The sequence below is a fragment of the Indicator indicator genome, chromosome 21 (assembly GCF_027791375.1).
Source record: "Indicator indicator isolate 239-I01 chromosome 21, UM_Iind_1.1, whole genome shotgun sequence".
NCBI lineage: Eukaryota > Metazoa > Chordata > Aves > Piciformes > Indicatoridae > Indicator > Indicator indicator.
In genome coordinates, this window is record NC_072030.1 from 738,183 (window position 1) to 806,998 (window position 68,816).

General features: G+C 54.5%; 1 protein-coding gene across 4 annotated transcripts; it reads left to right on the forward strand.

Moving 5' to 3' along the window:
• The first annotated feature begins 13,174 nt into the window (after window positions 1–13,174).
• On the forward strand, window positions 13,175–46,152 carry CHKA (choline kinase alpha). 4 transcript variants are annotated; one of them, XM_054390293.1, is made up of 13 exons: window positions 13,175–13,482; window positions 19,850–19,965; window positions 26,534–26,550; window positions 27,757–27,810; window positions 38,258–38,371; window positions 39,009–39,142; window positions 40,133–40,237; window positions 40,593–40,651; window positions 41,178–41,265; window positions 42,110–42,218; window positions 42,669–42,775; window positions 43,865–43,946; window positions 44,870–46,152. In XM_054390293.1, the coding sequence occupies exons 1-13, from the start codon at window positions 13,175–13,177 to the stop codon at window positions 44,927–44,929; spliced, it is 1,353 nt and encodes a 450-aa protein (XP_054246268.1). In that variant the 3' UTR covers window positions 44,930–46,152. The 4 variants fall into 4 exon arrangements, with proteins under 4 accessions (XP_054246268.1, XP_054246269.1, XP_054246271.1 ...); XM_054390294.1 differs by lacking the exon at window positions 26,534–26,550 and having other exon boundaries at window positions 19,850–19,961; XM_054390296.1 differs by lacking the exons at window positions 26,534–26,550; window positions 38,258–38,371 and having other exon boundaries at window positions 19,850–19,961.
• The last annotated feature ends 22,664 nt before the right edge of the window (window positions 46,153–68,816 follow it).

Here is a 68,816-nt window from a genome sequence, read left to right on the forward strand (position 1 = left end):
GATGGACTGAGCAGGAGGGACTGAGCAGGATGGGCTGAGCAGGATGGACTTAGCAGGAGGGACTGAGTAGAATGGACTGAGCAGGATGGACTGAGTAGAATGGACGTAGTAGGATGGACTGAGCAGGAGGGACTGAGCATGATGGGCTGAGTAAGAGGGACTGAGGATGGGCTGAGCAGGATGGACTGAGCAAAATGGACTGAGTAGGATGGACAGAGCAGGAGGGACTGAGCAGGATGGACTGAGTAGAATGGACTGAGCAGGATAGACTGAGTAGAATGGACGTAGTAGGATGGACTGAGCAGGAGGGACTGAGCAGGATGGGCTGAGTAAGAGGGACTGAGTAGGATGGGCTGAGCAGGAGGGACTGAGCAGGATGGGCTGAGTAGGATGGACTGAGTAGAATGGACTGAGTAGGATGCACTGAGTAGGATGGACTGATCAGGATGGACTGAGCAGAATGAACTGAGTAGGAGGGACTGAGTAGAATGGACTGAGCAGGATGGACTGAGTAGAATGGACTGAGTAGGATGGACTGAGCAGGATGGACTGAGTAGGATGGGCTGAGCAGGATGGACTGAGTAGAATGGACTGAGTAGGAGGGACTGAGTAGGATGGACTGAGCAGGATGGACTGAGTAGGATTGACTGAGCAGGATGGACTGAGCAGGAGGGACTGAGTAGAATGGACTGAGTAGGAGGGACTGAGCAGGAGGGACTGAGCAGGAGAGACTGAGTAGAATGGACTGAGTAGAAGGGACTGAGCAGGAGGGACTGAGCAGGAGGGACTGAGTAGAATGGACTGAGCAGGAGGGACTGAGCAGGATGGACTGAGTAGGATGGACTGAGCAGGATGGACTGAGCAGGATGGGCTGAGTAGGATGGGCTGAGTAGGATGGGCTGAGTAAGAGGGACTGAGCAGGATGGACTGAGCAGGATGGGCTGAGTAAGAAGGACTGAGTAGTATGGACTGAGCAGGATGGACTGAGCAGGATGGACTGAGTAGTAGGGACTGAGTAGTAGGGACTGAGTAGGATGGACTGAGTAGGATGGACTGAGCAGGAGGGACTGAGTAGGAGGGACTGAGTAGGATGGGCTGAGTAGGATGGGCTGAGCAGGATGGGCTGAGCAGGAGGGACTGAGCAGGAGGGACTGAGTAGGATGGGCTGAGTAGGAGGGACTGAGCAGGAGGGACTGAGTAGGATGGACTGAGTAGGATGGACTGAGTAGGATGGACTGAGTAGGATGGACTGAACAGGATGGACTGAGCAGGAGGGACTGAGTAGGATGGACTGAGCAGGATGGACTGAGCAGGATGGACTGAGTAGGATGGACTGAGCAGGATGGACTGAGCAGGATGGACTGAGCAGGATGGACTGAGTAGGATGGACAGAGTAGAATGGACTGAGTAGAATGGACTGAGTAGGATGGACTGAGCAGGAGGGACTGAGCAGGAGAGACTGAGCAGGATGGGCTGAGCAGGATGGACTGAGTAGAATGGACTGAGCAGGATGGACTGAGCAGGATGGACTGAGTAGAATGGACTGAGCAGGATGGACTGAGCAGGATGGGCTGAGCAGGATGGGCTGAGCAGAATGGACAAAGCAGGATGGACTGAGCAGGATGGACTGAGTAGAATGGACTGAGCAGGATGGACTGAGCAGGATGGACTGAGTAGGATGGACAGAGTAGAATGGACTGAGTAGAATGGACTGAGTAGGATGGACTGAGCAGGAGGGACTGAGCAGGAGAGACTGAGCAGGATGGGCTGAGCAGGATGGACTGAGTAGAATGGACTGAGCAGGATGGACTGAGCAGGATGGACTGAGTAGAATGGACTGAGCAGGATGGACTGAGCAGGATGGACTGAGCAGGATGGACGGAGTAGAATGGACAGAGTAGAATGGACTGAGTAGAATGGACTGAGTAGGATGGACTGAGCAGGAGGGACTGAGCAGGAGAGACTGAGCAGGATGGGCTGAGCAGGATGGACTGAGTAGAATGGACTGAGTAGAATGGACTGAGTAGGATGGACTGAGCAGGAGGGACTGAGCAGGATGGGCTGAGCAGGATGGACTTAGCAGGAGGGACTGAGTAGAATGGACTGAGCAGGATGGACTGAGTAGAATGGACGTAGTAGGATGGACTGAGCAGGAGGGACTGAGCATGATGGGCTGAGTAAGAGGGACTGAGGATGGGCTGAGCAGGATGGACTGAGCAAAATGGACTGAGTAGGATGGACAGAGCAGGAGGGACTGAGCAGGATGGACTGAGTAGAATGGACTGAGCAGGATAGACTGAGTAGAATGGACGTAGTAGGATGGACTGAGCAGGAGGGACTGAGCAGGATGGGCTGAGTAAGAGGGACTGAGTAGGATGGGCTGAGCAGGAGGGACTGAGCAGGATGGGCTGAGTAGGATGGACTGAGTAGAATGGACTGAGTAGGATGCACTGAGTAGGATGGACTGATCAGGATGGACTGAGCAGAATGAACTGAGTAGGAGGGACTGAGTAGAATGGACTGAGCAGGATGGACTGAGTAGAATGGACTGAGTAGGATGGACTGAGTAGGATGGACTGAGTAGGATGGGCTGAGCAGGATGGACTGAGTAGAATGGACTGAGTAGGATGGACTGAGTAGGATGGACTGAGTAGGATGGGCTGAGCAGGATGGACTGAGTAGAATGGACTGAGTAGGAGGGACTGAGTAGGATGGACTGAGCAGGATGGACTGAGTAGGATTGACTGAGCAGGATGGACTGAGCAGGAGGGACTGAGTAGAATGGACTGAGTAGGAGGGACTGAGCAGGAGGGACTGAGCAGGAGAGACTGAGTAGAATGGACTGAGTAGAAGGGACTGAGCAGGAGGGACTGAGCAGGAGGGACTGAGTAGAATGGACTGAGCAGGAGGGACTGAGCAGGATGGACTGAGTAGGATGGACTGAGCAGGATGGACTGAGCAGGATGGGCTGAGTAGGATGGGCTGAGTAAGAGGGACTGAGCAGGATGGACTGAGCAGGATGGGCTGAGTAAGAAGGACTGAGTAGTATGGACTGAGCAGGATGGACTGAGCAGGATGGACTGAGTAGTAGGGACTGAGTAGTAGGGACTGAGTAGGATGGACTGAGTAGGATGGACTGAGCAGGAGGGACTGAGTAGGAGGGACTGAGTAGGATGGGCTGAGTAGGATGGGCTGAGCAGGATGGGCTGAGCAGGAGGGACTGAGCAGGAGGGACTGAGTAGGATGGGCTGAGTAGGAGGGACTGAGCAGGAGGGACTGAGTAGGAGGGACTGAGTAGGATGGACTGAGCAGGATGGACTGAGTAGGATGGACTGAGCAGGATGGACTGAACAGGATGGACTGAGCAGGAGGGACTGAGTAGGATGGACTGAGCAGGATGGGCTGAGCAGGATGGACTGAGTAGGATCGGCTGAGCAGGATGGGCTGAGCAGGAGGGACTGAGTAGGATGGACTGAGCAGGATGGACTGAGCAGGATGGGCTGAGTAGGATGGGCTGAGTAAGAGGGACTGAGCAGGATGGACTGAGCAGGATGGGCTGAGTAAGAGGGACTGAGTAGTATGGACTGAGCAGGATGGACTGAGCAGGATGGACTGAGTAGTAGGGACTGAGTAGTAGGGACTGAGTAGGATGGACTGAGTAGGATGGACTGAGCAGGAGGGACTGAGTAGGAGGGACTGAGTAGGATGGGCTGAGTAGGATGGGCTGAGCAGGATGGGCTGAGCAGGAGGGACTGAGCAGGAGGGACTGAGTAGGATGGGCTGAGTAGGAGGGACTGAGTGGGATGGACTGAGCAGGATGGACTGAGTAGGATGGACTGAGCAGGATGGACTGAACAGGATGGACTGAGCAGGAGGGACTGAGTAGGATGGACTGAGTAGGATGGACTGAGCAGGATGGACTGAGTAGGATGGACTGAGTAGGATGGGCTGAGCAGGATGGGCTGAGCAGGATGGGCTGAGTCCACACTTGGAAGGAATGGGACATTCCTCCACCAAGTCAATTGTTCATTCATTCGTGTGATTTACCACAGCTTGGTAGAACTGGGTGGACCCCTGAACGAAAAGCCTTGGGGGTGTTGGGTGCTGAGCAGCTCCCCAGGAGCCAGCAGTGCCCTCCTGCAGCCCAGCAGGCAGCTGTGTGCTGGGCTGCAGCCAGAGGAGTGTGGGCAGCAGGGCAGCAGAGGGGATTCTGCCCCTGGGCTCTGCTCTGCTCACAGCTCACCTCCAATCCTGCCTCCAGCTCTGCTGTCCCCAGCAGCAGAAGGACACAGAGCTGCAGGAGAGAGTCCAGAGGAGGCCACAAAGATGCTCCAAAGGCTGGAGCAGCTCTGCTGTGAGCACAGGCTGAGGGAGCTGGGGGTGTGCAGCCTGCAGAAGAGAAGGCTCCAGGGGGACCTGAGAGCTGCCTGCCAGGACCTGAAGGGATCCTGCAGGAAGGCTGCAGAGAGACTTTTGCTGAGGGTGTCTGGAGCCAGGCCAAGGGGGAATGGTTTGAAGCTGAGGCAGAGCAGGGTTAGAGTGGAGCTGAGGAAGAAGTTCTTGAGAGGGAGGGTGGTGAGACTCTGGCACAGGTTGCCCAGGGAGGCTGTGGCTGCCTCCTGCCTGGAGGTGTTCAAGGCCAGGCTGGATGAGGCCCTGAGCAACCCAGGGCTAGCTGAGAGGTGCCACTGCCCCTGGCAGGGGGTAGCAGCAGATGATTTCTGAGGCCCTTTCCTAGCTGGGCCATTCTGTGGTTCTATGATTTGTTAATGTTTTCCTGTCTGTGATTCCCTAACTCTTAGTAGACTCTTTTGCTCCTGGTTCTGTCTGCAGCAAAGGGAACTGCAGCTGGACTCAGGTGTGGGTTTTTTTTCCCCCCAGCAGAAACAGCTTCTTGCTCCCAGAAGAGCTGGGTCTGGAGCTGTGACTCACAGAGCACATTGCTGTCTTTCACAAGCATTTACTGCTCTGGTACTGAGCAGCAGCAGCAGCTTTGACTGGCAAGACCCTGTGCCAGCTGAGGCTGGGTCTGCCCTGTGGCACAGGCAGAATGGTACTTAGAATCATCGAATCACTCAGGGTTGGAAGGAACCACAAGGATCATCTAGTTCCAACTCCTCACTCTAGATACCTCACATTAGATCAGGCTGGCCAGAGCCTCATCCAGCCTGGCCTTAAACACCTCCAGGGCTGGGGCCTCAACCACCTCCCTGGACAACCCATTCCAGGCTCTCACCACTCTCATGGGGAAGAACTTCTTCCTCATGTCCAGTCTGAATCACCCCACTTCCAGCTTTATTCCACGCCCCCCAGTCCTGTCACTACCCGAGATCCTAAAAAGTCCCTCCCCAGCTTTCTTGTACTTGTGTAGGGTGGAGAGACTTGGGCTGAGAGCTTGGAGGATTCTGGAGAGAGCTGCTGACAAACATGTTTCTGGAGCAGTAGCAGGTTGCTGGCTGCATTTGTGAATCTTATCCTGAAAGTGTGCTGAGGCCACTTTGACACAGGAAGAGTGCAGTTGTTGCCAGTGTGGGGGAGAGTTCAGGGCTCTTCCTGAGCCCCTCGGCCCCTTGGCCCTTCTCCTCCTCAGCCTACTGCTCTGGGGGGAGCAGGTTGGGACAGCAAAATCCTCTCAGGCCAGCTCTGCATTCAAGCAGCATTTGGAGCAGGGACCCTGCTCTCTTTTTTCAGCTCCTTGGTTCTACATCCAGTAAGACCCCTGATGAATTTGAAGCTGGTATCAATGCTGCTGATTCTCATTCCCTGCACCAATGGCCAAAAAAAATGCTCCTCTGAAGACCAGCAGTTGTGAAGGTTTGAAGCTATGTTAGCCATCTAGGCAAGATGTAGCTTTGCAGCTGTTCCCTTTCCTCTTCCTCAGTGTTAGGGATCATGGCAGACAAAGTTCTCCTAGATCTGTGTCTCCAGCAACAATACTGCATGGAAAAACTGAAAATAAGTAGCCTAGGGACAATAAGGGGGTGGAGTATTTCACCCAAAGTCCCCTTTGCTTTTCATTTATCAAGAGAATTTGCAATGCCTTCTGTGATTTGACCCTAAAATGCTACCAAAAAAAAAAAAAAAAAAAAAAAAAAAAACACAAGGTGGAATTTTTGGCTCCTGAAGTACTCCTGCCAGAGCCCACAGGGTTAACAAGGGATGGAGATGAGGGAGTCACCCTGGGCACTGGCCTGGTGTTTCTGTATCTGCTGGGAATGCAAGGGAAGTGTTAGAGCAGGAGACAGCCCTGAATGAAACACAGAATAGCTCAGGCTGGGAGAGACTCCAGAGATCATCTACTGCTACCCCCTGCCAGGGGCAGGGACACCTCCCACCAACCACCTTCCACCTCATCCAGCCTGGCCTTGAACACCTCCAGGCAGGAGGCAGCCACAGCCTCCCTGGGCAACCTGTGCCAGAGTCTCACCACCCTCCCACTCAAGAACTTCCTCAGCTCCACTCTAACCCTGCTCTGCCTCAGCTTCAAACCATTCCCCCTTGGCCTGGCTCCAGACACCCTCAGCAAAAGTCTCTCTGCAGCCTTCCTGCAGGATCCCTTCAGATCCTGGCAGGCAGCTCTCAGGTCCCCCTGGAGCCTTCTCTTCTCCAGGCTGAACACCCCCAGCTCCCTCAGCCTGTGCTCACAGCAGAGCTGCTCCAGCCCTTGGATCAGCTTTGTGGCCTGCTCTGGACTTGGTTCAACAGTTCTGTGCTCCATCATTTGCTGTATTGGCCCAAGATAACCACAAAGATGTAGAGCTTGTCCAGTGCCAGGTACTGGAAGCAGCATGCTAAGATAACATCACCTGGCCCAAGTCCCACAGAGTGTCTTTCCCTGCAATCAGACTGACCAAGCCTTGCTTATATCACAAATGACTTCATTTCCTGCTCTGTACCAATTCCATGTCACTGAAGAAACCCAGTGGGGAACTTCCTGAGGATCTGAGGATTTGCTGGGTGAACTGCTCACTGGATAAGGAATTGGATGGATGATCCTACCCAAAGGGTAGTGCTCAATGGCTTGATGTCAAAACGGAGATGGGTGACCAGTGGTCCCTCAGGGGTCTGTATGGCACCAGTGCTGTTCAGTATCTTCATCAATGCCACAGAGAGAGAGATTGAGGCACCCTCAGCAAGCCTGCAGCTGACACCAAGCTGAGGGCTGTGGTTGGTAAGGCTGAAGGACAGGATGGAGCCATCCAGAGGGACCTGCACAGGCTGCAGAGGTGGCTGAGGAGAACCTCAGGAGGGGCAAGAAGGCAAAGTGCAAGGTCCTGCACCTAGGGCAGGGCAAGCCTCAGGATCCATCCAGGCTGGGGGGATGAGACTGAGAGCAGCCCTGCAGAGAAGGACTTGGGGGTGCTGGGGAAGGGGAGAAGCTGGCCAGGAGCCAGCAATGGGCACTGGCAGCACAGAAGGCCAAGGGCAGCCTGGGCTGCAGCCAAAGCAGTGTGGCCAGAGCTGGAGAGAGAGGATCCTGCCCCTCTGCTCTGCTCTGGGGAGACCTCACCTGCAGGGCTGGGGCCAGCTGTGGGACCCCAAACACAAGAGAGACCTGGAGCTGATGGAGAGGGTCCAGAAGAGGCCACAGAGATGAGCAGGGGGCTGGAGCAGCTCTGCTGTGGGGCCAGGCTGGGAGAGTTGGGGCTGTTCATCCTGGAGAAGGCTCCAGGGAGACCTCAGAGCTGCATTTCAATCTCTGCAGGGGAGCTGCAGCAGAGCTGGGGAGGGACTGTTCAGAAGGGGCTGTGGGGATAGGACCAGGGGCAGTGGTTTGGAACTGGAGCAGGGCAGAGTTAGGTTGGAGCTCAGGAGGAAGTTGTGCACAGTGAGGCTGGGGAAACACTGGAACAGGCTGCCCAGGGAGGTGCTTGAGGCTCCATCCCTGGAGCCATTCCAGCTCAGTCTGGATGTGTCCCTGGGCAGCCTGCTCTGGCTGGAGGTGTCCCTGCTGCCTGCAGGGGGGTGCACAAGATGCCCTTGGAGGATCCCTTCCAACCCAATGCATTCTGTGAGTGTTTGAGCCAAAATTTCAGTCCTTAGTTCCCTTCTTTGATTTTTTTTACTGGTTCCTTTTAGGTTCCAATCAACTCTGCTGCCAGCCAAGCCTTTGTGCTGTTTGCTTTGACTATCTGCATTACCTGAGCAGAATAGATTTCTCCTTAGGAGCAGAATAAAATCATGAGGCAATAATTTGTTTTCCTTTTTTTTTTTCCCTGTTTGTTTTATTTGAATGTGGACTTAACATGTGGGGAAAGTATCACCTATGTAGCTCTAGCAGGAGAACCTCTGAGTGTGGCAGAATTGTGTACTTGAGAGCAGTAGAAATGTCTGACACGTTGCTCCTCCTGCAAGCTTTGAGCCAAGCCAGGGAAGCTCTTGGGTAAGAGCAGAAAACAATTAATCTTCATGTTCAGTAAAACCAGTACCTGTTTGTCCACATACCCTGCTGGGGTTTGCTTCACGGGATCATGGAATCATAGAATCATAGGCTGGAAAAGACCTTTAGGATCATCAAGTCCAACCATTCATCCAGTTCTACCAAGACCCTGCACTGGGCAGTGTGGAGACTCAGCTTGGCAGGGTGCTGGGCCAGCTCATTCCACCTCCACCATCACCCTGAAAGGCTGGAGCAGATGGACCTCAGGATCCCTTCCAAGCTGGGACTCTGTCATTTTATGAAGCCTGGTGCTAAACCATGTCCCTCAGCACCTCAGCTTACAAACCCCCCCAGGGATGGGGACTTCACTATGTCCCTGGGCAGCCTGATCCAAGGCTAGACTGTCCTTTCAGGGAAGAAATTGTTCCTAATGTGCAACCTAAACCTCCCCTGGGGCAACTGGAGGCCATTTCCTGGCTCTAACCTGGTTTCAGGGAGCTGTAGAGAGCAACGAGGTCTTCCCTCAGCCTCCTCTTCCCCAGGGTGAACAGCCCCAGTTCCCTCAGCTGCTCCTCACAGGGCTTGTGCTCTAAACCCTTTACCAGATTCACTGCCCTTCTCTGAACCCTCCCTAGCAGCTCATGGTCATACAATCATAGGAGGCACTGAGTTGGAAGGAACCTCTGGAGATCATCTAGGTCACCCCTGCTGCAGTTAAGCAGGGCTGGTGACTCATGCCTTCAGACCATTCATCTTGAGCATTGCTGCTGAGGCTTTTAATAAAACCAAGTTTGTGCCACCACTGCCACGTGGCTTCCTGCCCATTTGAGATGCCCAGTGATGGGATAACATGGCGGAAAGAATCCACAGTTTAAAGATGAAAGTCATCTTCACCAATCCATGAATTCCAGACCAACATTTACCTTCTGGGAATAATGCAGATGGCACCAAGCTGGGTGGCAGAGCTGACCTGCTGGAGGGCAGGAAGGCTCTGCAGAGGGACCTGGCCAGGCTGCATCCATGGCCAATGGGCTGAGGTTCAACAAGGCCAAGGGCTGGGTCCTGCCCTTGGGTCACAATAAACCCAGGAAGGCTCCAGGCTTGGGGAAGATTGGTTGGGAACTGTCCAGCAGAGAAGGACCTGGGGGTGGTTGTTGGCAGCAGGTGAAGATGAGGCAGTAGTGCCCAGGTGGGCAAGAAGGGCAGCAGCAGCCTGGCCTGGAGCAGCAATGCTGTGGGCAGCAGCAGCAGGGCAGGGATGGTGCCCCTGGACTGGGCACTGGGGAGGACACAGCTTGAGTGCTGGGTTCAGTTTCGGGACCTCATTACTCTCAGCAGCTCCCTGAGAGGAGGCTGCAGTCAGGTGGGGGTTGGGCTCTGCTCCCCAGTCTCAGGTGACAGGAGAAGAGGAACTGGCCTGAAATTGTGCCAGGGGAGGGTTAGGTTGGAGAGGAAGAAAAATTTCCCTGCTGCAAGAGTGGTCAGGGATGGGCAGAGGCTGCCCGGGGAGGTGGTAGAGACCCCTGGAGGGGTTCAAGAAAGGTGTGGCCATGGGCCATGGTTTGATGCTCATGGTGGTGCTGGGTTGAAGGTTGGACTCAGTGATCTCAGAAGGCTTTTCCAACCCAAACAATTTTATGATTCTATGAAAACCACCGTTGGCAAGGGCCATATTGCCAGGCCTTCAGATCAGCTCAGCCTGGCAGCCCTTCTCACTGCTCACCTTTAGTTCTGTCATGATTTCTTCTTCTGCTTTGGGCCTGGCCTTTATTGCACTGCACATGCTCGGAGCTCCCCAGCAGATAGACAACGTTTGCCCTGCACCAGCATGAACAGTTTTCAAGTGAGTTACACCCTCTTTGTAAACTCAGCAACAACTTACAATGAGTTATTAACTCCCAATAAAGTGTTGAAGCAATGAATGATGTCATGAGCAAAACAAACGTCTGAAGGCAGTCAGTGTTGGGGCTTCTGGTGGATGCAGGGCACTCACCGAAAGGCTGACACTCAGACAGGGGCTGTGGGAATCCAAAGGGGATAAAACAAAGCAAAGCACCATTTCCCCAGCTCCTCCTAAACTCTCTGAGGCTTTCAAAGAGATGATTTGAGGTTTTGAAGGCAAGCTCTGCATGAGCAAGTAGCCAATATCAACAAGTTGGAGTTCTCTTGTCTGGTGAAAGTGGATGGGATTCTCTCCACACAGCAAAAACAAATCTCTTTGTTTCTCTGACTTTTCTGCCTTCCCTTTCCACACTAACAGCAATCTAGGGGGGAAAAAAAAGAATCAAGGTGCTCTAATTAGGGGGGGGGGGGGGGAGGGGGGAAGTCCTGATACTCATAGACTGACAAAGCAGCAGTTGGAAACAGAAGGGTGAGTCTGAAAGGTTGCTGGTTTCTGCTGTTTGCTCCACTTCTTCCCACATGGAAAGGCATCAGCAGTGTGCTGCAGAATGAACTTTCCATCTATAGGACTGGCTTTGGTTGATGCCATCAGGTCCTTCAGCAGAGACTTGCAAAAGGGCTTCTGCACAGCCCTGAGCTGCCACCTCCAGCAGCCCTCCCCAGCATCCTCATCTGTGCTTGGATCTGGTGCTTTATTTCATAAATGAAGAGCTGAGGCACAGAGGGGAGAGGAGGGAATCAGCATCTCCTCTGTTCCAGTTTGGCACCCCTGACTCATCCATCTCCCCTAAACTGGGCTCTGGCATCCCTCAGCCATGACAGTTCTGGCTGTGCTGAAGCTGCTTTGCCAGCACAAAGCAGTTCTGAAGCCAGTTCTGGAGCTTTCCTGCCACTTCATAGGAAATCCCTGGGTTGTTTGGGTGTTTTCCAGCACCAGAGTGCTGAGGTGAAGTGTGTAGACAAAACGAGGGAGCAGCCCATGTGGTGAAATAGTCTGGGGAGGGATGAGGGAAGGACATCTCAAGGAGCCCCTCACAGCCCAGGTGGTGAAATAGTCTGGGGAGGGATGAGGGAAGGACATCTCAAGGAGCCCCTCACAGCCCATGTGGTGAAATAGTCTGGGGGGGGATGAAGGAAGGTGCATCTCGGGGAGCTCCTCTCAACCCAGCTTTAACAACAACCTCCAGAATAATGGCGACTCATGTGAAAAGAGTACACAAGCTTCTCTGACATAGGAAAAGATCATCAAGGGAACACAGTCAAAGGCAGGGGGGGAGGGAAAAAAAAATCAGGGAAATGCAAAGGTATTTCAAGGCTTAAAGGTGATTTATTCCTTTACTGCTCACCCTCTGGCTGAAGGAGGGCCGGGGAAGCTGCGGTTGCCTCCAGCTGGCTCTGACATCACGGCGCAGCCTGCTCCGCTGAGGCCCGGGGGCGGAAGGCAGGTGCTGACGTCTCCCGTAACGGGAGACTGTCCTCCCTCCGCCAACACTAACAAAGAAACTCAACTTTTGAGGCGCTGCCTGTGGAAATGGCCTTTGCTTCTCCCCTTGTAGCCCTGTGTTCTGTGCAGGTGTGGTTTTCTCCTGGGCCGATAGAGAGAAAGCCTTTACATGCATACAAGCATGAATCAACCCGCACCCATGATAATGCCATAACTCAGTAACTTTCCGTAAGCAGCGGAGTTTAAATAAACACGGCGTAGATTACCGTAATCCACTCTGGACGGCACAGATTTCCCACGTGTTTCCTCGGCAAGTCACGGGAGAGAATCACACTAACACATTACGAAGCCTTGGCACGGCCAGCCCTGCGGCAGGACCGGCTCTTAAACACTCCGTAACCACAGCCCCAAGGCAGGGAGCTGCCCCCGTTCTCAGTGCTCAGCACAGCTCAGCCCCTACCGCGACTAAGCCCCGCTGCGAAGGCACCGAACCTCCCCCGTTAAATACCTCTCAGGCTTGAGCGGCGGCCGCCGCCCGGAGGGAGAGCGATAGGCAGAGGGGGCCCGCAGGCCGCTGGGGCTTGGCACAGCCCAGGGGGAAGGGGAAGCGGGGCCCAGGGAGATCTGAAGGTCTAGGCCGGAACAAGAGGCCGTGCCCGGCGTCAAGGAGAAGCGGGGCTCGAAGTGGTCTGACAGTCCAGGCTGGGGGCAAGAGAGCCAGTCCCGGCTGGAAAGGGAAACGGGGCCCGAGGGCTCGGCCGGGCCGGGTTCGGGGGAAGAGGGGCTTGAGGAGCTAGGCCGGGTCTAGGCGAGGGGAAGAGAGGTTGGGCTGGTCTGCGCTGGGCCGGGCTGGGCTGGGCTGGGCTGGGCTGGGCTGGGCTGGACTGCGCTGGGCCGGGTCCTGCGGCCGCGGCTCCGCCGCTGCGGGGAGCGGGAGGGGGCAGGGTCCCCACGCGCTGCGCCCCCAACGCCCCCCAGCCCGAGCTGCGCGCGCCGGTCACCGGGACAACGCCGGGGCAGCCAATCGGCGCGCTCCGCGCCCGCCCCTCAAGCCTCGTGCAGCCTGCCGCGAACCAATCAGCGACAGCTGCGGGCAGCGTCCGGGCGACGGCGCGCGCGTCCCTCGCTCTCGCGGGCAGCCTTTCCCCTCCCCTACACTCCCCCGCCTCCCGCCGCTAGCTTCTTGCCGCCGCGGCGGACCCGGGGTCGATCGGCATCAGCCAATCAGGGCGGCGGGAAGCGGCGTGAGGCGAGCGGGCCCGCGTGCCGGGCTCCTAATAAAAGGCGGGGCAGGGGGGGCCGCGCGGCTCACTCGCTGCTGGCGCTCGCGGTGCACGGGCGGACGCACGCGAGGGGAGAACGCACGAGCTGTCGCAGCCGCCCGCCCCGCGCCCCAACAGCTGCCGCCCACTGTCCGCCGCCGTCCCCTCGCCCACCCGCACCGCGCCATGAAGACCAAGTTCTGCAACGGCGAGACCGACCCTTCCCCGCTCGGGCTCCTCCTCGGCTGCAGCTCCGCTGCTGGGCAGCCCCCCTCGCCGCTAGCTCACGCCGACCCCGAGGGGAAGGACCCGGTGGCGGCGGGCAGAGGCGCCACGACCCCGCCTGCCGCGCTTCTGCTGCCGCCACCGGCGCCTGAGGCGGAGCCGCCGCTCGATCCGCGGACGCGGCGTAAGGCGTATCTGTGGTGTAAGGAGTTCCTGCCCGGGGCCTGGCGGGGACTGCGGGAGGAGCAGCTGCGCATCAACCCCATCAGGTCAGCGCCGGGGGGGCGGCGTGTCCGTGAGGGACGGGGGCGGGTCCGGCCGGGAGCCGCTTCCTGAGGCAAGCGGTGCGGGCGGTCGGGACCCACATCCACTCTCTTAATTATTACTATTATTATTAAATTCCTGCCGCAATCCGTTGCTCCGGGCGGAGCGGCAGCGACTGCGTCCCCGCCTGCGCTCCGGGGCGACGCGGGCAGGCCCCGTTCCGCGCACCGGCGGCGGGGCGAAGCCGGCGGGAGACGCACCGCCTCGGCACAGGGAGGTGTCGGTCGGCCCCCGGTTGGCTGCGGCAATCCCCCCCGCTCCCCGCCCCGGTGGTGCGGGGTGCTGCAGCGCCGGAGCCGGGGGAGGGGCCCGCTCCGGGGCGGTGGCGGTGATGGAGCCGCTGCGCCGGCTGCGGGGCTCACTCCTGTGTCCTTTTGGCTTGGCCCTGCCCGTTCTGAGGTCGGGAGTGAGCAGGTAAATGAGGCGGATCGATGATGTGACTCATCCCGGAGCATATATAGTAACAAGTGCTTGTGACTCAGCACCTTGGAAGCAGGAATATGTAAATTGGGGACGTTCTAGAAGCCCTACGGAATGTGTGTGAGGGTTTTGCCTCCTCTGCAGAATTTCCCTACTCCTTTTTTTTTAATTAGTCCTGTGGCTAATTGCAGTGGTGTTAGTTCAGGGTTTCATTTTCACTGCCTGGTCATTCTACCTGAGCAGATAGTCATACAGTTTCAGGTGATCCTAGAACTGTTTGGGTTGGGAAAGTCCTCATGGAATCCAGCCATCAACCTGACACCGTGGCCGTTAAACCATGTCCTAGAGTGCTATGTCCAGACTATTGTCGTCTCCTCTTGAGCCCCGAGTTTGCTTTCCTAGTGATTCTACTTTTGTTGATGCACAAAGTACCTGCAGATCTGCCCCAAAGAGAGCAGAAAGTGATGACAGAGTTCTGATCTATACAATTATAATCAAAGCCCATCAGGTGTTATAAGAGCTTGGTTAAAACTGAGCAGCTCCCTGAAATCCAGTGCAGGCAGCGTTTGTGGTGTTAGATCTCCTTACTTCACATCATCGTAAGTTGGTGAAGGACGTTTTTAGAAGCCAGTTCCTAGAGAGTGACCCACTCTGATAATCTTTCTGTAATCTGACTTGCTGAATTGTTTGCATCCTCCTTAGATAATACTGCTGATTTGGGTACTTATTTCCTGAAGCCTCTGAGTTTAGCACAGTTTTTCCTCCATTTCTCAGCAGCTTCCCCTCAGAGACACCCCTGCAGGCTGGCTTGATGGTTTCCAGATGGGCTGAAACTTAAGCATGTGGGGAACCTGTGCTGGATGGTAGTTGTGCTTTGTTTTGGCAAAGGTCTTCTCACCACTCTTATCTATGGACAATGCAGCACTGGATTGGTTTGAGGATTTTGGTTCCCCAAAAGTCAGTCACTTGGTGTGCATGCTCCAGTGTGTCTGCCAGCATTGCCATTTCATAGAACCATAGAAGGCTTTGAGTTGGAGGGGACCTCAAAGCTCATCCGGCCCCAACCCCTGCCATGGGCAGGGACACCTCCCACCAGCCCAGGCTCCTCAAGGCCTCATCCAGCCTGGCCTGGAATACCTCCAGGCAGGAGGCAGCCACAGCCTCCCTGGGCAACCTGTGCCAGTCTCTCCCCACCCTTACTCCAGCAATTTCTTCCTCATCTCCACCTCAATCTCCCCTCTCCCAGCTCCAAGCATTGTCCCTTGTCCTGGCATTCCAGCCCTTGTCCAAAGTCCCTCCCCAGCTCTCCTGGAGCCCTTCAGATATTGAAATCCAGATCTAAGGTCACACTGGAAGCCTTTTCTTCTCCTGACTAAACTCCAACTCTTCCAGCCTGTTCCCACAGGGGAGGTACTGCAGCCCTCTGATCATCTTTGTGACCTCCTCTGGACCCTCTCCAACAGCCTGTTTTTGGTTGCAGTAGTCCAAACCCTCACCACAAATAGCTGTGAGGTGCTTGGTCTCCTATGGTGAAAGGGCCCAGTCCTCATTTGAGAGCAAAGAAATAGATTCACATCTGATCAGAATGCAAAGTACAAGGACATCTGTGTGCTGTGATTTGAGGAGAGCTATGGGAGGCTCTGCAAAGAGGTGACCCTCTTGGAAGGGTTTACCTTTAAGTAAATGGTAGCAGCAGACTGGCTGGGAGCTTTATCTCTAAGAGGAAGGTTTGCCCTTTTGACCCTTCAGCTCCTGAGCCTGCTGACCTTTCAGGAGAACAATATCTTTTATCTGACTCCCATATGGGTTTCCTTGATTAGAGGTAACTATTGAAGCAAAAAACTGTAGTGAAACTTCTGGCTAAGGAAGTTCAGCCTGAGTGAGACACTCTTGTTTGGCTGAAAAGGTAGAAATAGAAGAGTTTGTAGGTGTTTGTTTGCTGTGTGCCTGCTTGACATGTGTTTAAAGAAGGAACAGAGCTGCTCCTGCAGGAGTTTTGAGCTCTAGGCCAGTAGCTCATGTAAAGTGGCTTTCAGCGTGTTTGGTTCTATTTAAGTATTAATATTTTCACCCAAGTCTGCATCAGAGGCTCAGCAATGATGGCAAATGTTTCCCAAAGCCTGCCTAGTAGAGTTTCAATAAGGCAGAAATGTGGTTGGTGTAGCTAAGCCCTGCTCTGATTGCAGAGCAGTCTGCCTGTGCTCTTCCTTTGATGCCCTTTCCATCTGGCTGCATTTTCTACCTGTTAGCCTTCATGGTTCAAAGTTACCTCATATCTCTTGTCTCTAAACATCCTTTCTTGGGTGCCTGCCAAGCCACCTGGTTTTCTTCTCCACTTCCCTGAGCATGTGGTGCAGCTGCTTTTTCACCCTGTTCTTGAGAGCTCTTCTCAGTCTGTGGCTTTGGCTCTGTGGGCCAGCCCTGCTCTGTATCATACTGGTTGTCTACTTCTTGGTATCCTTTTCCTCCAAAAACTTTCTTAATTCCCCACTGTCCTGTAAAAGAGCCCAGAAAAATATTTGAAGTGAGAGGGATATCAGATTAGGACTGAGGACTGCATCTGCTGTGGATTCCTGGAGTCAAAACTCACTGCCAGGTAATATCCATAGAATCACAGAATGGGTTGGGTTGGAAGGGAGCTCAAAGCTCATCCAGGTCCAACCCCCTGCCATGGGCAGGGACACCTCCCACCAGCCCAGCTTGCTCAGGGCCTCATCCAGCCTGGCCTTCAACACCTCCAGGCAGGAGGCAGCCACAGCCTCCCTGGGCAACCTGTGCCAGTCTCTCCCCACCCTCACTCTCAACAATTTCTTCCTCCTCTCCACTCTCAATCTCCCCTCTCCCAGCTCCAAGCCATTGTCCCTCATCCTGGCACTCCCAGCCCTTGGCCAAAGTCCCTCCCCAGCTTTCCTGGAGCCCTTCAGGTACTGGAAGGCTGCTCTGAGGTCTCTCTGGAGCCTTCTCTTCACACTGAACAGCCCCAATACTTGAATACTGTACTGCATTGCTTTATGAAGCAGAATGTGCTGCTATTCACATTCTGGACTTGCTGCAGGGAGTTCAGCAGCATGGTACAAGTAAAATAACTATTTAAAGATCTGTGCTGCCTCATCCCTTCACTGCTGACTGCTGTGTGTGGTGTGTATCTGGTTTGGAAGGTCTTCAGTAGCAGACAGAACAGTTTTTTTTCAGCAGAGCTGATTTACATTTCTGTTTATAAGTAAATTAGAGGTTTCAAGTCCTGCTTCCTCTTACAGCAGAAGCAGCAGTAGGGAAAAACTACTGCACAAGGGAACTTTGAAAACTTATTGATGAACCCAACTTGAATATTGCATCCAGTTCTGTGTCCCCAGCAGCAGAAGGACACAGAGCTGCTGGAGAGAGTCCAGAGGAGGCCACAGAGATGCTCCAAGGGCTGGAGCAGCTCTGCTGTGAGCACAGGCTGAGGGAGCTGGGGGTGTGCAGCCTGCAGAAGAGAAGGCTCCAGGGGGACCTGAGAGCTGCCTGCCAGGACCTGAAGGGATCCTGCAGGAAGGCTGCAGAGAGACTTTTGCTGAGGGTGTCTGGAGACAGGCCAGGGGGCAATGGTTTGAAGCTGAGGCAGAGCAGGGTTAGAGTGGAGCTGAAGAAGTTCTTCAGTGTGAAGGTGGTGAGACTCTGGCACAGGTTGCTCTGGGAGGCTGGATAAGGCCTTAGGCAACCAAGTCTAGCTGAGAGGTGTCCCTGCCCATGGCAGGGGTTTTGGAGTAGATGATCTCTGAGGTCCCTCCCAGTCTGGACCTTTCCATGAACATTGATGCTGCAGAAAGACAATGTAGTAAAGAAAACATAAGGACTGGTGTTCTTAGTGACTTTACTAGGGCCCAAGAAGCTTAGCTCTCCTAATCCAGTGTGTATCCAGCTTGCTAAACCTGCAGAGCGCAAGTGCTGCCAGCCTTCCCTGTCACAACCCTGTTGTGAAGCAGGAGTAGAAGGAGAAGCCAGCATGGCTGTGTACACACGCATGGCTGTGTAACCCCTGACTGACTGGAGCAGAGGGCTCCCTGCCTTGTCTTGTCTGACAGGACTCACAGGGTGACTTCAGTTTGGACAAATGCTTGAGCAATTTCTGCTTTCATTGTAGATTGGGGCATTGGAAATGAGTCCCTAAGTAGGATGATGGTAGCAGGACTCTGCTGTAGCAGAGGTGTTTGGGTTCAATCTTTATAGCTGCCATCTAGGTTTAGAGCTAACTTCTCTAGCTGCCATCCCAGTGACTCATAGAATGGTTTGGCTTGGAAGGGACCTTGAAGTTCATCCAGTTCCACCCCCCCTGCTTTGGGCAGGGACACCTCCCACTAAACCAAGCTTTTAATTGAAATACCATCTTTCAATTCAAACTCACTGCTCAGTTCTGAGCTGCTTATCAGATATATTTGACTGCCCAAACAAGACTCCAGCATCACTTCGAGAAGCCATGAGGATGAACAGAAGTCCACATATCTTGGTTGCCTGCTGCATTTCACACCTGTTAGTTCCTAGCTCAAGCTGCAGCTTGGATCCTGATGGCAAGCTGTACTTGAAGTATGAAGTTGCCAAAGTGCAATTGAAGCCTTCTCTCTCTTCTGGGTTGTTGGTACTGTTGGGAAATTATTTCTCATGTTAAAACACTGTCCAGATGCCTGAGGGGAGGTTTAGGTTGGACATTAGAAGAAACTTCTTCCCTCAAAGGGTTTTCAGACTGGCATAGGCTGCCCAGGGAGGTGGTTGAATCCCCATCCCTGGAGGGGTTTCCAAGAGGCAGAGATGTGGTTGGGCAGGGAGAAATTTAATGAAACTCAACAAGGGCAAGGGGAGAGTCTTGCACCTGGGAAAGAACAACTCCATGGAGCAGGAGAGGTTGGGACTGAGCTGCTGGAGAGCAGTGAAGGGGAAAAGGCCCTGGGGGTGCTGGGGGATGGGAGGTTGCCCAGGAGCCAGCAATGTGCTCTGGTGGCCAAGAAGGCCAAGGGCAGCCTGGGGTGCAGTAGAAGGGCTGTGAGGAGTAGGTCCAGAGAGGTTCTCCTGCCTCTCTGCTCTGCCCTGGTGAGGCCACATCTGGAATATTGTGTCCAGTTCTGGGCCCCTCAGTTCCAGAAGGACCTCAGGGAACTGCTTGAGAGAGTCCAGCCCAGAGCCACAAAAATGATTCAGGGAGTGGAAGATCTTCCCTATGAGGAGAGCCTGAGGGAGCTGAGGGCTCTGGAGCTTGGAGAGGAGGAGCCTGAGAGGTGACCTCATTGCTGGTGATGAAGATGTGCAGGGGGAGTGCCCAGAGGCTGGAGCCAGGCTCTGCTGGGTGATGCCCAATGCCAGCACAAAGGACAGTGGTGGGAGCTGAGGCATAGGAAGTTCCATGGAAACAGGAGGGAGAATTATTTGCCTGTGAGGGTGACAGAACCTGGCACAGGCTGCCCAGGGGGGTTGTGGAGTCTCCCTCTCTGAAGATACTCAAAACCCACCTGGATGTGTTCCTGTGTGATCTGTTCTAGGTGACCCTGCCCTGGCAGGGGGGGTTGGACTGGATGAGCTTTGGAGGTCCCTTCAGCCCTTGCATTCTTTGTTTCTGTGGTGCTGAGTGTCATGGCTTAGTTCCAGACATGGTAGAGATAGCGAGTGGTTGGGCTGGATGATCTTAAAGTTCTTTTCCAACCAAAGTAATTTAATTCTTCCCCATCAGGACAGTAAGGCTGGGGAGGCTCCAAGCCTGACATGCTGAAGGCCAGGCTGGGCGAGGCCTTGAGCAACCTGGGCTGGTGGGAGGTGTCCCTGGTTGGAGCTAGATCTTCAAGGTCTCTTCCAAGCCTGAGCAGTGTGTGATGCTCTGGTGCTGTGTGGCTGTGCAGGTGGCTCTAACCCTCCCTCTCCCTGCAGAGGTGGCCTCAGCAACATGCTGTTCCAGTGCTCGCTGCCCGACGCCGTCCCCACCCTGGCAGACGAGCCGCGCAAGGTCCTGCTGCGCCTCTACGGAGCTATCCTGCAGATGGTGAGTGCCCAGGGGCCTTGGGGAGTGGGAGGGTTTCTCTGGCTTAGTGCTTTGGAGATCTTCATCTGGGCTTCATCCTCTGGGGAGTGTTGCAGTGGTGGGGGATAGCTGAGTAGCTTGAAGCAGAGCTTGTTGTTGTCTGGAACTTACTCTCCTTTCCACACAGCTCCTGCCTGGCGTGTCTCAGCCGGAGGCTCACTTTGCTGTCTGTTTGATCACTAATGTTCTGCTTATGGTGTTAAGTTTGGACTGTGGTGTTTCAGAAGTGCTTTAAAGTTTGCTTCTCTACAGTGTGTAGGACTTTGGCATAACTAGCAAGACTGCAGGAGACTAAACTGCTTTAATTTTAATCTTGGTAGCATTTATGAACCAGAGAGATTAGAGTTGAAGGCTTTGTCAACCTTGTGCAGTGCTGAAGCATTTCATTAGATCTCATGGGTAATTGTGTCACTGGAAATGTGATCTGCAGTGTTAGAATACAAATGAAGCACAAACATCAATACTGGAACAGCCATCTCATTCCTAAACGTGTGACGTGCCTCCTAGCTGGCACTGAAGCTTCCCCTCTGTCAGGCTCTCCTAATGTTACTTTATTTGCTTAGTCAAATGTAAGCAGCTTTGAAATTTTGCAAACCTTAAGAGAAGGGGTTGGCAAGTCTGCTTCCAGTTGTGGGGTTTCAAATCAATCTTTAAAGGTGATCTCTTGTGGAGCTGAGAGGCTGTTTCCAGAGCACAGCAGATCTTCTCCTTCCCAGCTCTGCTGGACACTTGATTATATTGGAAATAAATAATCAGTGTTTAACCTTGTGAAAAGAGGCAGCTCACTAAAATTACCTTTGGGTGTTGGCAGTGGTTTCTATTTGACTTAGATCCTGCTATCCATTAATTGGATATTTTCCAGTCCTCTGCCACTTGCCTGGAGTAACTGATCCAGTACCTGCAGGAGCTTGACTCCTCCTGAAATTTCAGCCCATTCTTCCTGCTGCCTTGACCAAACCTGCTTTCAAAAATCCCATTGGGTACTGTCACTTAAATGCCTTTAAAGTTTCCTCTGATTAAACTGAGGTATTAACTTTCCTGTGGCAGCATCTACTGCTAGAGATACATAAAGGTGGTCTGAAATGGCATGAAATGCTTGGCTACAAAACTGGCAAAGTTAAACTGTTAAGAATATGTAGAAGCTCATTAATTAAAGCTTCAAGAGCCTTTCACAGAATTGTCAGGGTTGGAAGAGACCTCAAGGATCACTGAGTTCCAACCCTCCTGCCATGGGCAGGGACACTTACTCCTTTAAGAGAAACCCAAAGCAAAGTGGGGAAAAAAGGTGGTGAGAAACTGTTTGAAGCTCTCTCCTATAATTGATGCTGGTAATTGTTTCCTGAATTAAGAGCTTTAATGGAATCCTGATTTAATAACATGTAGAAGGCTCGAGTAGGAGCATGGGCTGCAAAACTGCTCTAGTGCTACCACTTCTGTGACCCAAGAGCTGTGAGGAAGTGTGGCCTGGCTTTTACCCTGCAAAGGAGAAGCAGACTCCCTCCTCTTCCCTCAGGGTTTGGTTGGTTTGTTGTTTTATTTTTTTTTTAACTTGCCTTTTCCCTGCCCTTACCCACTGAAGAAATCAACATTTAAAATTTTGGGCTCTAAAAAAAAAAAAAATTAAATTTAAAAAATAAAATTTAAAAAAATCAGAACTAATTTGGTTTGCAAATTTGAAAGTGTGTTGACAACTTTCTAACCTGTCTGCTCTCGGTGTTGAAGGATCTTTTGAGATGTCTAACTTCCTTTATTTCCCTAGTGGCAGTGAAATGACTGCTCTTGTTGGTGCAGTTCACTAAAGGTTAAGTAAGCAGAGAAAATTCCCAAGGTAAAACTTTCAGATTGCATTGAGGTTCACAAATATTTTTTTGTCCACAAACATTTGTCTCTTCCAGCTCCCCCCGTTCCCACCTTCCCCTCCACCTTTTTAAACGCAAGTTTTAAAATATAAGCAAACTGTTTTCTTGGGGTATTTTGAACACCTCACTTTAGGGGATTCTTAACCAGTTTCTGGGTGGCATGAGCAGAATCTTAATGACAGCCCTGTTAAGAGGGAGTCATTTGAGGTGATGCTGCTGAAGTTTACAGCTCTGTTAGAAATTAAGGGATGCTGCTTGAGTAAGTTGGCTGTTGAGACCTTAGGTTAAAACCACAGCTTAATGCTCAACAACTTACTGGCCATTAGTAGCTACACTTGTTGGAGGCTCTGTAAGAGCATGTTTTAACTCACTGCCATTTTACCCCCTGCTGGAAAATGGAGCCCAGACCAGCAGTACTAACCAGCTGCTCTTGCTCCTTTCCTTTAAATGCTGCACTCTGCACCAAACTGTTGTCGAGGAGACAAGCTGGAGGTTAAAATTTCCACTAGAACTGCAAACTAGCTACCTGATCCCAATGTAAGAACCAATGGTACTGGCAGCAGAATTCTTGGAGCCACCTTTGAAAGGAACCTTTCTTGCAGTTTGAAAATAGCCCCAGTTTGCTTATTATGACTCTTGGAAGACACAAATGTCAGTACATGAAACTCATCCAATAGAAACCATGCCAGTTGGCTGAAGCTGCCACACAGGGGAGGCTTTGTGCCTTTCTCTGTCATAGCTGATATGTTTAAGCCAATTTTGTTTTTTCTTGTGTGCATGACTGTTTTGGGGAGGGGGAGCTGGGGGGAGCTGACCTGAGCTGGCTCGGCCATTGTTAGGAATGGCTGCACTGGCATGGATGTCTGAACATCAAGGACTTCCCTGGAGTGTATCCTTGAGCAGAACTTTGGGGTTTTGTGTTTAAGGACAAAGTATTTGTGCTTGTGACAGGTTAAAGTACTAACCACATTAAAACTCCAATGTTTGAGGCACAATGCAGATATGTTCTATGTGGAAAAAAAACCCAAAGGGGAAATGTCTTACTCTGCTTCACTTCTTCTTGCTCCGGCTTAGCTGCTAAATTTGAAGGGGAGCACTGAAAGTAAAACTTCCTCATGATAAAAGTATCTTTAACTGTGTTAACAACAAAGAAAAGGTTCTCCATCAATTGCCATTTCATATCCAGACTTGGAAGATTGGATTTCATCTGCAGATCCACTCTAGTGTTTCTACTTTCAATTCGGATCAACCAAACTTGCCCACCTCTTAGAAATGCCAATAGGATTTCAAGGCAAGATAGCAGCAACAAAGGAAAAAAAGCTCCAGTTGAGGTGAACTCCTTTGGGGGCTTCACCTACCAAAAGGTAACTTGGGGGGGGGATCAATTCCCATTCTTTTATACATGTCAAAAGAACCTCCATTTCCCTGGGGCTCTGTTACTTTGCAACAGCCAAACCAAAACCTTGCATAATAAATGAGGAAAACCAAACCCCAGGGCACCTAAGGTTCCTCTTGTGTCTGCTCACATAGAAACTGAGAGACCAAAAACAGTTGGCACAGTTCTGTGGTAAAAACCCTTTTCCATACCTGCCTTGCTGCCTGTTATGTACTTATTGATTTGTTTTTTTTATTTTATAACTCAATAAGATGCAGACTGCTGTGTAACTGTAATGCTCAAATGTCTTCTGTGGTTGTTGGTGTCCATGTCTGTCTGTAGCATGGAGTAACTCCAAAAAAATACAATAAAACTCCCTGGCACTGGCAAGAAGGCTTGAAAAGCAAGCAAGCAGCTGTTTGGGGATGTGTTTGTGTTGGGTGGAGTTAAGGGTGTGCTGGGGTAATGTACCACTTTAGTTGTATATGCATGTGTTCTCTGCTGCAGGCTTGCCCATGCGATCGTGCCTAGAGCACTCTGGTTTCCAGGTGACAGACACGATTCACGGTATAGTATGAGATCTCTGAAGTTGGAGCATTCTCTACAGCTTTCATTTTTTTTCTGTAGTACTGGATTTCATTGTTTTGTTTTGTTTTTTTTAAAAAAAGAAGCCTTAAGTAGCACCAGCTACTGTCTGTGCATCTGAATGTTTACAGCCACAGCGAACTGTCAAGAGTGCTGCCCCTTCCTTTGCTCTGCTCCCTCAGGAGAGAATGGTGACTTGGCGTGGAGAGGATTGGAGAGATGTCTTGGTGGCTTTTGGAGGGATTGAACTGGGAATTAGCCTTCACATGATAGAATCTAGGACTTCAACTTGCTACCAGCTCCTTCAGGTCTGGCAGTGATAATCAACAGCAGATACAGTTATTGCTGGATCCCAACCTCTGTGATCCCCTACCCTGAAATTCAAAGCATCCAGACCTCTGTAGTTCCAAACCCTGAAATGCAAATGATCCAAACCTCTCTGGTCTCCTACCCTGAAACGCAAAAGGATCCAGACTTCTGTGGTCCCATACCCTGAAATTCAAAGCATCCAAACCTGTGGTCCCCTGCCCTGAAATGTAGAAAGGATCCAAACCTCTGTGGTCCCCTGCCCTGAAATGCAGAGGATCCAGACTTCTGTAGTCCCATACCCTGAAATTTAAAGCATCCAAACCTCTGTGGTCCCCTGCCCTGAAATTCAGATTGTCTTCCAAGAGCTTTTAGAATTAAGAAGTTTCCTCTGCATAGGTTGATTGGATATTAGGAAAAATTTCTTGTGTGCAAGAGTGGTCAGGGATTGGCACAGGCTGCCCAGGGAGGTGGTAGAGACCCCATCCCCGGAGGTGTCCAGGAAACATGAGGACAAGGCAGTTGGGGACATGAATTTATGGTCATGGTAGCTGGATTATGGTTGGACTTGATCTTAAAGGTCTTTTCCAACCTTAACGATTCTATGCTGTAATTCTTGGCTTTGAATTCCTAAGGATTTGTCTAAATGAAAGCAATATAGTATTGTGAAGTCTTAAACTACTAAAGCTTCATAAACTCAACAAAAACTCAGTGAAGTCCAGAAAATTGGAGTTCTAATGGAAGCCTTCAATTTGTGGGCAGAGTTAAGGGCTATTTGGGGAACAAAAAAACCCAAAACCCCACCAAGTTGCAGGTTCTTCCTGTAGGCAGAGTTCTGCTGAGCATCATTTGGGGTTTTTGGTAGAGTCCTGATCCTCCAGCTGCAAGGGGAGGTAGTTTGGGGCATTAGGGAGAAAATGATGATGAATTCAAGGTTCTGTGCCAAAGTGCCAGATGTGTAAGCACTGTCTGGTCCTCCCTGATACAGATCAGCTCATGTGCAATGTCTCCCATTCTAGGAGTTCCATCTTGTACCTGAGGCTTCTTAAGAAGCAGTTGACATGGTCAGAGTGATCTCTCTGCATGGAGCTGTCCTCCCTTACTCACACTCCAGTGAGCTTTCTCAATCTGCTTTGAGAACAAACCTTCCTACCTCAAAGGAAGCACTGAAAAACCTTTGAAGCCCTTTTAAAGCTGTAGAGCACATCCATGTCTAGCTCATGTTTCCATAGAGAGGGTGACTCAAAGCCTCCCACAGCTATTATCTTACTTGGGTAATTCACCTGCTGAGTGCTACTGAAGTAAATAGCTCCCAGAGCTGGACACAGGGGTGAGCTATTGGAGCCTGTGGGAAAGCTGAATTCTGGAATGGCTCAGGCTGGAAGGGATCTCAGAGATCTACTCCAAACTCCCTGCCATGGGCAGGGACCTTTCTCACCTAGAGCTGGTTGCCCATGGCATGGTGCAGCCAATGAGCTGAGTAGCAGATAAATACCTCATGGCTTGAGGTGCTTCACTTGGAGCCACTGTTCTCAAAGCTGGTTGTGCAGTCAGGGAACAACCAATTCCTACCACTTGGAGACATAAAAGTGCTTCCTGCTTGCTTCATTCTCCATGGAGCCTGGGCCAGTCCCAGGCTGACCATGTGGCCACTTGTGCAGACTGATCCTCTCCTAGCTCCCATCCACACTTGCAAGTGAGTCCCACAGTGCTTCCTGTTCATTCTCTTCTGTGCTGAGGGAGCAGACAAGAGGAAGGGGTGCTGCAGGAGTCTCCTCTTGCGATGACTCTGCAGCACACATCCCCAGCTCTGATGGCATAGCAGATGCCATTAGGCTGTCTCCAAGGCCAGTCTGAGATGGACTCTTGGAACTGGCCAGCTCTTTGTACACCGGAAAGCAGATGCCAGTTCAGGTGGCAGGGAGAAGCCTAATCTGCTTCCCTTCTGCTGAACTGAACCATTCTGAGAGCACCATTAATCAGGAAAGACTCCTGGATGGTGAGTAACCTTCTGACTGTTCCAGACAAATGTGTAAGATGCCAGAGTGTGGTACTGGTGCAGGACATGCTTGTGCAGAGGAGCCCTCTGTAAATGGCTTTAATGCTGCTGAGTGCATTTAGCTTTAGTCGACTTCAGCTTCCTCCAAAGGAGTAGAAACTAATAGTTAAGGTTTTTCTCTCCACATTGTCTTGTTTATTTTAAAACTTATTATCCTAGTGGAATGGAAAGTACTTGCTTGAAAGGCCATGGATTGATGTTAACCACACTTCTTCTATAGCTTCTGAAGTGCTGTAGCTGCAGAGCTGGTGTCAGGCATTAGCTTGTGGTCTGGTTACTTCAGGCAGCTGGTGGTGCTGAACTGTATTGCATTCAGTGGATATTTCCACCCTCACTTTGGACACGTTAGAGCTTTGGAACAGCAAGGTGTGCACCTGGGTCTAGCAATCAGAGTTGTACTGCAGGAGGTGGAGTTGCAGGCTGCCTCTAAAGCTAGGCTGGTTTTAAATGCTCAGTGGTGGAGCTGCAGCCTAAAGAGCAGCCACAAACTGTCACTAATCCTAAGCAAATATTTGCTCTCTTCTCCTTCCCTTCAAGCCTTTTAAAGGACAAAGGGGTTTATTACATCTTGAATTTTCCATGTGCAGCTCTATTAAAAGCATGTGCCACTGAGGGCTCACTTGCTGAGGGTATGGCTTGATGCTCTGCAACTGCTTTATAATGGCTGTTAACAAGCCTAGCACCATGCATTATGCATGGGCTTGGTTGAAGTTTTGCTGCTACACCACAGGGCTCACTGAGGCATCTGGAGCTGCCATTAATCCTTGCCAGTGAGGGTGGGGAGAGACTGGAACAGGTTGCCCAGGGAGGCTGTGGCTGCCTCCTGCCTGGAGGTGTTGAAGGCCAGGCTGGATGAGGCCCTGAGCAAGCTGGGCTGGTGGGAGGTGTCCCTGCCCATGGCAGGGGGTTGGAACTGGATGAGCTTTGAGGTGCCTTCCAACCCAAACCATTTTAGGATTCTCTGGGCAGTTCATTTGAAGCAAAGCCTTGGGTTTGCATTGTCCATAGAGCCCTGACAGTGTGTGGGAAATAACACCATGAGAAATTTGGCAATAGAAAATAAGAAAATATAATATAAAATTGGGGCAGGGGGGAAGGAAGGGCTTTGCAGGCTTGCAAGCAAGCCTCTTCTAATGGTCCTTGTAAGGCTTTTATGTAATCCCTGTAATGCATCTCTTAAGTGCTTTAGCTGCAAGAAGAATGTCATCCCAGCTGTCCTGCAGGGCCACTTCATCTTCTCTTAATTAAAAATGTTCCCCTAAGCTTGTGTTGCATTGAAATCTGGTTTTAAAACACTGGGGAACCAAAATCATACCTGGAAATGGGCTCTGGGCTGTTTGCAGGAGTGGCTCCTTGTCAGTGGCACATCCTTTTGAGAGCCTTTGGTCCTGATGGAGTAGTATGGTGGTCAGTGGCCAGGTGGATGCTAGTGCTGTAGCTGTCACAGATCAAGAGAGTGCTGAGATATGTAGTTAATTGTAGCTGGCACTTCTGCTCCCTTTGTTCTGGTGGTTGCAGGTTAACTGTGTGAAATTTCATCATCTCATTGTGTTTGCTTCTTCTCATTCATAGAGGTCCTGTAATAAAGGAGAGTCTGTACAGTCTCAGAAGGAAAATGACTTGCAAGTGAGTAATCAGATTTGCTTATTTCACAGAATGTTGGAGATGGTAGAGAAATGTCTGGTGGGATTGCTGGTCCCAAACCAGCAGTTACTCAGCTGGTGGCTGGGCTAGAATCTGTAGGGAGCAATGAAGAAAAGGGATCTGCATGCTCAGAGAAGTAACTGAGTAGCTGAACATGGTTTGAAAAGATTTAACATGAACAGGAAAGACTAAAGACAGCAAAGATTCCACATGAACAAGAAAGACCTCTCCAGTTCTGCCTTAAATGGTTTCTTACCTCTGTTCAGTATTTTCATCAACACTATAGCCAGAGACTGAGGCACCCTCAGCAAGCCTGCAGCTGACACCAAGCTGAGGGCTGTGGTTGGTAAGGCTGAAGGACAGGATGGAGCCATCCAGAGGGACCTGCACAGGCTGCAGAGGTGGCTGAGGAGAACCTCAGGAGGGGCAAGAAGGCAAAGTGCAAGGTCCTGCACCTAGGGCAGGGCAAGCCTCAGGATCCATCCAGGCTGGGGGGGATGAGATTGAGAGCAGCCCTGCAGAGAAGGACTTGGGGGTGCTGGGGAAGGGGAGAAGCTGGCCAGGAGCCAGCAATGGGCACTGGCAGCACAGAAGGCCAAGGGCAGCCTGGGCTGCATCCACAGCAGTGTGGCCAGAGCTGGAGAGAGAGGATCCTGCCCCTCTGCTCTGCTCTGGGGAGACCTCACCTGCAGGGCTGGGGCCAGCTGTCAAGCAGGACAGGGACCTGCTGGAGAGGGTCCAGAGGAGGCCACAGAGATGAGCAGGGGGCTGGAGCAATGGTTTGAAACTGGAGCAGGGCAGAGTTAGGTTGGACATCAGGAGGAAGCTCTGCACAGTGAAGCTGGAGAGACACTGGAACAGGCTGCTCAGGGAGGTGGTTGGGGCCCCAGCCCTGGAGACATTCACGGTCAAATTTGATCTGGCCCTAGGCAGCCTGCTCTAGCTGGAGGTGTCCCTGCTGCCTGCAGGGTGTTGGATGAGATGAGCTTGGAGGGTCCCTTCCAACCCACCACAATCTGTGCATGAGGTATCAGCAGCACTGCCTCTCACCTGGGGGCTCTTCCCTTAGGAGAGGACAATCAGGACTCAGCCTAACCCTAGCTGTGTAAAACAGTGCTGAGCTCTGGGGACAGTCCATGGAGATGGAGAGCCCTTCCTCTTCCTCATCGAGTCTAGATGAGCACTGTGCTTGGATCATTTGTCTGCTGCAAGCTTTAAAGTTGTGTTTGGAACCACTTCTGCTCATGCAGCACAGTGCTGAGCTGCCTGTAATGTTTCAGCCCTCTGCAGGGGGGCTGGTGAAGGAGGTCTCTGCCCTGGCAGTGTTTTGCAGCATGTTAGCCAGATGCTTTCCTTGCTCTGTGCTGCTCTTTCCCAGCTCTGCAGTGGTTTGGCAGTTCCACTCCTTTGATAAGTGCTGCTTTTCTCCCTCTCTCTGTTCTGCCCTTGGGGATTGCTGTCTGAAACACTTTCAGACTTTGGCTTTTTCTTCTAGCAAGCTGAAACTGGTTCAAAAACTTCTGTTGTCCAATGATTCCTTTTGAAGTTCTGTTTTGGACCTTTTAGTTAAGTTTACTGGAAGAGCTTCAATCAGTTGAACCAAGGTCAAATTGAAAAATGTGCTGCTTTGATTCATCAGCAACAGGGTCAGTGGCATTGAGGCACCCTTGGCAGCTTTGCCCATGACACCAAGCTGTGTGGTGTGCTGGCCTCACTGGAGGGCAGGAATGGCATGAGGAGGATGTTGACAGGCTGGAGAAGTGGGCCAGGGACAACTGCATGAGGTTCAACAACTCACAGGGCAAAGTCACAGCTGGGTCTGGCCAGCCCCAGGCACAAATCCAGACTGGGTGCAGAGTGGGCTGGGAGCAGCCCTGAAGGGAAAGCCTTGGGGGTGTTGGGTGCTGAGTAGCTGCCCAGGAGCCAGCAGTGCCCTCCTGCAGCCCAGCAGGCAGCTGTGTACTGGGCTGCAGCCAGAGGAGTGTGGGCAGCAGGGCAGCAGAGGGGATTCTGCGCTGTGGTGGTTTTAAGGCTATACCTTAAATTTTTCTTCACAAAGTTCAAGCAGAAATGTGAAAGAATGTAAATAAATCACAATTTGGTGTAAGAAAGCAAAATAATGATTATTCTAACACTTCCATTAGAGAGAGAAATGTTTCTGCTCAGATTAGGAAGCAAAATGAAGCTGCTTTGGATCCTGTGGCATCCCCCTTGGCTCTGCTCTGCTGAGACCTCACCTCCAATCCTGCCTCCAGCTCTGCTGTCCCCAGCAGCAGAAGGACACAGAGCTGCTGGAGAGAGTCCAGAGGAGGCCACAAAGCTGATCCAAGGGCTGGAGCAGCTCTGCTGTGAGCACAGGCTGAGGGAGCTGGGGGTGTGCAGCCTGCAGAAGAGAAGGCTCCAGGGGGACCTGAGAGCTGCCTGCCAGGACCTGAAGGGATCCTGCAGGAAGACTGCAGAGAGACTTTTGCTGAGGGTGTCTGGAGCCAGGCCAAGGGGGAATGGTTTGAAGCTGAGGCAGAGCAGGGTTAGAGTGGAGCTGAAGTTCTTGAGTGGGAGGGTGGTGAGACTCTGGCACAGGTTGCCCAGGGAGGCTGTGGCTGCCTCCTGCCTGGAGGTGTTGAAGGCCAGGCTGGATGAGGCCTGAGCAACCATGGGGCAGCAATGTGCCCTTGTGGCCAAGAAGGCCAATGGGATCCTGAGGTGCATTAGGAAGTATGTCCAGCAGATCCAGGGAGGATCTCCTCCCTCTCTGCTCTGCCCTGGTGAGACCACACCTGGAATATTGCATCCAGTTCTGGTCTCCCCAGTTCAGGAGGGACAGGGTTCTGCTGGAGAGAGTCCAAGGGAGGGCTCCAAGGATGCTGAAGGGACTGGAGACTGCCTGGGGAGGAGAGGCTGAGAGCCCTGGGGGTGGTTAGTCTGGAGAGGAAAAGGCTGAGAGGAATCTGATCAATGTCTATCAATAGTTGAGGGCTGGGAGTCAGGAGGGAAGGGACAGGGACAGCCTTTGCTCACTTGTGGCCTGGGATAGGACAAGGAGCAATGGATGGAAACTCCAGCACAGGAGGTTCCACCTCAACATGAGGAAGAACTTCTGCACTGTGAGGGTCATAGAATAGAATAGAATCATAGAATCAAGAAGGCTGGAAGAGACCTCAAGGATCATCGAGTCCAACCTGTCACCCTAAACCTCATGACTATCTAAACCATGGCACCAAGTGCCACGTCCAATCCCCTCTTGAACACCTCCAGGGATGGTGACTCCACCACCTCCCTGGGCAGCACATTCCAATGGCCAACCACTCTCTCTGGGAAGAACTTTCTCCTCACCTCCAGCCTAAACCTCCCCTGGCACAGCTTGAGACTGTGTCCTCTTGTTCTGGTGCTGGTTGCCTGGGAGAAGAGACCAACCCCCTCCTGGCTACAACCTCCCTTCAGGTAGTTGTAGACAGCAATGAGGTCACCCCTGAGCCTCCTCTTCTCCAGGCTAAACAGTCCCAGCTCCCTCAGCCTCTCCTCATAGGGCTGTGCTCAAGGCCTCTCACCAGCCTCGTTGCCCTTCTCTGGACATGCTCCAGCAATTCAACATCTTTCCTAAACTGAGGGGCCCAGAACTGGACACAGGACTCAAGGTGTGGCCTAACCAGTGCTGTGTACAGGGGTACAATGACCTCCCTGCTCCTGCTGGCCAAACTATGCCTGATGCAGGCCAGGATGCCATTGGCTCTCTTGGCCACCTGGGCACACTGCTGGCTCATGTTCAGCTGCTGTCAACCAGTACCCCCAGGTCCCTTTCCACCTGGCTGCTCTCCAGCCACTCTGACCCCAGCCTGTAGCTCTGCATGGGGTTGTTGTGGCCAAAGTGCAGCACCTGGCACTTGGATTTGTTGAATGCCATCCTGTTGGACTCTGCCCATCTGTCCAGCCTGGCAAGGTCCCTCTGCAGAGCCCTTCTACCTTCTAACAGATCAACACCTGCTCCCAGCTTGGTGTCATCTGCAAATTTACTGATGATGGACTCAATCCCCTCATCCAGATCATCAATAAAGATATTGAACAGGATGGGGCCCAGCACTGATCCCTGGGGGACACCACTAGTGACAGGCTGCCAGCTGGATGTGGCACCATTCACCACCACTCTCTGGGCTCTGCCCTCCAGCCAGTTCCTAACCCAGCACAGAGTGCTGCTGTCCAAGCCACAGGCTGACAGCTTGGCCAGGAGTTTGCTGTGGGGGACAGTGTCAAAGGCCTGCTGAAGTCCAGGCAGACTACATCCACAGCCTTTCCCACGTCCACAGGTCCCAGAGCAGGCTGCCCAGAGAGGTTGTGGAGTCTCCTTCTCTGCAGCCTTCCCAGCCCTGTCTGGATGTGTTCCTGTGTGACCTGTGCTGGATTCTCTGGTCCTGCTCTGGCAGGGGGTTGGACTGGAAGATCTCCAGAGGTCCCTTCCAACCCCTACCATCCTGTGAGAGTTGTCCCTGCCCATGGCAGGGGATTGGAGCAGATGATCTCCAAGGTCCCTTCCAACCTGGGCCAGTCTGTGGTTCTGTGATCATTATTCAGAAATGACAAATGGAGCTGCCTTGGCTTCTTCCTGCCTCAATTCAGGAAAAAAAAAAGTCCCAGAAAACAACAGAATTCCAGCCAAGCCCCAGGCCAGTGCTGGCAGCTTGGAGGAGTGTTGCAGTGCAGGAAGCAAAGCTTTGAACTTCAGAACTGTCCTCAGCTCTTCCCCAAAAGCAGGGGCTCAGTCCTGGTAGAGTGTGGTGCTTGGAGGCTTGGAACTTCCCTGCTGGATCAGGAATTGCTGTCTGGGTGGAGCTGTGAAGTTTCTTGTTTAGGTCAAAACTGTGAGAGGATTTGTTCAGGGGAGTTGATCTCATCCTCTGGGGAGGAGAAAAAGCTTTGGAGTGTTGGGAGCTGTTTGCCAGCTGTGGCTGCAGGTGGGTGGTTTCTGCCAGCCTTTGAACAGGGCCTAGCTGTGGTTCACCTTGATTTGGTTGTACTTTGGGGTAAATTGCCTCAATATTCCTGTTTTGACCACTTTGTAGTGAGCTTTTAGTCACAGCAGGAATAAGGCAGAAGCTTCAGCTCCAACTAAAGTACAGAAAGGCTTTTGATGTCCTCTGGCCTGAATGTGAGTGGAAAAGCCTTGTAGAGAACTCCCCAAGGCTCAGCTCTGAGCATTCATTTCCAAGTGGGCATGGTCCCATCTCCAGAAGCTTGTTTGAAGTGCCCATGGTTACCTCTGCTTGGAATTGAGTCAGCTGAGAGCCTGGGAGCTGAGGGCAGGAGGATGCTGTCTTTGCAGTCTGTAAGCGTCTGTAAGAAGTATTTGACATAGTAGTGGAGCTTAGTCCTTTAAAGTCCTCAGGTGAGCAATGAAGTGAGGAGTTAGAGACCTGCATCTGCTCAGTGCCTACAGGAGGTGTGCTGGAGAATCAATCATCAGATTGCAACAGGTTGGAAGGGACCCTCCAAGGGCAGGCAGCAGGGACAGCTCCAGCTGGAGCAGGCTGCTCAAGTCCCCATCACATTTGACCTTGAATGGCTCCAGGAATGGGACCTGCACTGCATCCCTGGGCAGCCTGTTCCAGTGTCTCCCCAGCCTCACTGTGCACAACTTCCTCCTGAGCTCCAACCTAACTCTGCCCTGCTCCAGTTCCAAACCATTGCCCCTGGGCCTATCCCTGCAGTCCCTCCCCAGCCTTGCTGCAGCTCCCCTGCAGAGATTGAAATGCAGCTCTTGAGGTCTCCTGGAGCCTTCTCCAGACTGCACAGCCCCAACTCTCCCAGCCTCTTCGTAGAAGAGGTGCCCCAGCCCCTGACCAGCCCTGTGGTCTCCTCTGGACCTGCTCCAGTAGGTTCATGTTGGGAGGTATCCCAGAGCTGCACTCGGTACTCCAGGTGAGGTTTCACCAGAGTAGAGGAGGAGAATGTCCTTTAGTATTTTATTTCCACAGCTGTATTTGTGTAGTGCATGGCATGGAGGTCCATCAGGTGTGAAGGAGAAGTCTTAGTGGCCAAGACATGAAGATGGTCTGATTCCAGGGCTCCTGTTAGGGCTGTTGTCCTGTGGCCATTCTCTTAGTCCAGGAAGTTCTTTTAGGAGTCAGATTCTAGAGCATTCAAACTTAGAATCAGAGAATTGCTTGGCCACTCTTACACCAAAGAGGATTTTTTTCCCTCCTCTCCAACCTAACCTCCCCTGGCACAATTTCAGGCCAGTTCCTCTCCTTCTATCACCTGAGACTAGGGAGCAGAGCCCAACCCCCACCTGGCTGCAGCCTCCTCTCAGGAGCTGTAGAGAGCAATGAGGTCTCCCTCAGCCTCCTCTGCTCCACACTGAACACCCCCAGCTCCCTCAGCTGCTCCTCCCCAGCCCTGTTCTCCAGACCCTTCCCCAGCTTGGTTGCCCTTCTCTGGCCCTGCTCCAGCTCCTCAGTGTCCTTCTTGGAGTGAGGAGCCCAGAACTGAACCCAGCACTCAAGCTGTGTCCTCCCCAGTGCCCAGCCCAGGGGCACCATCCCTGCCCTGCTCCTGCTGCCCACAGCATTGCTGCTCCAGGCCAGGCTGCTGGTGCCCTTCTTGCCCACCTGGGCACTGCTGCCTCATCTTCAGCTGCTGTCACCCAGCACCCCCAGGTCCTTTTCTGCCAGGCAATTTTCCAGCCACTCTGCTCTAAACTTTAGTGTTCTTAAACTGCTGCTTTCAGATGCCTCCTGTTGTTCATCTTGAAGCAGCTCTTGCAGGGAGCCATGCAGCATCCTCTGCAGTGCTGCTGACACTTGGAGTTGTGTTGTTGTGGATTTCCTGAAGCTTCTATGTTTGGAAGCATGCTTGAAGGACTAGGCAGATGTGTGGCAGAAGTGAGCCAGCTGAGTAAGTGGCAGTGCCACCCTCCTGGTTGTCACTTGTGATGCAGTGAGGGGCATCTGAATGGAGAACATTTCTTTGGCACTTGCTGTCCAAAAAAGATGGCAAAATGACCTGGGAGCCTGGGGGTGCTGATGGCCAAGCAGCTGAAGAGGAGCCAGCAGTGCCCAGGGGGCCAAGAGAGCCAAAGGCATCCTGGCTGGGATCAGCAATGCTGTGTCCAGCAGGAGCAGGGAGGGGATTGTCCCCTGGGACTCAGCTCTGGGGAGTGCTGGGTTCAGTTCTGGGCAGCTCAGTCCAAGAGAGATGTGGAGGTGCTGGAGCCAGGGGAGAGGAGGGCAAGGAAGCTGGGAAGGGCCTGGAGAATAAATCTTGTGAGGAGCAACTGAAGGAGCTGGGGATGGTTAGTGTGAAACAGAGGAGGCTGAGGGGAGACCTCATGGCTGTCTACAGCTCCCTGAAAGGAGGTTGTGGAGAGGTTGGTGCTGGTCTCTGCTCACAGGTAATTAGTGACAGAACAAGAGGGAACAGCCTCAGGCTGGCTCTGGGTAGGTTTAGACTGGACAGCAGGAAGAAATTTTCCCCATCAAGAGTGGTCAGGCACTGGAATGTGCTGCCCAGGGAGGTGGTGTAGTCCCCAAGCCTTGCTGGACTTGGTGATCCTGAGGCTCTGTTCCAAGCTGAGTGATTCTGTGGGTCTGTGAGGAGCTGACAGCCAACAGAACTGCTGCTACTGGACTGTAGGACCTCAGACAAATCCAGTGTTGGCCACTGATGGGCTGGACATCCATGGGCAGTGATGGACACCCAGTAACCTGGATCTCATTTGCTTCTTGGTGCATCAGGCTGCAGAGTGGTAGTGAAGAGTTCAGATCTGTGGTGCTGAGCATGAAGGGCTTAAAATGACATTCATGGATTTGTTCCTTCAGAGAGTGGTTTGACTTGGAAGAGACTCTGAAGATCATCTATCTCCATCCCTGCTACCAGACCAGGCCTCATATTTTAGTTCTGCTTGGAGGAGCTGAGATGGAAAACCAGTGGATGCAAGTGTCTTAAACTCTCACTTGATGTCTCCTTATGGAAATGAATGCTTCAGAACAGAGTTTGAACGCTTTGAGCTGCTAGAACTTCTTGAAGCTGTCAGAAAACCAGGGTTTTGGCCAGTAATCCAAATAATTTGTCACCAGGACTGCCTGGAGTGCTCCCTGTCTGAGCCTGCAGTGACTGCAGTGCCACTGAAATGCCTGCGAGCTTGGCTCCATTGCTCTGTGCTCAGCTCTTAAGCTTCTCTGGCATGGGTCAAGCTTTGAGTTGCTCAGAAGCAGGCAGAGGCTTGGCAGACCTGTAGGATTTGAGCACAGCTGATTGCTGGTTGACGTCACAGGAATTAGTGACTTACCCTCTGGCTTCTGGGTTTGCCTACAAGCTGCTCTTGCCCTTCAGGACAGCTCTGCTTGGGTGGTTGGAGCTGGGTCTCTGGGACCTGTTTCTAGTGCTGTTAGAGCTGCCTGCTGGTGCTACAGACTGAGCTCACTGCTGCAAGGACAGCCTGGGAGAAAAGTGCTGCTCGGAGGCAGAAAAGAGGCTTCATACACATGGAGAGGGGCCTTAGCAGGGCTTGGTTTACAACCAGCCAACCAAAGTCAAGCAAAGAAAACAAACAAAAAAAACACCCCAAAAAAATCAAATCAACCAAAGCCTCCAGCTCCTAAGCCAACCACTCAAAACCCCCGAGGCAGCCACCCAAGGCCCCCAGCCCCCAAACCAACCACCCAAAGCCCCCAGCCAACCACTGGCTCCAATTACCAACAACCCCCCACAACCAAACCAACCAAACCCCCACCACAACCCCCAACCACACCAACCAACTAAACCCCCCCCCAGCCCTTCCAACAAGCAACCTAAAACTATTTAAAAAAAAAAAAAAACCACCACCAGAAAGACCTAAAAAACCCAAATGCTTCATGGCAGCCACTCCCAAGTCAGGCTTCTGCAGGACCACCTGGTGAATGGAGTTGGTCCCTACCATCACCTCAGTGTGAGGCAGTGCTCCAAGTGTGTCCAGACAGCCAAGGATAACATTGAGAGTTGCTGTGCTGGAGGATCATCCCCTTCAGGAAAGGAGCAGGCTGGGAGCAGCAGAGGCTGTTTTGGGTTTGGTGTAGCTTTCCTGTGCCCTGGCACACCAACAGGACCTGTGAGGCAATGAATTTTTCCTCCCCAGCTTCAGACAGGAGTGCAAAATATTTGGGTTGCTCCCATGCTAGCTGTGAGCTGGTGTTAGTCAAGAACCACAGAAGGGTTTAGGTTGGAAGGGACCTCAGAGAGCATCCAGCCCCAAGCCCCTGCCATGGGCAGGGACACCTCCCACCAGCCCAGCTTGCTCAGGGCCTCATCCAGCCTGGCCTTCAACACCTCCAGGCAGGAGGCAGCCACAGCCTCCCTGAGCAACCTGTGCCAGAGTCTCACCACCCTCACTCTGAAGAACTTCTTCCTCAGCTCCACTCTAACCCTGCTCTGCCTCAGCTTCAAACCATTCCTCCTTGGCCTGGCTCCAGACACCCTCAGCAAAAGTCTCTCTGCAGCCTTCCTGCAGGATCCCTTCAGGTCCTGGCAGGCAGCTCTCAGGTCCCCCTGGAGCCTTCTCTTCTGCAGGCTGCACACCCCCAGCTCCCTCAGCCTGTGCTCACAGCAGAGCTGCTCCAGCCCTTGGAGCATCTTTGTGGCCTCCTCTGGACTCTCTCCTGCAGCTCTGTGTCCTTCTGCTGCTGGGGACAGCAGAGCTGGAGGCAGGATTGGAGGTGAGCTGTGAGCAGAGCAGAGCCCAGGGGCAGAATCCCCTCTGCTGCCCTGCTGCCCACACTCCTCTGGCTGCAGCCCAGCACACAGCTGCCTGCTGGGCTGCAGGAGGGCACTGCTGGCTCCTGGGGAGCTACTCAGCACCCAACACCCCCAAGGCTTTCCCTTCAGGGCTTCTCTCAGCCCACTCTGCACCCAGTTCTACCAAGCTGTGGTAAATCACACAAATGAATGAACGAACAACTGGCTCAGGTCAGACTGGCATAGAAAGGAGACAAATTCCCTCTCCTGCTTGAATATGGGATTCAGAGCGCACTCAGAACCAGTGGGAAGTGGACACTTCCAGCAAGGCTTGGTGGAGGAGTGTCTCCATTCCTTCAAAGTGTGGACTCAGTGCTCAGCCCCTCCTGCTCAGCCCCTCCTGCTCAGCCCCTCCTGCTCAGCCCCTCCTGCTCAGCCCCTGAAGCCATAGATTGCTGCCCACACTGCTCTGGCTGCAGCCCAGCACACAGCTGCCTGCTGGGCTGCAGGAGGGCACTGCTGGCTCCTGGGCAGCTGCTCAGCACCCAACACCCCCAAAGCCTTTTCCTTCAGGGCTGCTCCCAACCCACTCTGGTAACTCTCGATCAGTGAGGTTCTGAGTCTCTTCAAGCCAGCCCTGCAGTGTCTCACTCTGCAGCAGCATAACTGCTCAGCTCAGTTCAGCTGGGTGCAAGCCTCAGGTGATGCTTTCCTGTGTTGTCTGTTGCAGGGGGCAGAAGCCATGGTTCTGGAAAGTGTTATGTTTGCCATCCTGGCAGAGAGAGCTCTTGGCCCCAAGCTGTATGGAATCTTTCCCCAAGGACGGCTGGAGGAGTTCATCCCTGTAAGTGCTGCTCTGCTGGGGGCTGCTGCTGCTGCCTGGTTTAATTGGTCATGACAAGAAGGTCTCTGGGCTGCCCAGAGAAGCAGGGCTGTGGGAATGGCATACTTGGCAGCCTGCAGTAGTTGCTGGCTGTAATTGGATACCCTTGGAGTGTGTGGTGGAGAGCCCAATTATAGCTCTTGCCAGGCAGAGAGATCTAAAATCTCTTCAGCTGTAGCAGGGTCTAATAAATGAAGATAAAAAGGCTGTTAGATACCAAACATAGCCTTGGCAGCCATGGAATAACACTTCCCTTTAGCAGCAACAAGAGCAGATGCTTTTGATGCCCTGAAATATTTATACCCAAGCTGCTTGAAGATATTCCTGGTGTGAGATGTGATACTCCCCAGGCCTTCATCTAGAGGAGAACTGATTAAGTCCTGAGGAGGCTTGGCTGGCTGGCCCAGCCCTTCCAAAGGGAGGACTTCTCCAAGTCCATTTGGCATGGCTTGAGTTGTGTGCTAAGATTTGATGTGGTATTACAGAGCTTGATGCAAGAGGAGGGTTGGAGAGGCTGCCCCTCCAGGGTCCCTTCCAGCCCAGAGCAATCTGTGAAGCTGTGATTGTGGTTCATCATTTTGTCTGTGTTTTCTTACAGAGCAGGAAGCTGAGCACTGAAGAGCTGAGCTTGCCTGACATATCTGCTGAAATAGCTGAGAAGATGGCAAGGTTTCATGGCATGAAAATGCCTTTTAACAAAGAACCTAAGTGGCTCTTTGGAACAATGGAGAAGTAAGTTTGCTGTGCTCTGGTAAGAGCTCCCCTGGAGCACTGTGTCCAGCTGGGGAGCTCTCAACACAAGAGGGACAGGGACCTGATGGGAGGGGGGCCAGGGGAGGCCACAAAGATGAGCAGAGGCTGCAGAACCTTCCCTGTGGGGCCAGGCTGAGGGAGCTGGGGGTGTTCAGCCTGGAGAAAAGAAGGCTCCAGGGAGACCTTAAAGCTGCATTTCAATATCTTCAGGTGACCTTCAGGGAGGCTGGGGAGGGACTGTTCAGGAGGGGCTGTGGGGATAGGCCCAGGGGCAATGGTTTGGAACTGGAGCAGGGCAGAGTTAGGTTGGAGCTCAGGAGGAAGTTGTGCACAGTGAGGCTGGGGAGACACTGGAACAGGCTGCCCAGGGAGGTGAAGTCCCATTCCTGGAGGTCAAGGCTCTGGGCAACCTGATCTAGTGGAGGATGTCTCTGCTGCCTGCAGGGGGCTTGGACAAGGTGACCTTTGGAGGCTCCCTTCCAAACCAAACCATTCTATGATTTGAGGGTATGCACTAAAGTGTGGAAAAAGGTGGCCTGCTGTAGTGTTCAGGAGCAGCTCCTTGAGAGCAGCAGCAGCTCACACTGGACTCAGGCTGCTGTGTAGTTACTTGAGGAACTTAATCTGCCTTGAAGGGCAGATAGAGATTGGAGATTAGGGAGAAATTCTTTCCAGTGAGGGTGGGGAGAGACTGGCACAGGTTGCCCAGGGAGGCTGTGGCTGCCTCCTGCCTGGAGGTGTCCAGGCCAGGCTGGATGAGGCCCTGAGCAAGCTGTGCTGGTGGGAGGTGTCCCTGCCCATGGCAGGGGCTTGGGGCTGGATGAGCTTTGAGCTCCCTTCCAACCCAGCCCACTCTGAGACTCTGATCAGTAACACTTCCTAGATGTTTGGTTTCAATGCTCTCTCAGGGAGGGCAGCCTGATACCCTTCCTGCCACAACCACTGTCCTGGTGCTTCTGTCTGTAACAGGTACCTAAATCAAGTGCTGAGGATTAAGTTCACCAGAGAATCCCAAACCAGGAAGCTGAACAAACTCCTTGCTTACAATCTGCCCCAGGAAATGAAGAATCTAAGGTAGGCTTTTTCTCTGCCCTTATCTTCCCCCTTGTGCACTTTGGCTCTGAACTTGCACACTTGTCTGAGTACGTTACACAGTGCTACCCCTGGAGGCATTTTACTTCTTGAGCTGAGGATTGTTCCTGCTCCTGTAACCAGCCTGAGTCTCACATGACTGCAAACTGATAGGATCAATTGCTGCTCTGACTTGCTGAGCAATACAGTCCAGCTTTGTCCTCATCTTGGGCTCCTAATTGATTAGATGCAAGCAAACAGAGCCTCCAATTCCTGCAACAAAATCCATCCTGTACTTGGAAGTGTCTCTGAACTTGGTCATTTGTGACTTACAAGCTCCTCTCTTGCTGTTTTCTAGAGACATGCTTGAAGCTACTCCATCCCCAGTTGTGTTTTGCCACAATGACTGTCAAGAAGGTGAGCTGCTGGTGTTCCATGGCTGTTGTGAGGACAGCTGAGGGAGCTGGGGCTTGGATCAGAGGAGCCTGAGGGCTGCCCTCATGGCTGGGGATAAAGATGTGCAGGGCTGGAGCCAGGCTCTGCTCAGGGATGGCCAAGGACAGCACAAGGGGCACTGGGGGTGAGCTGGAGCAGAGGAGGTGCCACAGGAACAGGAGGGAAAACTTTGTCCCTGTGAGGGTGCCAGAGCCTGGAGCAGGCTGCCCAGAGAGGTTGTGGAGTCTCCTGCTCTGGAGACTTTCCAACCCCCCCTGGCTGTGTTCTGTGTGCCCTGCCCTGGGTGCCCTGCTCTGGCAGGGGGCTGGACTGGATGAGCTCCAGAGGTCCCTTCCAACCCCTGCCACTCTGTGAGCTGCAGTGTGGCTTTTGCTGTCACCCTGCAGGGATGTGAGGGGGAACTGGGATCATCTGAGCAGGGCTTCTTTGGCTACAGTGCTGTCTTCTGCAGCTTCTCCTCAGTCCTGTCTTACCTTAACATTGCCAGGTAATGTCTTGCTTCTGGAAGGCAGAGAGGACTCAGAGAACCAGAAGCTGATGCTCATTGACTTTGAATACAGCAGCTACAACTACAGGTAAAGCCTTTGCTTCCTCCTCAGCAGGAAGCTCTGCATGCTGCAGTCAGAGCAGCTGCTGCACTCTCATCACAGCTGGTCCTGCACCTTGGGCAGAGCAATCCCCAGCACAAATCCAGGCTGGCTGAGGCGGGTCTGACAGCAGCCTGCAGGAGAAGGCCTTGGAGGTGACAAAGTCCCCAGGAGCCAGCAGTGGTCCCTGGCAGCCCAGCAGGCAGCTGTGTGCTGAGCTGCATCCAGAGCAGGGAGAGCAGCAGCACAGGGAGGGGATTCTGCCCCTCTGCTCTGCTCTGCTCACACCCCACCTGCAGCACTGCCTCCACTGCTGGGGCCCCAGCACAAGAAGAGGAAGGAAGAAATTGTTGAGAGTGAGGGTGGGGAGAGACTGGCACAGGTTGCCCAGGGAGGCTGTGGCTGCCTCCTGCCTGGAGGTGTTCAAGGCCAGGCTGGATGAGGCCCTGAGCAAGCTGGGCTGGTGGGAGGTGTTCCTGCCCATGGCAGGGGGTTGGAGCTGGATGAGCTTTGAGCTCCCTTCCAACCCAACCCAGGGGTGCCTGCCTGGTGCTGAGCTCTGCTGTGTGCTTAAGTGTTTGCTGTCTCCAGTGGTACAAACCTTGGGAGCACAGAGCAGAGTTTTCAGGGGGCTGGCAGCCTTCATTCCCAGCTGCCCACCTGTGCTGCTTTGGACTTGCAAGGAGGCTTTGTTCCACTCATCTGCTTCCTGTAGCAAACCAGCAGCAAGTTGCAAGCAGCCTCACACTTTAAAACCAGATTTGTGCTTTGCTTAAGCCAAAGGAGGCTGCTGGTCTGCAAACACTGAGGTGCTTCATCTGTTCTTTTCCAGAGGGTTTGACATTGGAAATCACTTCTGTGAGTGGATGTATGACTACACATATGAGAAGTATCCCTTCTTCAAAGCCACTGCTCTGAAGTACCCTTCAAAGAAGCAGCAGGTAGGCACCTAAGGCATGAGCCAGGAGTGGCTGTTTGTTATTGGGCACAGAGAAACATGTCCAGCCTCTGAATCTTCAACTCTCTGCTCCAATTCCAGTTATTCTGTCCCTAAACCTCAATTCCACAACTTCCTTAGGTCCTTCTTGTAATTCTGACTAACTTTGCTGTAAAAATCACATCCTAGTGACTCAGGACTGAGTGCCATGGAGCTCTGCAGCACCTGTGGGCTGCAGCTGGGACATCAGTTGGCAGTGTCCAAGTGTCACAGCCTGTCCTAGTGTTATGGCTTCTCTTAAGCTAGGCTTCCAAGCACTTAGAACCAGCATGCATCTGCCAGCACTGTCAGTGTCTGGAGTGAATAAATGACAGCTCATTGGAAGGCCTGTCCAGTGCTGGAAGTAGCAGACATGCCCTGAGAGAGAGTTGTGACTGTTTTGTTTGCCTTCTAGCTTCATTTCATCTCCAGTTACCTGTCTGCATTCCACCATGGCTTTGAAAACCTGAGCAATGAAGAGAAGTCCAAGCTAGAAGAGGAGGTCTTAATAGAAGTTAACAGGTAACTTATCCTCTGAACTGCCTTGGAACTTCCAAGGTGATATCTGCACTTGTGTGCCTCACTGCCTGGAGAAACTTCAGCCAAGAGAGATAAGAGATTGATCTCTTCAGAGGTTCATAGAAAGGGTTGCTGGTTGGAAGGGACCTTAAAGCTCATCTACTCCTACCGCCTGCCATGGGCAGGGACACCTCCCCCCAGCCCAGCTTGCTCAGGGCCTCATCCAGCCTGGCCTGGAACACCTCCAGGCAGGAGGCAGCCACAGCCTCCCTGGGCAACCTGTGCCAGTCTCTCCCCACCCTCACTCTCAACAATTTCTTCCTCCTCTCCACTCTCAATCTCCCCTCTCCCAGCTCCAAGCCATTGTCCCTCATCCTGGCACTCCCAGCCCTTGTCCAAAGTCCCTCCCCAGCTCTCCTGGAGCCCTTTCAGGTACTGGAAGCTGCTCTGAGGTCTCCCTGGAGCCTTCTCTTCTCCAGGCTCAACAGCCCCAACTCCCCCAGCCTGGCCCCACAGGGGAGGTTCTGCAGCCTCTGCTCATCTTGGTGGCCTCCTCTGGACCCTCTGCAGCAGCTCCAGGTCCCTCTTGTGCTGGGGGCCCCAGCAGTGGAGGCAGTGCTGCAGGTGGGGTGTGAGCAGAGCAGAGCAGAGGGGCAGAATCCCCTCCCTGTGCTGCTGCTCTCCCTGCTCTGGATGCAGCTCAGCACACAGCTGCCTGCTGGGCTGCCAGGGACCACTGCTGGCTCCTGGGCAGTTTGTCACCACCTGACACCCCCAAGGCCTTCTCCTGCAGGCTGCTCTCAGCCACTCCTCACCCACCCTGGATTTGTGCTTGGGATTGCCCTGCCCCAAGTGCAGGACCTTGGCCTTGCTGAACTTTTAAGTTTGGCTTGGGGCCAGCTCTGCAGCCTGTCCATGGTCAGTGTCAGTTCTGTGGTGTGCACAATGAGAGGGGCAGACAAAACACTGCTGTCTGGGCAGGGGAGGGGATTTATGATACCATACTTGGTTTGGGCATCCCCACACTGGGTGTGGAATCAAGGTGTTGTGTCTGAGCTGGGGATTTCAGTAAACACAGCTTTGTCCTTTCAGGTTTGCCCTTGCATCACACTTCTTCTGGGGCCTCTGGTCTATCATACAAGCAAAGATCTCCTCCATTGAGTTTGGCTACCTGGTAAGTTGTTCAAGAGTCATTTGGTGTAACCAGGAGAGCCTGCTCCTGAGTAACCTGGGCTGCAGTATTAGCAAGGCACTGAAATGGCCTCTCGCAGCACCTGCACCTTCAAAGTGGAGTCAGGCCCCTGAAAATGAGTTTGTTACCAGTTTGTGCTCTTTTCTTCATGTAAAGAGCATCTAAAAGGGGAACCTGCTGGCTAGAGAAACTCCAGCCTTGTGTCAGGCTGTGCAGGGGTATGGTGCTCTGCAGGGGAGGTCCCGTGCAGGAGGGGAGCTGGGGAAGCTGGCAGGCAGCAGGTGTGAACTGGGACCTGGGCAGGCAGAGTGCAGGGGTGACAGCAGGAGGTGTGCAGTGTGCAGCATCAGCCAGGGCAGGGAACTTGTGCTGGGAGAGCAGAGTGGGTTGGGTTGGAAGGGACCTCAAAGCTCATCCAATTCCAACCCCCTGCCATGGGCAGGGACACCTCCCACCAGCCCAGCTTGCTCAGGGCCTCATCCAGCCTGGCCTGGAGCACCTCCAGGCAGGAGGCAGCCACAGCCTCCCTGGGCAACCTGTGCCAGTCTCTCCCCACCCTCAGGGTGAAGAACTTCTTCCTGGGTCAGTCCAACTCTTGGTACATGTGAGTGTGCTGAGCTAACTTGCAGGTACTGGTACCCTGCAGGGAGCCTTGCAGAAATCCTCCTTTGCAGTGCAGTTGCTGTTTTTAATGACATGCTGGCAGTGCTGATGGGGTTGGGGCTGGAGGAAATGTTCTGAGGCCAGACACCCCTGGAGGGGCTGTCCAGGCTGTCCTGCCTGAGCAGAGCTCATTACTGCAGGGAGCTGCTGCACTGGGGGTGGTAACACAGCTGACAGCTTCCTTCTGCTTCCCCCACCCTGAGGCAGCTGGTCCCTGTGCTGAGTGTCCCTTCTCTCCCCAGGAGTATGCACAGTCCAGGTTTGATGCCTACTTTGATCAGAAGAGGAAGCTGAAGGTCTGACCGTGGAGGGGCAGCCTGTTGGTCACTGTGTGAAGAGGGCAGCTGGACAGAACTGACACTGTGCTTAGGCTACTGTAACTCCAGACCCTTGGAATGCAGTTGTACAGTACTGGGGACTGGTCAGAAAGGACTCATTTACAGTTTCCTAAACACTTGGAGTGAGCCTGGGAGGCAAAAGTTCAACTCCAGCAGTGCAATATCTTTAACTCTTTTGTTTTGTTGTTTTTGCTCTAGAAGGTGTTTTGCATTCTGGGGCAAGCTTCCAACCAAGTGTCAGTACCACCTGCATCAGAGCAAACAGTGTTACTGTGAGTACAGCTGGGGGGTGGTGGTAGAGATGATTCATTTTGGACACCTCTCAAAAGCAAAGGAGACAACTGCTAAAGCTGTGAAGTAGGCTTCAAACCTTACTGTGAGATTAGGCTCAACATGCCCCTTGAACACTATCTCCAAAGCTGCTGCTAAGGTAGACCACTTGGCCCAGAGAGCAACTGAACCCCTGGAAGCAGAGTGCTGGCAAGGGTCACCCCCACACACATGAATGTTTCTCTCAACTGGTGTGCCTGGCAAGTGTGAATGAAGTTGGAACTGGACCTTCTGAAGGAGTTTCTCATTCCCTGTCCTTCAAGAACATGCTTTTGTTGGTTGTTGGGTTTTTTAAATTTTTTTTTAGCCCAGCCTGGTTGTCTCTTACAATGCTCCGTCCTGCACAAGGGTTCTGTGGGCTGGCAGCACTGGGAAGAGTGCCTTGAATTGCTCCCCAGATACCTGTGTGGGCAGTGGCAGCCACCTGTGCTTGCAGCACACCTCTCCTGTTGCCACAGTGGCTGGCTGTAAAGAGCCCAAGCCTGTGGAGAACAGGTCAGCAAAGGACTGTCCTGCCCACCCAGGGCTCACATGGCTTGGGAGGTGCTTTCCTTCCACCTTCCTCACGTTCCAGAGAGCCAGAGGAGTGGAGCATCTTGTGGGGAGCAAGACTGTGTACATTGAAACCTGAGTCTGATCCCTGCCCACCTCTGCAGGGTTGGGGGAGCTTATTTCTTTTGAATGTTCTTTGTGCTTTCTAACACTGTATGATAAAGAATAAACATCTAAGTCTACCCTCTCCTGTGTGTAGAGCAGATCCTGTTCCAGGCAGCTGCCCACCTGGGCAGCAGTTCATTGTCTAATAGAACCTGTTAAAAATAAAAGCTCTTGGCTTATTCTCTAAGTTTTAGAGAATCATTTACCATACATGCAATTATTAATACTTTATAATAAATATAAAGCACTTAAAACCAGCCCACTTGCTGTTCTTCAGTCTTCCTTCTATCTGCAGGGTAAAAGAGGAGCTGCTTCTGGCCTTCATTGTGCTGGAAGTGCTACCTTACCTTCATAAGTAGATTCTAAGCTTGGAGAGAGGCTGTTGGCAAAGGCAGGACCAGGGGCAATGGCTTCAAACTAGAGCAGAGCAGATTGAGATTGGATGTGAGGAACAAGTTCTGCACCAGGAGGCTGCTGGAACACTGCAACAGGTTGCCCAGGGAGGTGGTTGAGGCCCCATGCCTGGAGATCTTGAAGGTGAGGCTGGAGAGGGCTCTGGGCAACCTGATCTAGTGGAGGATGTCCCTGCTGAGTGCAGGGGATTGGACTGGATGAGCTTTGGAGCTCCCTTCCAGCCATTCTGGGATTCTTTAACTCTGTAAGCTGCAGGAGGTGCCTTCTGCTTCATGTTTTTGTATCACTGGGTGCTGATGGGAGGTGTGAGCTGAAAGGTGTGAGTAGGGCAGTGATGAACAAGGAAGGCTGAAGATCAGTGTGTGAAGAGTTTGGGGAGGAAAGAGGTTTAGGTTTCAGCACTTTCTCCTAGGGGCTGCTCTAAAACCAAAGGTGGAAGTTAGCAGCACTTGGGGGTTGCTGGCACAGCAGAGCACAGAATGCTTTGGGTTGGGTGAGCTTCTCCCGTCCAACCCCTTTGCACTCAGCAGGGACATTCCCAAGCAGAGCAGGTTGCTCACAGCCCCACACAACCTGACCTGCAGTGGTGCCTGCCATGGGGCAGCTCCCACCTCTGGGCAGCCTGGGCCAGGCTCTCCCCAGGCCACAATGAAGCATTTGTGTGCTGAACAGCCAGGGGACTTCTGCAGGCTGCTGAAGGCTCCACTGAGCAGGAAACTTGCACAGAGGAAAGCCTCATTGGACCTCTGATCTTACCCTGCAAGGTTGGACTGGATGATCCTTGAGGTCCATTCCCACGTATGAATCCAGCAGGAATGGCCATGGAGACGGAAGGGGTGGAAGGAAACAACTGCAAGTGCAGGTGGCTGGAGAGTGCCAGTGTGTAACAGGGGGTTTGGCTCTGTAGGAAGCTTTGATCTGCACTCCAAGGGCAAGGTAAGGCCCTCCACAAGCCCATGGAGATGAACTCCTCTGTTGCCCTTGGTGCTTCTCAGAAGCAAGAAGGGAAGGAGACTCAGTAGCACTGACTGGGCTGAAAGGTTGCATCAGAGGTGAAGCTGAGCTGGCTCTTTAAAGACCCTCTGGGAGGAGACCAAGCTAGGGAGTTGTTGCAGATCTGTGTTCCACCATTGCTGCTGTGACTGCTGAGCATGGGGGAAAGGAAAGCTTGAGGGAGGTTCTTCTCCCTCTCTGCCCTGATAGAGGCCACATCTGGAGCACTGGGTCCAGTTCTGGGCTCCCCAGTTTGAGAGGGAACTACTGGAGAGAGTCCAGGGGGGCTCTGAATGTGCTGAGGGGCCTGGAGCAGCTCTGGGAGGAGCAAAGGCTGAGAGCCCTGGGGCTGAGAGCCTGCAGAAGAGCAGCCCCAGAGGGGAGCTGAGCAATGCTCAGCAAGAGCTAAAGGAGCTGGGGGGGGGCAAGAGGCTGGGGCCAGACTCTGCTCAGTGGTGCCCAGGGACAGGACAAGGGGCACAAACTGGCAGCCAGGAGGTTCCATGTGAGCAGGAGGAGAAAGTTGTTTGGTGTGAGGGTGCTGGAGGCCTGGAGCAGGCTGCCCAGAGAGGTTGTGAAGTGTCCTTGTGTGGAGAGCTTCCAACCCCCCCTGGGCATTGTGCTGCTGGGCAAGCTGCTGTGGGTGCCCTGCTGGAGCAGGGGCTTGGGCTGGGTGATCCCCAGAGCACCCTTCCCACGCTCACCATTCTGTGAAAGGCCTAAAGCAAAACTTTCTCCATGCTCCATCTTGTGCCTTTTGTCCTGCAGAGAATGGCATTGCCCTGGAGTTGTGTCGCTGGGGACAGGACTAAGTCAGAACCAGGGAGCAAAGAGCAAGGCCTGGGCACTTCCTCTTGTGGCTTTGGGGAATTTTTTTTTGCCTATTTAAGGGCAAGTTCTTGACTTTTTCTTTGAGAACTTGAAGCAGACAAAAAGGAAGTGGAGCAGAGTCTCCTCTTGCTCATAGCCACAGGAGGTCAGAGCTGCCCAAGCAGCTCTTGAGGTGTATCAGCCCTTATGGAGTGGCCATGATCTGGTGAGAACATCCTCACAGTAAGGCTTGGGATCCAAGTCATGAAACCTTTCTTGGTTCTCTGCCCACAACTGTTTTGAAGGGCATCTGGTTTAGTTTCCATGCAGGCAGTTCCCTGAGCAATCCTCCCCACCCCTGGTGCCTCCACTTTCTCCAGCCTCCTGGGCTTCTTTTCCCCTCCAGGAATTCGTGTTCTGAGGGTCCACACTGCCTCCCAAGCTGCTGGTGGAAGGACCTGTGGTTAGCTGGTGCCAATGTGACTGTTGAGGTAAGAGTTAAAAAACCAAACCCAGGAAAAACCAGAAAACCAAACCAACATAGCCACCTTGTAAAGGAATCTGGCCCTTGCTTGCTCAGCTGCCACTCTAGGGGCACTCAGTACATAACTGGCACAGTCTGGGGGGGTACCCCCTGGCTCACAGCTTCACAGAGTGCATTGGGTTGGAAGGGAGCCTCCAAGGGTATCTTGTGCACCCCCCTGCAGGCAGCAGGGACACCTCCAGCCAGAGCAGGCTGCCCAGGGACACATCCAGCCTGAGCTGCAATGGCTCCAGGGATGGAGCCTCAACCCCCTCCCTGGGCAGCCTGTTCCAGTGTCTCCCCAGCCTCACTGTGCACAACTTCCTCCTCAGGAACTTCCTCCAACTGCCCTGCCCCAGTTCCAAACGCTTGCAGAGTCACCAACACTTGTCAGGGTCAGCAAACCCAGGGGGCACCAGGTCCTGCTGCTGGTATCTCCCCCGTGCTATGGAGCTGCCAGGCAGCACAGCACAGCCCTGCACTGTGCCTGTGCTGCCACAGCTGCAAGCAGGTGGAAGCAGCACTGCTGCTGTGCCTCACAGGACAATGAGGCTTTGAAGAGCTCAGATCCCCCCCTGCAAGGTCCTGGGGCCAGCTCCCTGGGCACACAGGCAGGGCTGGTGCTGGTGCCAGCCTGGCTCCACGTGAAACAGCAACTGGAGCACTTCAGTGGGGGTGAATGGATGGCCCTGGTGGTGGTGGAGTGCAGTGACACTCAGCCTGCAGTGAGAGGGCCCTGGCAGGGAGCAGAAAGGAGCTACTGTGCTTGGTACCCAGGCAACAGAGCTGGGCCCCAGCAAGCAGGCTGCTGCCTTTCTCCTGCTGTCAGCCCCAGGCCTGAGGGCTTTCAGTTGCAGAGGACACAGAGCTCCCAGCACTGAGGGCTCCTACCCCACAGCCTGCAGCCAGAGCTCTGGGGTTGGTGATTGGTATTGATCAGTTCTTGACCACCCCATCAAGCCTGAGTCTGCCATTCTAATCACCTCCTGGTTTGGGGGGGAAAGGAAGAAGGCCTGGCAGTGGCCATGGCTCCATTTCCCTCCACATGCTCACATGTTCCAGGGCTGGGACAAGCCTGGGATCCACACTGAGGAAGTTTTCCCTTTCACCATGCAGGAATTTGATGGAGAAAGGGAAGGGTTTGTCCCTGCACAGGGACAGTGGCAGGAGCTGGGGTGGTCTCTTCCCTGGGCACAAAGGCTTTGGGTCTCCAGGTGCCTTTTCTACCCTTCTGGCTCTGTTGGCTTCTTCCCACACAGGAAAATCCAGGGATTAGAATCTCAGAATTGTTTAGGTAGCAAAGACCTTGAAGGTCATCAGGAACAACCCAGCACAGCCAGGGCACCACTGAACCCTGGCCCTCAGCACCACATCTACACAGCTCTGAAACCCCTCCAGGGATGGGGATTCCATCACTGCCCTGGGCAGGGCTTGACAATGTTTTGGGGATGAAATTGTTCCTCATGTCCAACCTAAGCCTCCCCTGCTGCAACTTGAGGCAGTTTGCTCGTCCTGTCATTTGTTCCTTGGGAGAGGAGCCCAACCCCCACCTCAGTCCAACCTTCATCTTTCATCACTACATTGAAGCTGCCTGAGGAGACATCCTCCTGACCAAAGGCTGCTCTGAGGCTGGGAGTGGTGAAGTGCCTGGCTGAGGAAGGCAGGAGGGCAGGCAGCCTGCTGGGAGCTGTCCTGGGGCACAGGGGCTCTGTGGCAGAGCAGGAAGCAGCAGTGGCCTTCCAGCCCAGTCCTGAGCTGAAGATCCCCTCAGAAGGCCCTCCACAGGCTGCTTCCCCTGCCAGTCCCCTTCTGCTGGCACTGAGGCATGGCTCAGGGACCAGCCAGCCTGGCTGCTCCTCAGTGCCCACAGCTGGGCAGCTGCTGGGAAGGAGGAGCTGTCAGCTATGCCCCAGGGGCAGGTTTGCAATGGCAGCAGAGCTCAGGGGCTCTGGGCAGGGACTTTGGTCAAGGGCTGGGAATACCAGGATGAGGGACAATGGCTTGGAGCTGGGAGAGGGGAGACTGAGAGTGGAGAGGAGGAAGAAATTGTTGAGAATGAGGGTAGGGAGAGACTGGCACAGGTTGCCCAGGGAGGCTGTGGCTGCCTCCTGCCTGGAGGTGTTCAAGGCCAGGCTGGATGAGGCCCTGAGCAAGCTGGGCTGGTGGGAGGTGTCCCTGCCCAGGGCAGGGGCTTGGGGCTGGATGAGCTCTGAGGTCCCTTCCAACCCAACCCATGCTGTGATTCTAGGACTGTGTGAGGGCAGCCATGAGAAGTTCCCAACAAGCCAGGAAAGCATCTGAACCCCTTGAACTAGGTTGAAATATCACCAGATGCCTGTGGCCTGCCTTGGAGAGAGAGATCTTCCCATCCAGCAGGACACTTACCCTCTGGGTGGGCAGACTCCCTGCAGTCACCTCAGGTATTTGCTGACTTCTGCTCTGGGCTTTGCTATGTGGAAATGTGCAAAGTTTGCTTTGCTTAGGAGTTTCTCTCCATCCCCTTGCAGTTCCTTGCAGAGCTGGGCAGAGAGGAACCTCATGAAGATCAGCAAGGACAAGTGCAGGGTCCTGCTCCTGGGGAGGAACAGTCTCCTGCAGCAGGACAGCTGAGGGGGGACCTGCTGGAGAGCAGCTCCATGGGGAAGGACTTGGGAGTGCTGGGGGGCAGTAAGTTGTCCACGGGACAGCAATGTGGCTTGGTGGGAAGAAGGCAGATGGGGTCCTGGGGTGTATCAAAGAGTGTGGCCAGCAGGGTAAGGGAGGTTCTGCTCCTCTGCTCTGCCCTGGTGAGACCACAGCTGAAGTATTGTGTCCAGTTCTGGGCTCCCCAGGGCAAGAGGGACAGGGAACTGCTGGAGAGAGTCCAGGGGAGGCTATGAGGATGCTGAAGGGCCTGGAACATTGTGTGAGGAGGAAAGGCTGAGCCCTGGGGCTGGTGAGCCTGGAGAGGAGAAGGCTGAGAGGGATCTGAGCAATGTCTGTAAATATCTGAGGGGTGGGGGTCAGGAAGGGGCCAGGATCTGTTCAGTGGTGCCCAGGGACAGGACAGGAGGCAATGGACACAAACTGGAACCCAGGAGGTTCCACCCCACCCTGAGGAGAAACTTGTTTGGTGTGAGGGTGCTGGAGCCTGGAGCAGGCTGCCCAGAGAGGTTGTGGAGTCTCCTGCTCTGGAGACTTTCTAACCCCACCTGGCTGTGTTCCTGTGTGCCCTGCCCTGGGTGCCCTGCTCTGGCAGGGGGTTGGACTGGATGATCTCTGGAGGTTCCGCTCTGTGGTTCCTCCTCCAGCCTGTGAGGAAGCTGTCCTGCTGCCTGTGGCTGGATGTGGTGGGAAGAAAGAGGCTCAGCAGATTGTCCATCCACACAGAGCCATCCCACCCAGCCCAGGCTCTGCTCTCTTCACCTGGCAGCCAGCAGGGACTGTCCCTGTGGGGCTGCTGCAGCTGTAAACAAGGAGAAGAGGCAGTGGAGAGGAGGAAGGAAGCCTGCTCTAATTACCCAGCACAAAGACAATTAAATAATGCAATCATTTCCTCAGGAAGAGATTATGGAGGGCTGTGTGTGATGTCCCAGCTCTGGAGGGCTTAAAGAGTCACCTTAGAGTGAAAGCCTAATTAGAAGGCTACAGCTGCAAAGCCAAATGGCTGTGACAGAAACCCCTCTGGAAAAATACTGCTCTGCCTTCAGGAATCAAAGCAATAAACCACTCATGGACATTGGATCATGTCTGGGAGGAAGACTCAAGCTTCAGGTTCTGGATGTTCCCTCTGAGGTCTGAACAACCTAAAGGGCAATGGAAGCTTTCCACAACACAGAATCACAGAATTGTCAGGGCTGGAAGGGACCTCAAGGCTCAGCCAGTCCCAACCCCCCTGCCATGGGCAGGGACACCTCACACCACAGCAGGTTGCTCACAGCCACATCCAGCCTGGCTGCAAAACCCTCCAGGGCTGAGGCTTCCACCACCAACCTGGGCAACCTGTGCCAGGCTCTCACCACCCTTATGGGGAACAACTTCTTCCTAACAGCCAATCTCAACCTCCCCTTCTCTAGCTTAGATCCAAGCTGTGCCAGGGGAGGTTTAGGCTGAGGTGAGGAGGTGAGGAGAAAGTTCTTCACAGAGAGAGTGGTTGGCCATTGGAATGTGCTGCCCAGGGAGGTGGTGGAGTCACCATCCCTGGAGGTGTTCAAGAGGGGATTGGACGTGGCACTTGGTGCCATGGTTTAGATAGGCATGAGGTGTAGGGTGACAGGTTGGACTCGATGATCTTTGAGGTCTCTTCCAGCCTTCTTGATTCTTGATTCTTGATTCATTCTCCCCAGTCCTATCATTCCCTGACACCCTCAAAAGTCCCTCCCCAGCTTTCTTGGAGCCCTCTTCAGATCCTGGAAGGCCACCAGAAGGTCTCCTGGGAGCCTTCTCCTCTCCAGACTGCACAACCCCAACTCTCTCAGGCTGTCTCCAGAGCAGAGCAGCTCCAGCCCTCTGCTCCTCCTCATGGCCCTTCTCTGGACACCTTCCAGCACCTTCCTGGAACAGAGGCTCCAGAACTGGACACAGAGCTCCAGGTGTGGTCTCAGCAGAGTCAAGCAGAGGGGGAGAATCCCCTCCCTGGTCCTGCTGGCCACACTTCTCTTGCTGCAGCCCAGGCTCTGCTTGGCTCTCTGGGCTGCAAGTGCTCACTGCTGGCTCCTGGGGAGCTTCTCCTCCCCCAGCACCCCCAAGGCCTTTCCTTCAGGGCTGCTCTCCAGCCAGTCCCTGCCCAGCCTGTATCTGTGCCTGGGATTGCCCTGACCCAGCTGCAGGACCTTGCCCTTGGTCTTGTTGAACCTCCTGAGTTTGGCTTGTGCCCAGCTCTGCAGCCTGTCCAGGTCCCTCAGGATGGATCCCTTCCCTCCAGCTGTCAGCAGCACCTCACAGCTTGGTGTGGTCAGGAACTTGCTGAGGGAGCCTCACTGCAGCTTTGTCTGGGAAGGTTGCTGGCACTGCAGCACTGTGCAGTCTCTGGCAAGGCAGAGTGCTCTGCCAGGAGGAGCTTGCTGAGCCCTGGGGGTGTTCAGGGTGCTGGTGTGTGGGGCTCAGGATACAGGTGTAGAGCTGTGAGGGTGGGCAGGAGCTGTAGGTAGCTCTCTCCAGCTTCCTGTCTCCAGTGAGTGACTGGAGCTGAGGGACGATCCTGTGGAGCTCCGTGTGCCACCAGCTGAAGCAGCTCTGGGTGCTTGGTGGTGCTGAAGGACTCTGAATAGCTGCAATTGGTGCTCAGCTGCAGGAGCAGGCCCTCAGTGGTGCTGCTTGGTGTCTGCCCTTGGTGCAGCTGGAGTTCAGGGCTCAGCAGCTTCTGGACACTTTCCTGCCCCAGAAACTGTGACACAGCTTTGCTGTGACTGCTTCTTCCCCAGGGCAACCTTTGGGCTTCAGCTCTTCAGCAGTTCCCAGCTGCCTTGGGGTCACTGGGAGTGAACTCAGGGATTTTCCCTGTGGATGAGGGGCCAAGCCCCAGGAACAAGCAGCTCAGCTCCAAGCCAACAGTGCCTTGTGCATGATCTCTAACAGCACCACAGGAGGATGTCCCTCAGCAGGGGAGAGGTCACTTTGCAGTGCTCCCTCCTCAAGCCCTGGCTCAGTCACACATTTCCTGCCCTCACCTTCTCCTCCCAGCAGTACAGAGCAGAGCCCCTGATGCTGCCCTGCTGGTCTGTCTGTGCCTTCTTTAGCCCTGTGAGGAGAGGCTGAGGGAGCTGGGGGTGTTCAGCCTGGAGAAGAGGAGGCTCAGGGCAGACCTCATTGCTCTCTACAACTACCTGAAGGGAGGCTGCAGCCAGGTGGGGGTTGGGCTCTTCTCCCAGGCACCCAGCACCAGATCAAGAGGACACAGTCTCAAGCTGCACCAGGGGGGTTTGGGCTGGATGTGAGGAAGAAATTCTTCCCAGGAAGAGAGATTGGCCTTGGGATGTGCTGCCCAGGGAGGTGGTGGAGTCACCATTCCTGGAGGTGTTTAAATCAGCCTGGATGAAGCACTCAGTGCCATGGGTTAGCTGATCAGATGGTGCTGGGTGAGAGGCTGGACTGGATGATCTTGAAGGTCTTTTCCAACCTGGGTGATTCTGTGAAATCACATCAGGGCTCCCACACAGGCTGTGGGCACTGACTGGTTCCTGAGGTGCCATCCAGCCCTGCCTCTCTGATTTGGGTGCAGCAGTAAGGTGTGGGGAAGGGACTGCACAGGCTCTGCACACAGCTGAGGGAGCAGGGAGAGCACTTCTGGCCCTGTAAGCTGGGCCTGGTGCTGGCTGCAGACTCAGCTTCTGTTGGGTGCCAGCTTTGCCCCCCTGCTGCTGGCAGCCCTGGGAACTGGGAGCTGCTGGCAGGAGTTTGTTTGCAGGGCTGGCCTGGTCTCTGCTCCCCTTTCCTCTCCAGGTCACTCAGCTCCTGGCTGTCCCTTCTCATCAGCAAATCTTGTGTGAGTGCAGTGAGAGGGACCAGCAGTGGGCAGCTGCTGGGCATGCCAGGGGATGGGGGCAGCCCCTGGGGAGACTTTATGGTGGCCTTCCAGCACATGAAAGGGGCTACAAGAGAGCTGGAGAGGGACTGCTTGTAAGGACATGCAGCAGCAGGACAAGGGGCAGTGGTATGAAACTAGAGCAGGGCAGAGTGGGGTTGGACACCAGGAACAAGTTCTGTTCTGTGAGGGTGGTCAGCACTGGAACAGGTTGCCCAGGGAGGTGGTGGAGGCTCCATCCCTGGAGACATTCAAGGTCAGGCTCAATGTGCCTCTGGGCAGCCTGCTCTGGTTGGGGATGTCCCTGATTACTGCAGGGGGGTTGGACTGGATGAGCTTTGAAGGTCCCTCCCAACCCACAGAATCACCAAATGGGCTCCAAGCCATTGTCCCTCATCCTGGCACTCCCAGCCCTTGGCCAAAGTCCCTCCCCAGCTCTCCTGGAGCCCTTCAGGTACTGGAAGCTGCTCTGAGGTCTCCCTGGGGCCTTCTCTTCTCCAGGCTGAACAGCCCCAACTCTCCCAGCCTGGCTCCACAGGGGAGGTTCTGCAGTCTCTGCTCATCTTCCTTTCAGGGCAAGCCCCCAGTGCTTTCAGCTCCCACTGGCTCCCTTGTCCTCAGCCTTCAGGAAGTTCCAGCAAGCTCTGCCTCCAGGGACACAGCTGAGCCCCTCTGGATGTTGAGTGCATAACAAACAAGGACAAAGTAGTTTGGGGATGCTTTGACTAAAAATGTTGAGAGCTTTTGTGAGCCAATTTCTCTCTGGTTTGCTGCTGTCTTCTGGGGAGGAGGTTTGCCCTTACTCAGTCCTGGTTGTGGGGAAGGGATGAAACCTTGTCTTTGTTTATGAAACCTGGGGGCTGCGTGGCAGGAAAGAGGCTCTTGGGTTTAGAAAGTGCTGAGAAGGAGCCAGGCCTGAGAGATTCAGCACTTCTGAAAGGAAATCTGGCCCTGACCAGGAGAGAGCCAAAGCCACCACCTCCTTGGCAACCCCTCTGAAATGAGAGGATGGACTTAGGACTAATCCTGAAGCAGCACTGTCAGAATGGATGCTGGGAAGGTCAGAGACTGAGATCTCCCATTCCCAGGGGGAATTTCCTGGGGAGTGTTTGCTGGGAGAGGAAGTCCATCAGAAATGACACTGCTGTGCCTCCTGGAAGGCTCTCTGCTGCCCAGGCTCTGGGGCTTGCAGTGGTACAAGCCCAGACTCCCTGTGGGGTTTTTGGCTGACAAGCAAAGATTTATGGGAGTTGGAAAGCTGATGGTGAGGAAGCTCTGGAATGTGTCCCTGTGGCTGCTTGGTGTTTGAGCTGCAGGGATGGGGGTTTGGACTGACTGCTCCCTCAGAGTCTTTCTTGCTGTGGTGCTGGAGGTGCTCAAGATGCCCATCCACAGTGGTCATGCTCACACAGGCCATGCCTCAGCCACAGACCTCAGCTGACAGCCTCCTGTAGGTATTGCAGTACAGCTCTAAGGGGAACCTGGAGCCTTCCCTTTCCCAGGCTGAACAGCCCCAACTCTCCCAGCCTGGCCCCACAGGGGAGCTTCCCCAGCCCTCTGCTCATCTCTGTGCCCTCCCCTGGACCCCCTCCAGCAGCTCCAGGTCTCTCCTTTGCGGGGGGCCCCAGAGCTGGACAGAGTTGCCTGCAGCCCCTTGCCCCTGCCTCACCACAAGTGTGGGAGCTGGTGAGAGCTGAGGCCCTGCTGAGAACCTGCTGGTGCCCTGCCAGCTGAGCTTTTGGTGCCAGCAGCTTCCTTTCCCAGCTGGGACAGGGGAAGCCCTGTGCCCTGTGACTGCTGGCAGCCCTCCAGCCTGCTCTGCTCGCTGGGAGGCCAGACAGCAGCTCCAGCACATCCTGCAGCTGCAAGAGAGGTTCCTGGCCCCAATACATGCCCCACACAGCCTCTGGCTCCAGCAGTGTCTGGCTGCAGCCAGGAAGGGGCTGACACAGGGCTGCCTGCTGCCTGCTGCCTGCATGGGGGTGGACTGGAGGAGCTTGAAAGGTCCCTGCCAGCTCTGACCATGCTGTGGTTCTGCTGTATTTCTTTCTCTTCTCCCTCTGAGGAGCACAGAAGTGGTGGACCAGCAGCTGCTCTCAGCACACAGCCAGACCTGAGCCTGGCCCTCTGGCAGCAGGAATAAGCCCAAGACGTTCAGGTGCCAGCAGCAGCAGGCAGAAGGCTCAGACAGTGCCCCTCAGGCACTCCAGCTGTCAAAGGGCTGCCCTGCCCAAGTTGGCCTGGAATTGCTTCTAGCTGCAGATGTCCCTTTTCACTGCAGGGGGGGACTAGATGACCTCTAAAGCTCTCTTCCAAAGCAAAGCATTCTATGATGGATGGGCAGAGCTCCATGGGGTTGCTCACAACTTTCCAGCACACAGTGTGCACTGTTGGGCATGGGGTTCCCATGGGCTTCGGTCTCCCTCACCCCTACTCCAACAGCTCAGCAACCCTCAGCACATCATGGAGCTCTTGTCCTCACTCCAAAGCAGGCTGCAAAGGGAGCCCTGATCTCCAAGGGCAGCAATCTAACACTTTGTTATTCTCAGCTGAGCAAGGCTGACAGCTGGGAAAATACATTGAAGAGAGCATTAAGAGGAGTTGATAAGGAGGGGCCTGGAAGGGTTCAGCTGATGGCGAACTCCCCAGGAGCCAGCAATGGTCCCTGGCAGCCCAGCAGGCAGCTGTGTGCTGAGCTGCATCCAGAGCAGGGAGAGCAGCAGCACAGGGAGGGGATTCTGCCCCTCTGCTCTGCTCTGCTCACACCCCACCTGCAGCACTGCCTCCACTGCTGGGGCCCCCAGCACAAGAAGGACCTGGAGCTGCTGCAGAGGGTCCAGAGGAGGCCACCAAGATGATCAGAGGCTGCAGAACCTCCCCTGTGGGGCCAGGCTGGGAGAGTTGGGACTGTTCAGCCTGGAGAAGAGAAGGCTCCAGGGAGATCTCAGAGCAGCTTCCAGTACCTGAAGGGCTCCAGGAACTTGATCTCCTGAGCAGCACATCACAAGCTGTGAGTACTGCAAGGTCATGGCAATGAGGTGGTGCTTGAGAAGATCTCAGGGACTAAGGGGATTGGACTCAATGATCTTTTGAGGTTCCTGCCAACCTGCCAGCTCTTTCCTTAGGCCAATAACATCATCCCAGCCTGGAGAAGAGAAGGCTCCAGGGAGACCTCAGAGCAGCCTTCCAGTACCTGAAGAGGTATGGAGGTGGGGAGGGACTTTTGTCAGGGGCTGGGAGTACCAGGATGAGGGACAATGGCTTGGAGCTGGGAGAGGGGAGATTGAGAGTGGAGATGAGGAAGAAATGAGAGTGAGGCTGGGGAGAGACTGGCACAGGTTGCCCAGGGAGGCTGTGGCTGCCTCCTGCCTGGAGGTGTTCAGGACCAGGCTGGATGAGGCCCTGAGCAAGCTGGGCTGGTGGGAGGTGTCCCTGCCCATGGCAGGGGCTTGGGGCTGGATGAGTTCTGAGGTCCCTGTGGCAGCTCAGGCTGGGTGCCTCCTGTCACTGCCACATAAGCTACACCTCCAGTGTCCTGAGTTCCCAACCCAGTAAGGTGGGCACAGGGCTCAGCCTATTGCTCCCCAGCAATCCTGCTCCCTGTACGCTCCACTGCACAGTCTGTCTCTTCCTCTTCCTTCCCTCTCTGCTCCCATGGGAGATGCTCCCTATCAGGTAATGCTGGGGGAGTATCTCAAGGCCTCTTGGGCCTGTCTGGGCCTAATGCCAGGGCGGGGTGGGGGCAGTCTCAGACCTGCCAGCCTGAGACCAGCCTAGTGGGGCGGGGGGAGGAGGAGAAGAAAGAGCCCTGGGGGGGTTTGGGTACACCCTCAGGTGGGGAGAAGGGAAGTGTTGGGAGGCCTTTGGGTGTGCTGTAAGGGACTGTGTACACTTTGGGATACCTTTGCCACCATGCTTTGTAGTTTCTGTAAAACACCAATTGCTTTCCCATTAACTTTCCATCACTCCCCAGTCCCTTTGTGTCAGGGTCGTTCTTCTGTCCCTCTCGGGGCGGCAGAGGATCTGTCTGGCCCCAGACCAGTGCACTCCCTTCCAGCCCAAACCAGCAGCCATGGAGCTGGCCCAGGCACCCTGCTGCTGTCCTTGCCAGCACAGAAAAATCCTACAAGCCCCAAAGGAGGTCCCAGAGCTCCTGCAGAGTGCCAGTGGTGTATGGCAGTCTGCATCTGGCTCTGGGCACACACAGCCAGGCCATGTCCTGACCTTCTGCTGGGTGATGTGATGGTTTCATCTGGCTCTGGAGCTCCTCTTTGGGTGGGAGCTGCTGCCCAGTCTCAGCTCCTGCGTGCTGGAGTCAAGGCTTGGGCAAGAGCCTTGGGATTCCTGAAGGAGTGGGGCCCTGCTGGCAGTGCCAGGGAGGGGCAGCAGGGCAGCAGCTTCTGTCCAAGGTCCCAAGGAGGGAGCATTGCTTGGCCCATGGGGATTAGCTGTCATCAGCTGGTTGCTTTTCCAGGGGCTGCTGGCTAGCAGCAGGCACCAGCACGCAGGGAGGGGAGGAAGGAGAGGAAGAGGTGGGTGGGCTGCTGGTGAGCAAATACCTGAGCATCATCCTGATGTGCTCAGTCACTCGGGTCAGCACCAGCCCAGCTGTGACTTTGCCAGCCCATAGCAAGGCAGAGGCACCCCCCAGAGCCTCAGGAGGTCTGAACTGCTCCTGAGCATGCCCAGCCCTGCTGGAGGGGTAGCTGGGGGTCTGCAGGCAGCAGGCAGAGCAAGGCTCAGAGGTTTGGGCCCCTTCCCATGACATCTGCTCACAAACTGGTACTTGGCAAGACCCCCACTGCCCACCCCACAGCTGCCACTGCCCCCAGAGACACAGCTGTGCAGGCTAGGGGGAGGGACCCCAGGAGGGGGACACAGACTGAGAGGCTGCCTCAGGCAGGGGAGGAAGGCTCACGTTTGGGTCAGGTTTGGGGTGGCTTTTGCCCACCCAAAGAGCCCAGGTGAGGTGTGAGGAACGATCAGGAACAACTCTGGGGTCTGGGTGGGACAGCACAAGAGGCCTGCCAGAGGTCCAGCAGTGCAGGGAATGACTCTGGGGTCACCCTTCTGTTTTTCCAGGGCTTGTGCTTCCTCTTCCAAGCTCCTCTACTGGCTTTGCTGCAGGAACCAGCAGTCTGACCCCAGACCAACGTGTAGGAGCTTTGCAGGAGCCAGCTGGGCTTGGTGCAGCACAGAGCCCAGCCCAGAGGGTCAAGGGCAAGTCCAGCCCAGCAGGGAGAGGTCCAGCAGTGCAGGGAGTGAGGGAATGGCAGGGGAGATGCCCAGGCTTGGCTCCTGGGGCAGGCATGTCTGGGGAGCAGGACTTGCACTGCATGAAGTCAGGGCCAGTGGGCAAGGGGAGAAGTAGGAGTCTGCTCCCTCCCTGGCTGCAGAAAGCAGGTACTGAGAAAGGAGGGGGCAGGAAGGGTGGGCCTGGGAGGTGTGCCAGGCAGCAGAGATCCTGCAGAGGAGCCACCTGTGGGCAGAGGAGCAAGCTGAGCTGCTCAGCATGTGCCCAGGGATGGCTGCCAGCACCTCTGGCAGGATTTGCCTGGCCAGTAGCTGAAGGAAGCTGCTGGTTGCCTTTTTTGACTCCCAACAGCCAAGCCTTGGTTGAAGGTTCTCCAGACTGGGATGCCAGAGCTCCCACAGCCTGGCTGCCTCCAGAGCCCTTCCCACCTGCACTGAAAACTGTGCCTCAGAGGACTTGAAACTGAATGCTGAACTGGTTGGGCCCCAGAAGTGGTCTCCAGAGCTGACTGTGAGACCTGCCGTGGTCTGTGGAGGTCTAACCTGTGCATCTCTGAGTGCAGACCCAGTCTGGCCCAAGTGCTTTGGTGTCCCAGTGTGCTTGCACTGGGGAAGTTGCTTCAAGCCCATTCCCATGGTGTGTGCCTGGGGCTCCTCAAGCACTGGTTAGGAAGGTGCCTCCAAGTCACAGCAAAACAGAGCAGGTGACACTTGTCCCTCAGGCTCCAGGGGAGCTACCCAGGGTGGACCACAGCCTGGTTCCCATCTGCTCCCTCCCTCTGCACCATGCAGAGTGAGCAAGCTGCAGCCCTGCCATGGCTCTGTCCTCCAGTCCAAACTCCTCTGGGTGCAAGAAGCTAAATCTTCCTCCTTCAGCCTCTCCAGCCCAGCCACCTGCAGGGCAGGGCTTGTCCTCACTGCACTGCCTGATGGCCATGGGGACAAACCCCAGGGGGGCTGGGGCTGGGCTTGCCCTGGACCCTCTGGGCTGGGCTCTGTGCTGCACCAAGTCCAGCTGGCTCAGCAAAGCTCCTGCACGTTGGTCTGGGGTCAGATGGCTGGTTCCTGCAGCAAAGCCAGCAGAGCAGCTTGGAGGAGGAAGCACAGGCCCTGGAAAAACAGAAGGAATCAGCCCAGGGAATGAAAGAGCTGTGGCTGAAGGCAGCTCAAAGGCAGGTGCCTGCCCATTTCTGTTCTGTCTTGGGGCTGCCCTTGGGCCCTGTTTCCTGGGAGTCTCCAGTGAGTCACTGAAGCTTTTCCTGCTCCTTCAGGGGAGGGTCCTGCACCTGGGCAGGACCAGCTCCCTGCACCTGCACAGATTAGGGACTGACCTGCTGGGAGGCAGCTCCATGGAGAAGGACTTGGGACTGCTGGGGCACAGTAAGTTCTCCATGGGACAGCTGTGTGCCCTGGTGGCCAAGAAGGCCAATGGGGTCCTGGGGTGCATCAAGAAGAGAGTGGCCAGCAGGGCAAGGGAGCTTCTCCTCCCCATCTACTCTGCCCTGGTGAGGCCACACCTGCAGTACTGTGTCCAGTTCAGGGCTCCCCAGGGCAAGAGGGACAGGGAACTGCTGGAGAGAGTCCAGGGGAGGCTGTGAGGATGCTGAAGGGCCTGGAACATTGTGTGAGGAGGAAAGGCTGAGAGCCCTGGGGGTGGTGAACCTGGAGAAGGCTGAGGGGGATCTTATTAATGCTTACAAACATCTGAGGGGTGGTGTCAAGAGGAAGGGGCCAGGCTCTGTTCAGAGGTGTCCTGTGATGGGACAAGAGGCAATGGACACAAACTGGAACCCAGGAGGTTCCACCTCAGCATGAGGAGAAACTTCTTTGATGCTGAGCTTTGGTGCTGAGCCCTGGAGCAGGCTGCCCAGAGAGGTTGTGGAGTCTCCTGCTCTGGAGGCTTTCAGATCCCACCTGGCTGTGTTCCTGGGTGCCCTGCTCTGGCAGGGGCCTTGGACTGGATGATCTTTGGGGGTCCCTTCCAGCCCCTGCCACCCTCTGACTCCGTGATTCTCCAGAGCATTCTGCTTTCCAGTCCCAAGAGCACCATCACCAATGCTTCCTAAAGAGAAGCTGTGTAAGGATCCAAGGCCTGAGTGAGCTTCCTAAGGCTGTCCCAGGCACACCCAAAGCAGGCAGACATGGCCAGAAACCAGGGTGAGCCTGGAAACCAATCTCCAGTCCATCCTAACAGCTCCAAGCCTAGAGCAGCCTGAGGCTAATTAGAGAGGCTTGGAGAGTATGAGGAGGAAAATTATCTGAGTTGTTTAGCTGTGTGGGCACAGTGACTCACCCTGCTGAGGCTGGAATCACTCTCCTGGGCAGCAGGTTCAACTGGGAGCCAGGAGATGGCTTCTCCCCACAACTGCCTTGAGATGGAGATGCTGCATGAAGGAGAAATGTTCAATATCTTCATCAATGAACAGAGAGAGAGACTGAGGCACCCTCAGCAAGCCTGCAGCTGACACCAAGCTGAGGGCTGTGGTTGGTAAGGCTGAAGGACAGGATGGAGCCATCCAGAGGGACCTGCACAGGCTGCAGAGGTGGCTGAGGAGAACCTCAGGAGGGGCAAGAAGGCAAAGTGCAAGGTCCTGCACCTAGGGCAGGGCAAGCCTCAGGATCCATCCAGGCTGGGGGGATGAGATTGAGAGCAGCCCTGCAGAGAAGGACTTGGGGGTGCTGGGGAAGGGGAGAAGCTGGCCAGGAGCCAGCAATGGGCACTGGCAGCACAGAAGGCCAAGGGCAGCCTGGGCTGCATCCACAGCAGTGTGGCCAGAGCTGGAGAGAGAGGATCCTGCCCCTCTGCTCTGCTCTGGGGAGACCTCACCTGCAGGGCTGGGGCCAGATGTGGGACCCCAAACACAAGAGAGACCTGGAGCTGATGGAGAGGGTCCAGAGGAGACCACAAAGATGATCAGGGGCTGGAGCAGCTCTGCTGTGGGGCCAGGCTGGGAGAGTTGGGGCTGTTCATCCTGGAGAAGAGAAGGCTCCAGGGAGATCTCAGAGCTGCATTTCAGTATCTGAAGGGCACCTCCAGGCAGGCTGGGGAGGGACTGTTCAGAAGGGGCTGTGGGGATAGGATCAGGGGCAATGGTTTGGAACTGGAGCAGGGCAGAGTTAGGTTGGAGCTCAGGAGGAAGTTGTGCACAGTGAGGCTGGGGAGACACTGGAACAGGCTGCCCAGGGAGGGGGTTGAGGCTCCATCCCTGGAGCCATTGCAGCTCAGGCTGGATGTGTCCCTGGGCAGCCTGCTCTGGCTGGAGGTGTCCCTGCTGCCTGCAGGGGGGTGCACAAGATGCCCTTGGAGGCTCCCTTCCAACCCAATGCAATCTGTGGAGCTGCACTAAGAGCAGGATAAAGCCCAAGCAGCTCATGGGTCTCAAGGTGTTAGGTGGAGGTGGACCCCAGCAGGGCCAGAGAGCTTCCCCTGAGGCACATCATCCTTCAGTGGTCTCTGGCAGGTCCTGCTCCTCCCAGGAGCAGCCTGGCATTGCCATTTCAGAAGGCATCAGTGCATGAGATGCTTTGTAGAGCTGAACCTGCCTTCTGGTTCCCATATCTTGCTACAGAGCTCACTTCCCAGACAAGTGTGCAGTGCCATGTGGCTCCCATGTGGCCACTCAGGGCTCCTGTGGGAGCCAGCAGCCAAGCCAAGGAGCTTAGAGCAGACGTGGGGAAGGGACACATGCTGAAGAGAGGAACAGCTGTGGGGAGTGGGACACAAAGAGGGGACTGAAGCCATGTGTGAACACACGTGGGGAGGGCCCTGGGCAGCTGACAAGCATTTGTGCCTGTGGCAGAGCGTTCCAGCACCTGCCTGCTGCTCCAGCCAGCCCTGGGAGCGAAACTCAGCAAGATCTCAGCAACATCAGAGGGGCCATGGCCTTCACACAGCCTGCTGGGGGCTCTGAGAAAGGGGTCAGGGTCAGGCAATGCCACAGAGTCACAAGAATCACACAGTCACAGAATGTTAGGGGAGGGACCTCGGGAGCTCATCCACCTGCCAGAGCAGGAGCACCCAGGGCAGGTCACACAGGAACACATCCAGACAGGTCCTCAATATCTCCAAAGAGGGAGACTCAACAACCCCTTCGGGCAGCCTGGTTCATGTTCTGTCACCCTCACAGGCAAATAATTTTTCCTCCTGTTTCCATGGAACTTCCTATGCCTCAGCTCCCACCACTGTCCCTTGTGCTGGCATTGGGCATCACCCAGCAGAGCCTGGCTCCAGCCTCTGGGCACTCCCCCTGCACATCTTCATCACCAGCAATGAGGTCACCTCTCAGGCTCCTCCTCTCCAAGCTCCAGAGCCCTCAGCTCCCTCAGGCTCTCCTCATAGGGAAGATCTTCCACTCCCTGAATCATTTTTGTGGCTCTGGGCTGGACTCTCTCAAGCAGTTCACTGAGGTCCTTCTGGAACTGAGGGGCCCAGAACTGGACACAATATTCCAGATGTGGCCTCACCAGGGCAGAGCAGAGAGGCAGGAGAACCTCTCTGGACCTACTCCCCACAGCCCTTCTACTGCACCCCAGGCTGCCCTTGGCCTTCTTGGCCACCAGAGCACATTGCTGGCTCCTGGGCAACCTCCCATCCCCCAGCACCCCCAGGGCCTTTTCCCCTTCACTGCTCTCCAGCAGCTCAGTCCCAACCTCTCCTGCTCCATGGGGTTGTGCTTTCTCAGGTGCAAGACTCTTCCCTTGCCCTTGTTGGACTTCGTTCCATTTCTCCCTGCCCAGCTCTGAGGCTGTTTAAGTCTCACTGGATGGCATCACAACCCTCCTGTGTCACCACTGCCCCCAGTTTGGTGTCATCAGCAAACCTGCTGACAATGCCCTTGGTGCCCTCATCCAGGTCATAAGAGAGAGATCTCCCCTGAGGCTCTTCTTCTCCAGGTCCCTCAGCTGCTCCTCCCCAGCCCTGTTCTCCAGACCCTTCCCCAGGTTAGGGTCAGGTTGCCCTTCTCTGGACCTGCTCCAGCCCTTCAATGCTCCTCTTGGAGTGAGGGCCTCAAGACTCATCCCAGCACTCAAGGAGTGTCCTCAGCAGTGCTGAGCACAGGGGGACAATCACTTGAGGGGCAAGGGAAAGGAGGCCATTGGAAGGAGAAGGGACTGCTGGTACTGAAATGGTGCTCCTGCAGCCATCCTCAGCCCTGCCCAGCTCCTGCCGTGCTGCCTTGCCCAGCCCTGTTGGGTTGTAACAGATCCAGCTCCAGCTCCAGGATCTGCCTGGTGAAGGCAAGTTGGAGCTTGAAGAGAAGGCTCCAGGCAGACCTCAGAGCTGCCTTCCAGTACCTGAAGAGGTATGGAGGTGGGGAGGGACTTTTGTCAGGGGCTGGGAGTACCAGGATGAGGGACAATGGCTTTGTGCTGGGAGAGGGGAGATTGAGAGTGGAGATGAGGAAGAAATGAGAGTGAGGCTGGGGAGAGACTGGCACAGGTTGCTCAGGGAGGCTGTGGCTGCCTCCTGCCTGGAGGTGTTGAAGGCCAGGCTGGATGAGGCCCTGAGCAAGCTGTGCTGGTGGGAGGTGTCCCTGCCCATGGCAGGGGGTTGGGGCTGGCTGAGCTTTGAGCTCCCTTCCAACCTAACCCATTCTGTGAGTCTGTGCATCTATGGTGGAAGTCCTCCAGGCAAACATCACTGCAGAGCTGCAAGGTGATAGCAGAAAGGAGTCTCTGCTTTGTCAGCCTCTCTCCTGCTCTCTCTGCAGAGGCCAAACATGGATGGAGTGTCTTTGGGCTCTCTCTCCTTTCATCCATGACCATCTTCAGCCCTTCCAGGCTTTGGTCTCCAAAGCTGTCCAAACAGAGCAGCAACAGCAGCAGCAGCAGTAGCCTCTGCCTCCCTTTCCTAACTCAGGAATGCTGTGAGGACAGCAGGACACAGGGCATCTTCCCTGCCTTTCAGGGGACCTGGGGCAGAGGCTCTGTGTGGCCTCTTTTGGGGCCATGCTCCTCATTCATGCTTTCTACAGTGGACAAGTTCCTCTCCCAAACACCACTGCTGAAGTCTGCAGATGGCACCAAGCTGGGTGACGAGTCCAGATGCTAGAGGGCAGGGAAGCTTCACAGCAGGGTCTGGGCAGGTGAGAGCCATGGGCCAAGGCTCCCTGGGGGAAGTTCAACAAGGCCAAAGGCCAGGTCCTGCCCCTGGGTCACAACAGCCCCATGGGGAGCTCCAGACCTGGGGATGTGTGGTTGGAAAGCTGCAGCTTGGAGAGGGACCTGGGGGAGTTGGTTGGCAGTCACTGACCATGAGCCAGCAGTGCCCAGGGGGCCAAGAAAGCCAAAGGCCTCCTGGCTGGGATCAGAAGCAGGGTGGGCAGCAGGGCCAGGAGGTGCCCATCCCCCTGTGCTCTGCACTGGGGAGGCCACACCTCGAGTGCTGTGCTCAGCTCTGGGCCCTCCCTGCAGCAAGGACATTGAGGGGCTGGAGCCTGTCCAGAGCAGGGCAGTGAGGCTGGAGAAGGGCCTGGAGCCCCTGGGCTAGAGGAGGGGCTGAGGGAGCTGGGGGTGTTCAGGCTGCAGAAGAGGAGGCTGAGGGAGACCTCATTGCTCTCTGCAGCTCCCTGAAGGGAGGTTGGAGCGAGGAGGGGACAGCCTCTGCTCCTTGGGGACAAGGGACAGGAGCAGAGGAAATGGTTCCAAGCTGCAGGAGGGGAGGTTCAGGCTGGACATGAGGAAATATTTGTGCCCTGGAAGGGATCTGAGACATTGGAAGAGGCTGCCCAGGGCAGTGCTGGGGTGTTCCAGCAGCTGTGGGCCTGGTGCTTAGGACCATGGTTTGGTGCTGAGCCTGTAGTGCTGGGTGGAGGGCTGGCTGGATGAGCTTGGAAGGCTCTGCCAACCAGCTCTAGTTTGTGATTCTGCGTGGTTCCAGCACCCTGTGTGCTCCAGTTTGGGGCAGCTCAGCCCTCTGCTCTCATACAGGCATCCAGCCCTGACTCACAGCGTGGGCACTGAGGAGTTGGGAAGAGCCTGGCCTCTCCCAGGAGCCCAGGCTGGGCAGCAGCAAGGAGAGCAGACCCAGCAGAGCAGCTGCTCTCCTCACCCTTGCTGGTGCAGGACAGGCTCATCTCTCAGTCAGGGGAGCAGGCTGTGCCCCAGCTGCTGCTGGTATTTTGGTGCTGGCTCCTGGCTGCCGGTGCTGAGCTCTGTCCCTGCCCTGCTGCTCTGGGCTTCTCCTCTCACACTGAGCCCTGGCCAGCTGTGGGAAGTGCATCTGCAGCTTCAGGAATTCATTTGGCTGGAAACCCTTAAGAGAGGTCCAGGCTGGAGGTGGGGGTGAACCCAGGGTCTCCTCAGTCCAGGTTGGAGGTGGGGGTGAACCCAGGGTCTCCTCAGTCCTGAGGGAGGGCCAGGGGATGGGAATGGTTTGCAGTTGCTTCTCTAGCAGTAGAAATTGAAGAGAGAGATAAGAGAAGCAAGATGTCAAATGTTTGATCAAGTGGGAGGAGAGCTTCTGCAAGGTTATCCCCAGGAATTGCTAGGCTAGCATTTTCCCTCCCCCCAGCAAAGGGCTGCATCAGCTCTGTGCCTGGAAACAGGACCAAAGGTCCCTGACACCCCCTGTGGAACCCAAGGGCTGTGTTTGCTCACAGCCTGAGGAGCTGAGGCAGCCAAGGATCCCTGTCTGGGGGTGGTCAGAATCTGGGTTTGCTCTCCAGAACTTCCTCAGGCTGTTCCCAGCACCCCTGAGAGGCTGGTTGGCAGCAGCTGCAGATGAGCCAGCAGTGCCCAGTGGGCAGGAAGGGCAGCAGCAGCCTGGCCTGGATCAGCAGTGATGTGGGCAGCAGGAGCAGGGCAGGGATGGTGCCCCTGGGCTGGGCACTGGGGAGTTCACACCAGCACCCCCAGGTCCTTCTCTGCTGGGCACTTTCCAGCCACTCTGCCCCAAGCCTGGAGCCTTCCTGAGGCTGTTGTGACCCAAGGGCAGGACCCAACCCCTGGCCTTGTTGAACCTCAGCCCATTGGCCTCAGCCATGGATGCAGCCTGGCCAGGGCCCTCTGCAGAGCCTTCCTGCCCTCCAGCAGATCAGCTCTGCCACCCAGCTTGGTGTCCTCTGCAGACAGGCTGCGGCTGCCTCACTCCCCTTCTCCAGGCCATCAGTGAAGATGTTCAACAGAACCTTCCCCAGCACTGAGCCCTGAGGGGCACCACTGGTGAGCAGCCAGCAGCTGGAGTGAGCTCTGCTCAGCACCACTCTTTGGTCCTGGCCATCCAGGCAGTGGCTGACCCAGCAAAGAGTGTGCAGACCATGGGCCGCAGTTTGCGCATGAGGATGCTGTGGGAGCTGTGCTTAAGGCTTGCTACAGTCCTGGTACCCAACACCCACAGCCCTTCCCTCTCCCACTGAGAGGGACACTTT

What these genes read in the sequence shown, in the direction of transcription:
- CHKA (XM_054390293.1), top strand. Translation starts at nt 13,175, where the DNA reads ATGAAGACCAAGTTCTGCAACGGCGAGACCGACCCTTCCCCGCTCGGG. An exon ending in CCACAATGACTGTCAAGAAG is followed by an intron (nt 40,652 to 41,177) that starts GTGAGCTGCTGG and finishes TAACATTGCCAG; the next exon opens with GTAATGTCTTGCTTCTGGAA. An exon ending in ACCCTTCAAAGAAGCAGCAG is followed by an intron (nt 42,219 to 42,668) that starts GTAGGCACCTAA and finishes TTTGCCTTCTAG; the next exon opens with CTTCATTTCATCTCCAGTTA.